This window comes from Balaenoptera ricei, chromosome 12, assembly GCF_028023285.1.
Source record: "Balaenoptera ricei isolate mBalRic1 chromosome 12, mBalRic1.hap2, whole genome shotgun sequence".
Classification (NCBI taxonomy): Eukaryota; Metazoa; Chordata; class Mammalia; order Artiodactyla; family Balaenopteridae; genus Balaenoptera; species Balaenoptera ricei.
The window spans coordinates 16,447,292-16,516,542 of record NC_082650.1 but is presented as its reverse complement, the minus strand read 5'-3'; the positions used below and the strand labels follow the sequence as shown (position 1 = coordinate 16,516,542).

Below are 69,251 nucleotides of genomic sequence, written 5' to 3'. Positions count from 1 at the left end.
TGTGCCCCTTTTGTGTCCATCCGAAGAATGGGGGGCTTCCCTGGTGGCGCAGTGGTTGAGAGTCCGCCTGCCATTATAGGGCATACGGGTTCGAGCCCTGGTCTGGGAGGATCCTGCATGCCGCGGAGCAACTAGGCCCGTGCGCCACAGCTGCTGGGCCTGCACTCTAGAGCCCGTGAGCCACAACTACTGAGCCCGCGTGCCTAGGGCCCGCGTGCCTAGAGCCCGTGCTCCGCACCGGGAAATGGCCGCCGCAGCGAGAAGCCCACACACCGCAATGAAGAGTGGCCCCTGCTCGCCACAACTAGAGAAAGCCCGCACGCAGCAACAAAGACCCAATGCAGCCAAAAATAAATAAAATAAATAAATTTATTTTTAAAAAAATGGCGCTCTTGCACTGTTGGTGGGAATGTAAACTGATACAGCCACTATGGAGAACAGTACGGTGGTGCCTTAAAAAACTAAAAATAGAGTTACCATACCACCCAGCAATCCCACTACTGGGCATATATCCTGAGAAAACCATAATTCAAAGACAGTCATGTACCACAATGTTCATTGCAGCTCTATTTACAATAGCCAGGACATGGAAGCAACCTAAATGTCCATCAACAGACGAATGGATAGAGAAGATGTGGCACACACATACAATGGAATATTAGCCATAAAAAGGAACGAAATGGAGTTATGTGTAGTGAGGTGGATGGACCTAGAGTCTGTCATACAGAGTGAAATAAGTCAGAAAGAGAAAAACAAATACCATATGCTAACACATATATAATGGAATCTTAAAAAAAAAAAAAAAAAACAGGTTCTGAAGAACCTCGGTGCAGGACAGGAATAAAGACGCGCAGACGTCGTGTAGAGAATGGATTTGAGGACACGGGGAGGGGGAAGGGTAAGCTGAGACGAAGTGAGAGAGTGGCATGGACATATATAGACACTACCAAATGTAAAATAGATAGGTAGTTGGAAGCAGCTGCATAGCACAGGGAGATCAGCTCGGTGCTTTGTGTCCCCCTAGAGGGGTGGGATAGGGAGGGTGGGAGGGAGACGCAAGAGGAAGGGGATATGGGGATATATGTATATGTGTAGCTGATTCACTTTGTTATACAGCAGCAACTAACACAACAATGTAAAGCAATTATACTCCAATAAAGATGTTAAAAAAAAAAAAAAAAGAATGGGGCGGACCTTTCTTTAATGCTCCCCTCCCCCGCAGGGGGGGCGGGGGGGGGCCACCATGTGCCACCTTCCCCTGCCCTGTTGGGACAACTACTCGGAGTTTCCTAGTTGGCCTCTTTTTATCTCCCAGAATCAGAAACTTTAGGCCTTAAAGGTAGAATTTGCTACCCAGAAAGATGGTTAACAGAGAGTTCTTTCCTGGCTAATTGTGTCTAGGGAAAAGACTATACCTGTTACAGCAGCAGATGGTGGGTGGGTCCTTAGTGCAACAAGCTAAAGATGGTAGGCTTCAGCCTGTATCTCTACTGGTTTTATCAGTACTCTTGATGAAATAAGAGAAAACAATTTTAAGGCAAGACAAAGAAGTTCAAGATCAATGATTGTAATAGTGTAACTCTAAATGTGAGGAGAAGCAACAAGAGGGAACATTTCCTGGACCATAAGGGACTAGTAAGACAGGCGATCTAGAGGCTTTGGGCTACTGTTAACAGGGTCTAGTACAGTAATAGCACATTGAGTGGCCTATCAACGAAATCCTCGCTTGACCTGGGAATGAGCATTCCTAGCACCCCGGGATAAATTTGTCATGAAATGCCTCGCAAACCTTGGTTGAAATTAAGACCTAAAGGGAAGAGATTGTAAAATAAAAAATGTTGCCCACCATCCAGTTATACAAGAATCAAGTCATTAGCTGCTGCAGTCACTGGCCTATAATACACCTTGAAAGGAATTCAGGGCGAAGATCAGGATGAGGCACTTTGTGCTCTGGGAAAACTGACAGAAGTGGCCCTCAGTTAGATATTTTCAGGAGAAGATTTCATGAACCCGGTTTCTTGCATCTTCTCACACTTAGAAAAGCACTAAAACCGTTAACTAAGATATTTGTTCCTCTCAAACAGCAGTAACCTACTAAGGTGATTGATTTCATGTACCCCTTCACCAAAATCACATATATACTGGCCTCCGCCTTTACCTCTTCAGAACAGTTCTCAGAGCTCTCTGAGAGACTATCTCCCAGGTTATAATCCTCAGGTTGGCTCAAATAAAATTTTCCATTTATTTCATAGGTTGACTATTAATTTTTTCATTGACACTCTAACTTAGAAGACTTATGAAACTACTTTTGTCTTCCTTTGAGGGTTTCCATGAAAAGTTTATTCCCCAAACTCTCCTGGTCAAGCTGACCGCTCTTTTTTATGTCATTTTATACACACTTATAACCTCCAGTAACTTCATTTCTTTTTTTTTTTTTTAATGTCTGTGTTGGGTCTTCGTTTCTGTGCGAGGGCTTTCTCTAGTTGTGGCAAGCGGGGGCCACTCTTCATCGCGGTGCGCGGGCCTCTCACTATCGCGGCCTCTCTTGTTGCGGAGCACAGGCTCCAGACGCGCAGGCTCAGTAATTGTGGCTCACGGGCCCAACTGCTCCGCGGCATGTGGGATCTTCCCAGACTAGGGCTCGAACCCGTGTCCCCTGCATTAGCAGGCAGACTCTCAACCACTGCGCCACCAGGGAAGCCCTCCAGTAACTTCATTTCTGACTAAAAACCAAAGTTTCTGTAGTCTACAAGGCCTTACATGATATTCTGCCACCCCTCTTCCTGTCTTTTCTCTTAGTCCCTTGAAGTCACACTAGCCTTTGCTATTCTTTGAACAATATGGGGCAGGGGGTGGGGTGAGGGGTTCTGCCTGAGGCCCTTTGCATTGCTGTCCCATCTGGTTCGAACCCTCTTTCTCCAGTTACTTGCATAGCTCTCTTTCACCTCCTTTAGGTCCCTTGCTCATATGTCACCTCTCAGTGAGCCCTTCCCTGACCACTATAATTAAAGCTAAACTGGGACTTCCCTGACGGTCCAGTGGTTAAGACTCTGCACTTCCACTGCAGGGGGCACGGGTTCGATCCCTGATCGGGGAAGCTAAGATCCCACATGCCTCCCGGTGCGGCCAAAAAAAAAAGTTAACCCCACATACATACACTTTTATTTTTCTACATAGTGCTTTTTACCATCTAACATGCTAGTTAGGAATTTGTTTATATTTGTATGTTGTTACTAGAATGTCAGCTCCAGAGGGAGAGCCAATTTTGTCTGTTTTGTTTACTGCTCTATCCTTAGTGCCTATGACAGCCTGCCACATAATAGGTGAATAATTATTTATTGAATGAATGAATATTGGCAATTAATTAAAGAAATGCAAATTAAAATAACAATGAAATTGTTGATGGAAATGTAAAATAGTACAGCCACTTTGGAAGAGAGTTTGGCATTTTCTTACAAAGCAAAACATTACCTTACCATGAATTCAAGCAATCACTCACCTAGGTATTTACCCAAATAAGTGAAGTCTTATATCCACACAAAAACCTGCACACAAATGTTTATAGCAGCTTAATTCATACCTGCCAAAATTCAGGAGCAACTGAGACATTTTTTTAATAGATGAATGAATAAACAAACTGGTTTAACAAGGTGGAATAAACATCCATACAATGGAATATTATTTAAAGATCAAAAGAAATGAGCTAGCAAGCCATGAAAAGACATGGCAGACCTTAAATACATGTTGGTAAGTGAAAGAAGCCAGTGTGAAAAAGCTACATACTGTGTAATTCCAACTATATGACAACTACTCCTTTTCTGATAAAGGAAAACTATGTAAACAGTAGAAAGATCAGTGGTTGCCAAGTTTCTGGCAGAATGAGGGAGAGATGAGTAGTTGAAACACAGGGATTTTTAGGGCAGTGAAACTATTTTGTATGATGCTATAATGGTGGATATTATGTATTTGCCAAACCCCGAATAACTGTATGACACAAAGAGTGAACCCTATTATAAACTATGGACTTTAGTTAATAATAGTGTATGAATATTGGTTTATCAGTTGTAACAAATGTACCAGACTAATTCAATATGTTAATAATAGGGGAAACTGGGAGATGGAGGAGAGGGTATATAGGAACTCCCCATAATTTCTCCTCAATTATTCTTTAAACCTTAAGTTGCTCTAAAAAAAAGTGTGTATACAGAAAAAGAGATTTACCATTTTTCAACTTTTACTTAAGTGATTCAAAAGATAAACAGTCCTAAATATTAAATTTTACATATATACCACTTAACATATTTTATGGTTTTATGGTTACATTTTCCATGATTATCTCTAAATACTGAGTCCCCTGAGATAGTCAGCTTCCACTCCTATCCAACGCCACTCATATAAAAACCTTAACCTTACTATAGCAGGGGCTTAGATCCAGGGGCTTTTGAGAACATTTTGGTTGGCTGGAAAGCAGGACATTCCGCCCTCTCTGGAAGCAATCTTCACCTGTTTCTTCATCTGCCTGTCCTTGTCAAAGACTTTAATTGCTTTCTTTTTTTTTTTTTTTTTTGCCATTTTATTTTTTTAATTTAATTTAATTTATTTTTTTATACTGCAGGTTCTTATTAGTCATCAATTTTATATACATCAGTGTATACGTGTCAATCCCAATCTCCCAGTTCATCCCATCACCCTCTCCCTCCCACTTTCCCCCCTTGGTGTCCATACGTTTGTTCTCTACATCTGTGTCTCTATTTCTGCCTCGCAAACCAGTTCATCTGTACCATTTTTCTGGGTTCCACGTATATGCGTTACTATACGATATTTGTTTTTCTCTTTCTGACTTATTTCAGTCTGTAGGACAGTCTCTAGATCCATCCACGTCTCAACAAATGACCCAATTTCGTTCCTTTTTATGGCTGAGTAATATTCCATTGTATATATGTACCACATCTTCTTTATCCATTCGTCTGTCGATGAGCATTTAGGTTGCTTCCATGACTAACTGCTCTTTCTTTATTGTGATTATTTTAGCATGACCTTTTCAGTAGCTATTGGTATAATGTTTTGAAATGTGGGTTTTATTATTACTCACACATGGTGAGGACAACCGATCCCAAGAGGAGAGGGGACACACCATGCCGTGAAGGACCACATGGGAAAGCACCAGGGTGGGTCAGGAGGCAGAAGGAGCAAGAAGAAAGCATAGACTGAAGTCTTTACTGTGGTTTCTATGGAGAAGGCAAGATAAAGCAGCATAAGCAGGATTAGCATTGGCTGGTTTGAATAATTTCAGTGGGCTCTGGGGTTTGGAGGCTATCTCTAGTGTTCTGGTACTTGGCCCTGGGATGATTAGGGCAGAGAAATATTGCCTCCTGGAGTTTAATAAAAGCCTGATACTGGAGGTGATTTGGAGTATACGCTCTGGATTGGTTGGTTTACATATGAAAGGCAGGCTCACAGGGGAGCAGTTTACTGACTCTAGAAATTAGCTTAGCCCTGGGAGTCTCTCTTGGGTCAGCCAGGCCCCAGACAACAGAGCATCCAGAATACAGAAAATAAGAAAATATAGTTAGGGCTTCCCTGGTGGCGCAGTGGTTAAGAATCTGCCTGCCAATGCAGGGGACAGGGGTTCGATCCCTGGTCCGAGAGGATCCCACGTGCCGCAGAGCAACTGAGCCCGTGCGCCACAGCTGCTGAGCCTGTGCTCTGGAGCCCGTGAGCCACAGCTACTGAGCCCGTGTGCCGCAACTACTGAAGCCCATGTGCCTAGACCCCGTGCTCCACAACGAGGGGGGCCGCCGCAATGAGAAGCCCACGCGCCGCAATGAAGAGTGGCCCCTGCTCGCCGCAACTAGAGAAAGCCCGCGTGCAGCAACGAAGACCCAACATAGCCAAAAATAAATAAATAAAATAAATTAAAAAAAAAAAAGAAAATATAGTTAATACTTATAGATTATGAAGTTGCCCATAATTTTGCCACCAAATGAGGTAGAAGATGATAAAGTGCGGCTCCTGTGTTCTAGGGAATCAAATAGAGTGAAGCTTGACTCAAAAGAAGAAAATGCACTCCCAAACACTGGAAGCCCAATGAAGGCAGAGAAAAGACATCCTGCAATCTGCTTCTGCTTCCACATGGAGGCCCCTTCCATTCCTAAAAAAGTCTTAAAAGTTCAAAGAAGACAAATAAAAATGCAGGCTTTTGCTTCCCGGGTGTCTGTACATAGCTTGTCTTTGTATCAGAGCACTCCCCTGTGTTCTGCTTTAACAGACAACAGCTGTATGAGGAAGACAGCGTAAATAGAAGACAAATTAAACTGGATCTCTATGGCCTAGGTTTTGTACATACAGAAACTGCATGGTATTTAAATTATTGTTTGTCTCTAATGATGTATGCAGTTTCTTGAAAAACAAACCCCAAAAAAAGTCTTAAAAAGTGCAGGCTTACCACAAAACATTACCTACTTAGCTGTGTTACTGAATATGAAATCATCCCTAAATAGGCTCTCAAAAGGATTTCTACCTCTACCATTGAATTCTTCCTGCAATATTTATCACAGATGTCCTATATTTTTGAAATCGCATAGTATTTTTAAATATTTTGGATGTTTATTTTAATCTTTTATTTCCAGAATTTTTATCAGAGTACAAATCAAACACTGATTTACAACTAATTTAACATCCTTGGACACAGATGTCTCTGCATGCTTTCAGGTTGTTGGAATCAGTTAGCTGGGGGAGCAGAAAGCAGGGACGGCCTCTTTGTCCTGGGGCCCCTCTGGCTACAGTTGTGGTGGAGAAAGAGGCAAAGATCTCCCACAATTTCCTGTTTCTTCATTTCTCTCAACCCAGATCATGTTCTTAGAAAGTCAATTGAACAGAACACTTTGTAATAATCTCTATAAACATATAAAAACAAAGAAAATTATGACTTTTACTTTTTAAAAAACTTCTATGAACCAATAGAATGTATTAATTCAGAATACCAGGGTTAAAAACCACAGCTCCATCACTTAGTATCCTGTAACTCAGGGCAAAAAGCTTAATCTCTATAAATACACAGAGAATAAGGGTACAGTAAAAGCAGTTTTAAAATATCTTAGGAGAAAAATAAGGTAAAACGTGTAAACGGCTCTGGAGATGTAAAAGGAATATCTTTCTTGATTTCCTTTTTATCATCTCCTGGGGGTCTTCAGGAAGTTCAAAAATGTGTAGTTGAGTAACTCTGGAAAATAATGGAGTAGACTGTGTTGCAATAGAAATGCAGTGACTCACTCTCTCCCAGAAATTGGAAACAGATACAGATTATGTCCCAGACTTCTCTTTGGTGCCAAGCCTGCTTTTGGATTACAGAAAAAGAGGAATTCAACTTTTGAGTGTGAGAATTATAAAAACAATGGGATCAGTAGTTTTTGCTTCTTTTTTTTTTTGCCACACCGCGCCAGCATGCAGGTTCCCTGACCAGGGATCAAACCTGTGCCCCCTACAATGGGAGGGTGAAGTCTTAACCACTGTACTGCCAGGGAAGTCCCTAGGATCAGTTGTTGAAAAAGGAAATACCTCAAAGTTTGGAGTCAAAGAGTACTATTTTGCATGAAAATAAAGATGTATTTTTTATACCTCATATAGTTATCTATGTATTAAATTTTTTAAACAATATCTTCTGCTATACGAAAGATTATCTTCAAGAAACTTAAAGCATGTAATGTACACAGAAATACATTGGGTTTCTATAGGCAAACTGAACTCTTTTGGAGACAAACAAGTGTAAGAATAATGGATGGTCAGACAAAGGGGAGGGCTCTGTGAGTGACATATAGACTACGTCACTCACCTTCCCCAACTATTCTTTCTTTAAAATGTATTTTGGAAACTTATACATGTATTACTAATTCAAATTACACAGATCCACATATGTCATATGTTCTGACCATTAGATTCGATTTGGTTATTTATTTATTTATGTAGGCTGCACCAGGTCTTAGTTGCGGCATGCGGACTCTTAGTTGTGGCATGCATGTGGGATCTAGTTCCCCGACCAGGGATCGAACCCTGGCCCCCTGCATTGGGAGCGCAGAGACTTACCCACTGGACTACCAGGGAAGTCCCAGATTCGATTTGTTTTTAATCCCAGAGGTCTGAAACAATGAAAAGGCCAGTGGTTGCAGTTGGAACCCACCAGTGGGTGAGGCTTCATTGCAGAAACCACTTGCCAGTTAATAATGTTGTTGGGTATCTCATCGTAGGCAAGGAATTAGTTGAATGATTGTAGTTTCCCATACAACAATTTTGGCCAAAGATTTTGTGGTTTACCCTAGCTAAAAACGCAGGCATGGGGGGAGGGTTTGATAAAAGAGGAAGAGGAGCTAAGAGAGAAACAGATTTCTTTTTCATGTCAAAAGTTTTATTTTTTTTTACTATTTTTTTTCAAAAGTTTTATTTTAAAGAAAGACTGTTTCTTACTCTTGCTGAATGGCAACATCTCCAAGTTCTTCTCAATCAATATGCAATCCTGTTAACCTGAAATGTCTGAATTCTTGGCATTTTCTGTGTTAGCCTTAAATATAAGCCAATTATTTTACCAGCAAAATGAGTTTATTCAGGAATAGCAGAGCAACTGCAGTAAGGGACATGAAAACTAGATGAACCATAGGTTAAGTTGGAGGACAAAGGAGAGGGACTTGCTTTTATAGAGAAAAGGGGGGAGGTTAAGATGGACTGTTTTGAGTAGAAATCCATTGGAAGAGGGCAGGAGTTCAAACTTCTCATTGGCTGAATGTGGCAGTTTCTCATTGGCAGGCTACTGCTGGGTAAAGATAAAATCTTCCTTCTGCTGGAGTATTTCAGTAAGCCTCTTCCTTTTGGACATTCATGGTACCTCTCTCTTTCTGCTTGGGGTCTGCAGACCAAGGAGCGATCATGCATGAGAGTTCCCCCTCCAGTCCTTCCAGATTTCATTTTATTTTATTTTTAACTTTTAAATTTAATTTTATCATTTTTCTTCCAATTTTATTGAGATATCATTGACATATAACACTGTATAAGTTTAAGGTGTACAGCATAATGATTTGACTTACATACATCATGAAGTGATTCTCACAGTAAGTTTAATGAATATCCATCGTCTCATATGTATACAAAATTAAAGAAATAGAAAAAAAATTTTTTTTCTTGTAATGAGAACTCCTAGGATTTACTCTCTTAACAACTTTCGTATATAACATACAGCAGTGTTGCCTATATTTATCATGTTTTACATTACATCCCCAGTACTTATTTATCTTATAACTTACTTATCTTATAACTGGATGTTGTACCTTTTAACTGCCTACATCCTATTCTCCCTCCCTCCATCTCCCAGACTTCCTTTTTTAAAAAAATTAACTTATTTTATTTAGGCTGCGATGTGTCTCCGTTGCTGCGCGCGGGCTTTCTGTAGTTGCAGCGAGCGGGGACTACTCTTCATTGCGGTGCGCAGGCTTCTCATTGTGGTGGTTTCTCTTGTTGCGGAGCACGGGTTCTGGGCACGCGGGCTTCAGTAGTTGTGGCTCGCGGGCTCTACAGCGCAGGCTCAGTAGTTGTGGCGCACGGGCTTAGTTGCTCCGCGGCATGTGGGATCCTCCCGGACCAGGGCTCGAACCCGTGTCCCCTGCATTGGCAGGCGGATTCTTAACCACTGCGCCACCAAGGAAGCTCCAGACTTTATTTTAAATGGGGTTTCTTTCATTTCATTTCACATTTGCTTTAGAGGGTTTCATCAAAAAAAAAGATTTTTTTTTAATCTTAAAGAGGGAAGAAAATCTATCATCTTCAATTTATAGATTAATAAGCTCACTAGAAAAGTCCTGAGAGCCCAGGTGGCCTGGCTTCCAGTGGAGTGTTGCTCCCTCGCGTCTCCAGCGATCCGCTGAGTGCTGAACTTAACGCGGGGTTGATCCTCAACCTTGTCACAGTAAATCACTGGGGAACTTTAAAAACTACCAGTGCCCAAGCGGCTGCCCAGACTAAGTAAATCAGAAACTCAGGTGTCCCGGAAGATACCAGAATCAGTAATTTTTAAAAGTGCTCAGGCAATTCCCAAGTGCAACAAAGGTGAGAAGTACCGATTTAATGAATCTGCCCCTCTAAACGTGATATACCTTATTTTCATGTACAACAGTGTTCTGATACATTACCATTATTTTCACTTTGTAGATATATGTAAACATATACACACAGAGACATACCTATGTACACATACAGTATATACTAATTCAAAAGTAATGGCAATGAAAATGTTTACACTCTTTTAGTTGAGGAAACTCTCTCCAAATTAGAGTGCCGGTCTAATGACGAAATCAGACCTTCTGTTGACTTGACCCCGCCCCCGAACGTTGTTTCGCGGCTCCGAGGCCTAGACCTCCGCAGCTCTCGGAGCCTTCCGGGTCCCGCCCCGCCCTCTCCCCGCCCCCGCCCCGCCCCTCCAATCCCCTCCCCTCCGAAAGGCCCCGCCCCTCGGGCCAGCTCGGCCCTCGCCTCCCAGCCGCCCCCCCACCCCACCCCCCAACGCCCGCCGCCCGCCGCCCGCCGCCCGCCGCTGGCCTGTCCAAGATGGAGGGCGCTCCGCGGGCGCCGCTCGCCCTCCGGCTGCTCATCGTCGCGGCCCTGCCAGTCACCGGGTGGCTGACGACGGGCACCTTTGAGCCGCCGCTGTTGCCCCGAGCCCCGAAGGTAGGGCACGGCGGACGCGGCTCTGCCGGGATCCTCGGGAGAAGCCGGGACCGGGGACGTGGGACTGCGGCGTCCCCATCGACGCCTCCCACCTCCGGCGGGCAGGCCGTGGGCTGGGGGCCGGGCCCCCAAAGCGGGAGTGGGGAGAAGCAGCCAAGGAAATGGAGGCGGCAGGGGATGGGGGAGGCGAGAGAGCAAAAGAGGCTCTTCCGTGTGAGGTTCAGCGCGGCGCAGCGAAACCGATTGTTGCGGCAGCCCAGGCAGTTGCAGTCCTGATGGGGGTGTGCCGTCCAAAGTAGCGGATCACTAGCGATCTCAGCCTTTTGTAATGGCGCCTTCAGAGCCGGGCTCTGGGGCGAGGCAGTGTTAAGTGCTGGGGAAACGTGGAAGTTGCTCCGTTGAGAGCGAGCGCGAGCGTTTCCAGGCCACCTGTCTGCTCCGGCCGGCGGCGGGAAGGAATGCCTTCTCCCGGCGCGCAGGGCTCCGGGTGCACGCCAGCCGGGTCGCTGGGCCGGAGAGGGAGGGAGGCCGAAGGCCAACGCTGACCCCGACGTCGTCCCTTTGGCGGGAGTTGTTAGAGGAGTGGATCTTCGAGCGCGGTGGAACCAGCCGCACCAGCATGCCCTGGGAACCTGGCAGAAACGGGCTAATCAGAAGCTCTAGGGTAGGGGCCCAGCACTCTGTTGCAGCAAGCCCTCCAGGTGATTCCGAGGTCGGCTAAAGTTTGGGAACCACTGCATGCTTGTCCTGAAGGGTGGCTGGTTCTTATTGCTTTGGCCGGGTGGAATTAACCAGTATTTGCCTTTCATTAATTCAGTGTGTGGTAGGGAAACGTCTGAAGACTTTAAAATGAGATTTTCCCAGAATGAAGAGAAACGACATAGGTGCGCCTTTTCTTACTATATCAAGACTTGAATGCTCAAAATTCAGGGGTGAATGACACCATAAATGTCACTTTTTTACTTTCAGTGTTTGAGAGTTACGACGTTACCCTTCCTGGGTAGAATAATAGCATATCTTAGTTTCAGTTCTCTTGGGACATTCCAAGAAGCCACAACATCCCAAGCTCTAAGAACCACTTATATCTGAAGTGCGTGGACCACAGTTGCAGCTGCTCAAAAATATGGATGTGAGATCAAGAGACCAAATAAAAATGAAATAATTCCTAGAGTTGTGGAAATAGAGACATTGTTTTTCCCTTTTCCAGATTTTAAAGATTCATCATAGTTATTTATGAACCCGAAAGACATTTGAGTCTGTTCCTACAATGTGAAAAAAAAAACATTTAGACTGCAAGCTGAAAATACACCACACCTTGGGGCTCTTAGTGAGTTCATCATTTCAGTTCTCCTTATGACTTCTTTCTACTTTTGGAAAGTCTAGATCTACACTCAGAATTTCGTAGGTTAAGTGAATGCTGTGCAACTAGAAGGAGAATCTCATTCCTTGGAAAGGTGTATATGGGAAACTGAGGCCTCTTGATCTAAAAATTTTTCAGTTTTATTGTGAAAAATTTCAAATGTACAGAACATTTGAAAGAATTTTACAGTGGTCATGCATATTTGATAGGAGCTGTCCAGTTGACCTTTGTGCAGTGATGGTGTATGTTTGCTCTCTCCATTACGGTAGCCACTAGACTACTGTGGTTACTGAGTATTTGAAATGTGGCCAGTGTGATTGAGGAACTGAGTTTTTAAAATGTTATTTAGTTTTAATTAACTTAAATGTAAATAGCCACATGTGGTTAGTGGATACCATATTGAATAATGCCAAATTAGACTACCATTTATGTTTTACTATACTTGCTTTATCACACATCTGTTCATTTGTTCATCTTTGTATCCAGCCTGACCTAACTGTAAGAAAACTGGTTGAAGTCAGGAAAATTCTCCCTGTATCTCTTCAGTGACTCAGATTTATTGTGTTATAAGCATTTTTCTGTTGTTTTTTAAAAAATAAATTTATTTATTTATTTTTGGCTGTGTTGGGTCTTCGTTGCTGAGTGCAGGCTTTCTCTTGTTGCGGTGAGCGGGGGCTACTCTTTGTTGCGGTGCACGGGCTTCTCATTGCGGTGGCTTCTCTTGTTGTGGAGCACGGGCTCTAGGTGCACGGGCTTCAGTAGTTGTGGCACGCGGGGTCAGTAGTTGTGGCACGCGGGGTCAGTAGTTGTGGCTCGCGGGCTCTAGAGCGCAGGCTCAGTTGTTGTGGTGCACGGGCTTAGCTGCTCCGCAGCATGTGGGATCTTCCCAGACCAGGGCTCGAACCCGTGTCTCCTGCATTGGCAGGCGGATTCTTAACCACTGTGCCACCAGGGAAGTCCCGCATTTTATGTTTTGTTTACATATGTAGTTGTCAGAAGTTGAGGTTACACAGATTGTGAAGTAAAAAAAAAATTGGGAAAAAAATTGTTACAAAGATTGTGAAATAAAAAAAATTTACAGTGCATTCTTCTAATACTAAAATGACTTGGTCACCAAAGAGAGGGAGCCATCCAGAGGACACTTATTTTCTTATATGTGTAAATATTTATTTCATGTATTTCCCTCAGACTTATTTTAAACCAGGTATCTATTACCTTTGTCCTTAGGAAGCCATTTTGTTCCAGATGGGCATTTGTGAGTGAAGGAATTAGAGGAGAATTGAAAATGAGTGGGGAGAAACTTCAGTTCTGCCACTCACTTTTTAAGCATATACTGCCCTGGCTGACAAGCCTGAACTTCCAGTTCAGTCAGAGGCTCTCAGGAAGAACAAGAAATATGACCTGGCTCTGAACTTTGGGTCAGGAGGCAGTAAGGGATGAGAGTTTCCCCTGATATGAAATCATTCAAGAGGATCAAAAGGAATTTAACTGAAGTTAGTTCTCTGGAAAATATAGTGTGCTATACAGTCTGTTAATTGTTTTTCACAAACTGCATATTTCTACTGGGCAAATGATGTACGTAAGTGCAATAAATTACTCACAATATAGTGTATGTTCTCTACTGAAAGGCAGAAGCTATAAAAAGGTTTCTCAGAACACCATGAGTGGAGGGTTATCTCTGGGCTGTTAGAAGAACACTAGTCTACAGTTTTCAAACAGATCCTCTAGTTTGAAAAGAGGAATGAATTCTTGGCTGGAATTTGGGCATAAAACAATACAGCCACCAACTTGATGATTTATTGAATGTTAGTTTGTTCTAGAGATGAGTTTATTTGTTCTAGCCCACACTTAATTCTAGATAAGGGTGGGCCAGGAGAAAGCCAGGCTGGATCTGAGGAATCACTAGTCCTAAAGCTTCCTGGGCTCCTATGGGAGTTGGGAAGTGTACCAAAGTCATCCTGAATAGATGGTATGAACTTACATGTTAGAATCCTGTTCCTCAGGTTGTCCCAGGAATCAAGCCAATCTCATAAAATCACTCAGTCTTAGTCTCTCATTTGTTAGAAATACATAAAGTATTGGAGTTGCTCACAGTGCCAAGAAATACACTTGTATATTGGTTTGAAGTTTAGAATAATTTTTGTCTTTTCAAAATTAAGAATACCCTCACAAAGAAAGTATTTAAGAGGAGTCTTGTTTTTATTCTAGGATAACAACGTCTGTCTGTGAATACACTTAGGAAAGAATTTGATTTACAGATAACAAATTATAGTTCCTGTGACCCTGATTACTTAGAATAGTGCTTTCTTGTCTGTAGTAAGCATGTCATGACTAAACTTAAATATTTGAGTAGAGTGCTTTTGAGCATACCTTGAGAGGCACTGAAACTGATTGGGCACTGAAAGTCCTTGCCCATGGGCACTAGGGGACACATGTAAGGAGGGTTAGAGCAACTTTGTACATGAGAACAATAGAGTTGGAAACATTTCAAATGTCCACTGATAGGGAACCGTTAAGTAAATCGGTAACAATTTGATGGCATATTACACAATGCTGTAAATAAATGTCTACAGCTGCATACGTAACAATTTTAAATGAAAGAAGTTCCAGAAGAGTACATTATAATATTATTCCACTCATGTAAAGTTCAGGAACAGATAAAACTAAACAATATGTTGTTTAGAGAGAGATAATACAGGTAGTTAAACTATAAAGAAAAGCAAGAAATGTTAACATAGAAGACAATATAGGGATTCCTTCTGAGGGGCATGAGGGGAATGTGACAGAAAAGGTCATGCAGGGGACTTCTAAAGTGTGGATGACATTCTAGTTTTTAACCTAGGTAGTAAGTATGTGAGTGTTAATCTTTTCTTTTAAACTCTATATTTGCATTTTATATGCTCAGATATGTGATATATTTCATAATTAAGTGGAAAAGTATATAGTTTATAAAAAATTGGAATTGTGAAGGGTATTTAAAAGGCTGTAAGGATGAAATTGATGAGTTTTTAAAAGTGTTCTTTTAATGTTGCCGTAAGTGATCATACAGTAAGTATAACTGAGGGGAGAAGAAAAAGAACTGAGTTATTCTCAGTTTGTGAAACGCATACCTGCCCAATTTGTATATTTGTTTTGCAGGACAGCATCAGAATTAATGTAACTACCCTGAAAGATGATGGGGAGGTATCTAAAGAACAGGTTTGTCTCTTTTGGTTATGTTTTTATTAGATCACTTAGCTAAGTATCATGCAGCCTATTTTATTTTTTTATCTATGTATCCAATTTAGTTAGATAATGTATTTTTGACATGAAGAGTTTGTCATCATTTGTAAACCATTGGAATTAATGTATATGCTGCTTTATTTTAAGGTTGTTCTTAACATAACCTATGAGAGTGGACAGGTATATGTAAATGACTTCCCTGTAAATAGTGGTGTAACCCGAATAAGCTGTCAGACTTTGATAGGTAAGTACTGCTAAATTACTTCTGTAATTGTTCTGTTTTTAATAATACTAAATTAGTGAAACACAATTCTTTGATGTTATATATTTCCATTTCAAATTAATACTACACACCATTACTAGAGTATATAATAACACTTGTGTGTACTCTTTTCCTACTTTATATTGGTTATTTCTGGCATATTCACATTTTCTCTGTCATGAGATTGGTATTGCTTGGAACTTCATGTCTGGTAGGTTGATAACAATGTAAGAATGTGCCTGGAGGTAGTAAATGGAGATTTACAAGCAAGAGGCAAAATCTTCAGAGGAGTGCTTATCACAGTTGTAGAAAATAAAGAGAAAAGTGAATTGTCTTTCTGATTCTTCCACCTTTATGTCCATATAATGTTTTCCTTTTTATTAAAAAAATTTTTTTTGTTTTCCTTTTTAACCTTTTAAAATCTTGAGTTGTTTAAAGACAAGCAAATATGTTACCTTGGAATGTGCCATTATTTGAATGAAATAAAGGATATGAAAAATTTGTATAGTATTCCTATTACCTGTTTTAATATATGCATTTGAGACAGTAAATGCTTCTCTGAGCAGTTGTATCCTATACTTAATTCATTATATATCTTTATTATCATTCCATTCATGGTGTTTTCTAATTATTTACAGTGATATTTCCTTATCCTGTGGGTCATTTTGAAGTATATTGCTTAATTTTCAAACATTTTGGGATTTTTTTTTTTTTTTTACTGATTCCATCTCTATCATCAGAGATATAATCTGTATATTTTAACCCTTTGAAGTTAGAGACTTGCTGTATGGCTTAGCAGATGGTCAGTTTTAGTAAATGTTGCTTTCTGTGTGTACTTGAAAGAAAGTTAATTATGTAATTAGTTGGATATGATGTTCTATGTATGTCAGGTCAAATTTGTTAATCGTGTTCAATCTTTTATGGAATTACTGATTTTTTTGTTTATTTCTTTGCTTGCCCTATCAATTACTGAGAATGGTATGTTAAATCTCCACTATGTATATTTGTCTGTTCTTTCAGTTTTGTCAATTTTTGCTTTATATATTGTGACACAATATTACTAAATCCATACATATTTAGAGCTGTTATGTCTTCCTGGTGAATCCACTCATTTATCATTATAATATGTCCTTATTTATCTCTAGTGATGTTCTTGCCTTAAAATCAGCTTTATCTGTATTATTTTACCAATAACTGCTTTTTGGCCAGGCATGGGGGAGGGATGTGGATTGCTTTGCAGTATCTTTCCATTTTCTTTGAGTCTTCCTGGGTCCTTATAATTGAGGTGAATGTCTTACAAGCAGCATATACTTGTGGTTTCTTTCTTTTTTTTTTTTTTTTAATTCAGGCTGTCAATCTGTCTTTAGTTGGAATTTTGATTTATTTACATTAATGTAATAACTGATATATTTGGATTTAGATCTTCTCTCTTAATTATTTGTTTCCTATTTGTGTCTCACCTGTTCTGTTTCTTTTTCTTCTCTTTTTGCCCTCTTCTGGGTTATTTACTTTTTGTTTCATCGTTCCCTTCTATCTTGTTGGTTTTCATATTATTTTACTATGGTTACCCTTGAGATCAGTAAACTAGTACTTTTATTATTTCCCAACCAATGTAGGACCATTAGAACATGTAAAGTCCATTGATTCCCTTTATGCTTTTTTAAATTTTATTTTTATTTTTTTGGCTGCGCCACGTGGCTTGCAGGATCTTAGTTCCCCGACCAGGGATTGAACCCAGGCCACAGCAGTAAAAGCACTGAATCCTAACCACTGGACCACCAGGGAATTCCCCCCTTTTTGCTTTTATGTTGCTATTGTCATGCATTTTAACTCTTTGGGTTCTTAAACACTAAGCAACACAACTGTACTTAATGGTTTTCTGTAGTCCAGTATTCATTTATGTTCACCCTCACAGTTACCCTTTCCATTGCTCTTCATTCCTTCCTGAATATCAGTGTTCCCCTCTGGGGTTATTTTCCCTCTGCCTAAAGAATTCCCCTTAGTATTTTTTTAGTGCAGATTGGAGTGTCTGTTTGTGTGTTTATATTTTTACATGTTTTCTAGTGGTTCTCAGTGAGAGAGTTGGTGTAATACAAGCTAATCCATCATAGCTAGGAAAAGAAGCGCCATTACTGGCTTGAATAATATTCCACTGATGCTGTATTTATTAGGAATTTGACATGGAGTGCAATCTGGCTGCTTTATTTGTTATAGTCATCTTTCTAGTCATCCCAGTTGCATAGAGTTTATTTCCTTGAAAGTGGAAGTAAAAGCCTATCTTATCAGTTGCAAGAATCTTTAAAACATTAAATGCAACTACAACAAAAAGTCTTCTATCCTTAATTATTTAAAAAAAATTTCTTCTTTGTAGATATATTAGTTATACTGCTGTGTAACAATTTAACCCCCAACTTAGTAGTCTTTGTCAGTATTACCTCCTAGTTCTTGCAGGTCAAGAATCTGAGCTTGGCTTAGCTGGGTTCTCCGGCTCTGGCACGACTGGCAAGGCCCGCTTCCTACCTCACTCACGTGGTTGTTGACAGGATGTAGTTGCTTGTGAACTGTTGGACTGAGGCCTCCATTCCTCACAAGATGTTAGCTGGAGGCCTCCCTCATTTCCATGCCACGTGGCCTCTCTGTAGAGCATCTCACAACGTGGCAGCTGGCTTTATCAGTGAGAGTATGAGAGAGAGTGTCAGGGAGAGAGTGCCGGCAAGACACAAGTCACAGTCTTTTATAATCTAATCACACAAGTGACGTTCCAGCACTTTTGCTGTATTCTGTTTGTTAGAAACAAGTTACTAGGTCCAGCCCACACTCAGCAGGAGGCAGTTACACAGGGGCGTGAACGTCAGAAGGCAAGGGTCATTGAGAGCCAGTTTGGAAAGCTGTCTGCCTCAGTAGGGCAAGTCAGCATATGGAGGGCTTTTGTTGTTGTTAGTTTTATTCTACGGCAGCAGTACCCGATTTGGAGTCTGAAGAGTCCCTGCTTTGAGGTATTTATATGACTGCATTTTCTCATGCGTTCAATCTGTGTCCTAGCGCGCTGGCCTCTGGGCATACAGCTAGGCTGTGACTCCTACTGTTCCATGAGGGAGACTGACGGGTAAATAGTGAAAACACTGGCGTGGACCACGAGAGAAGGGAAGTTTTCCAGTTAGGAGCCTCAGAGGATGTGAGCGAAGTTAGGCAGACTAGAGGGAGGGCACACTGTAACGAGCCTGAAGAAGGAGGACCAGGCAGAGACCCACCAAAGAGGTCACAGGGGTGCTGCTGAAGGCGTTTGCGCAAGGGGACTGTATAATCAAAACCATGTCATGGTAAGATTAATCTGGTGCTGTTGTGTGAATGGTTTGAAGGGGGGAGGGATTACTGAAGGGGAGAATAGGTAAGTATCGTAATAGTAAGTAGCTAATGAACTAGACATTGGGTGGGGAGGTAGGTGGAGACGGAAAGGACAAATATAAGAGATACTTTGGAATGGTCCAAAGGAAGCAACTGACTGGATACAGAGGAGGAGGGTGAAGAAGTCAAAGGTAACCTAGTAATTCCTGTCCTTGGTAGGTTGGAGAAGGGTGGGTTTATTAACAGAAACAGAGAAGTCAAGGAAGAACAGGTTTGTGAACTTAGATTGAGACCAAGCGTTAGGCCACTTGTTTCTCAATCAAAATACCTGTACCTGTTTAAAAAATTACAAATGTTAGTCTATACCGCCCAGAGATTTTGATTTATTAAGATTAGAGTGAGGCTCTGGCATCTATACTCTTCCCAGGTGATTCTGATGCATAGTTAGGATTTAGAACCACTAGACCAGGTGTCTGAACATTATTGACAATTTATGATAGGATATTTACTTTAAATTATGTATTTATAATTCTGGGTGGAATCACTGATTCACAAAGCCTATAGAACAATAAACTTGATGCATTCTCTCAAAGAACTCAGCCTAGTTGAGGAGACAGGTTTCTAAACTAAGAGCTACACTGCGAGAAAGTTAGTGCTTAAAAAAAAAAAGGCATGAACTCAGCATTGTAGGGATATGGTATCTAGAACTACCCAAGTAGGAGTTTATTAAAAATGTATGGGAGGAGAGTGAATAATGGAGAGCATTCTATAAATTTTTTTGTTTAATTAATTTATTTTATTTATTTATGTTTGGCTGTGTTGGGTCTTCGTTGCTGCACGCGGGCTTTTCTCTAGTTGCGGCGAGCGGGGGCTCCTCTTTGTTGCGGTGCACGGGCTTCGCGCTGCAGTGGCTTCTCTTGTTGCAGAGCACGGGCTCTAGGCGCCGGGCTTCAGGAGTTGTGGCTCGTGGGCTCTGGAGCGCAGGTTCAGTAGTTGTGGCGCATGGGCTGAGTTGCTCCGCAGCATGTGGGATCTTTCCGGACCAGGGCTCGAACCCGTGTCCCCTGTATTGGCAGGCGGATTCTTAACCACTGCGCCACCAAGGAAGCCTATGGAGAGCGTTCTAGATCAAGGGAACAGCTCTACAAAGGCACAGCATCACTTTAAACAGCTGGATATGCATGCAGAATATCCATCTGGGTTCCTTTTTGGCAAGTAATTCTCAGACAATAACATTTGAGGAACGGAAGCAAAATGCTTCTTTTGCGGCAGTTTTGTTGGTTTCTATTGATTTATCTTTTTCTATCTTTTTCACTTTCTTGGCTTTATAAGCCAGCTGCAACTGCCACACCCCGTCACCGCCAGGGTGGGGCGGGGTTTCTCAGCTGGAGAGGAGCAGGGCCAGTAGCTGATCCTACCCCATCGTCCATTAGTGGAGAGTCATTAAGGGCTCTCCCACCCTCTTCCCCATTCCTGACCTCTCCAACAGTAACGAGTCGCTTACTGGAGACAGGATTGAGAAAAAGCCTCAACTGTCCTTACTGCTTGGGCCCCTTCTATCACTGGATTTTGTGAACGAATGAATGGATGGATGAACATGCTCACTTTGCTAAAACATGGGATTGTCTGTGTCTTCCGGCCTGCTCTGTAAATAGTTAACGCCTTGTCGGTTCCTCATTGACAGTCTATATAAAAGAATAGGAAAGGTGTGGCTAGTGTGGAGTTCGGTACAAAATCTAAAGGCCATCAAGCATTTTCCCCTTTTCAAATGAGTATAAGGATTGTAAGGATTTGTCAAGTTGTCTTTGTTTTCATAGATCTGAAACATCAATATAAGGTCAGAGATGAAGAAAGGCAAGGATACTGGTATACAACTGTCTCGTTCCATGTAAATGTCATCAAAATAATCAAATTCAGTAACTGATTTGGTGGCAATTTTTGTTCAAAGCTGTCACTACTTTTTTTTTATAGTGAAGAATGAAAATCTGGAAAATTTGGAGGAAAAAGGATATTCTGGAATTGTCAGTGTAAGGATTTTAGTTCATGAGTGGCCTATGACATCTGGTTCCAGTTTGCAACTAATTGTCGTTCAAGAAGAGGTAGTAGAGATTGATGGAAAACAAGTAAGATAGTATGCTTACTAATTGAGAATTAAATTATAAAGATTTGTGCTCAGTGTTATGCATGTGTTCAGTTATTTTATTATTTATTTCTGACTTAATAAGGAAAAAAGTTACGTTAGTGTTGCTTGTATCCACTCAGAATTTTTTACTTGTTTAGCATTTGAAGTCTTAATTTTAAAAAAGATCACATTCATACATATTTATATCACTTTAAAATATTGTAAATATCATTAAACAGAGCAAGTAAGTGAAGAGATTGAATTTGGTTCGCAGCTCTGCTGCCATCTCCTCTGGCTAAGTCTCTCCAAGTCAATGAAATGGAACTGAGAGCGAGCCTCTAATAGTCAGCACACAGGAGTGTGATTAAAGTTGCAAATTAAATGCCTTAAAGTGGGGGGGAAAGAAAGAGGAATTGTGTGTGACTAGGACAAGGTTTTTAGTTTCAGAAATCAGGGAGGAAAATTCAATTTTAGTTTCTTACCAGGTTGTGCCATTATTTAAAATAAAGAGTAATTGCTTATATTTTCTCATAGGCTCAACAGAAGGACGTTACTGAAATAGATATTTTAGTTAAGAATCAGGGAATACTCAGACATTCAAACTACACCCTGCCTTTGGAAGAAAGCATGCTGTACTCGATTTCCCGAGACAGTGACATTTTATTTACCCTTCCCAACCTCTCCAAAAAAGGTACTTTAAAAGACCATTATTTAAAGTGTTAGGGAAATTATTTCTTTAGTTGGTAACTTTTTAATCATAATTAATATGTTTCGAAGTAAGCTTCTCTTAAAAATGCTTTATAACATGTATTGCTTTATATATCCATTTGAGGACTTTGCAGAATGTGATCAATGCTGATTACAGAGTGATGTTTTGCTGTAATCATCTATCTACTCTTACTCTGGGTAATCATCACAAAATACATAATAAGAATGTCGTTCATTTAAGTTCATTTAGAGGAGGAAGTATCCATTTTTCCCACTGAAACACAGAACTTTAAAAAATTTGACTTTCTATGTGACAGAATCATAACTGCTGTAGCTCCCTTTTAACTATCTAAATTTGGGGTTCCTTTCTGGCATTTAAAGCTAAACAATCAAATGTTTGTTTTTCTCCCATGGAAAAATGTATGTTCTTGCTATCTGAAATGTTATTGGTGTAGTAGTCTTAGGACTAGTGGGAGAGACACCAGCATATCCCTAGCACTTTGGTAACCTGGCTCTTCCTCCTCAGGAGAAAGTGTTAGTTCATTGCAGACCACCAGCCAGTATCTTATCAGGAATGTGGAAACCACTGTAAATGAAGACGCTTTACCTGGCAAATTACCTGAAACTCCTCTCAGAGCAGAGCCTCCATCTTCGTATAAGGTAAATCAGGCGTTTGGGGTTCTCCTTATATGTACTACAAGCATTTATGGTTATGGTAAAGAAAATAAATATCAGCATTTAAAATGAGGTGGAAACCATGAGGATTGGATCCATGGGATATTGTTAATAATGAACTCATCACTGTTTTAATGTGATATTTTTTAGGTATTCCTGTCTTCCTTTTCAAGTTTCACTTAGTAATGTAGTCAGATAATGATGATTAAGGCATTGGATTTCATTTTGTTTGGGATCTTCCCTTTCAGAGTCTTTCTCATGTCCCCATTTGTCTGTTTATTCTGTGACTTCTAACACAAACACACATGCATGGTCCCCTCAGGACCGTGTACAGTGACTAAGCACGCTTGGTTAAGAGTGTACTTTCTGGAATCAGACTGCCTAGGTTTGAATCCTGCTTCTGCCACTCGCTAGTTGTATCATCTTGGACAAGCTCCTAGCCTCTCTAACCTTTTCCTTTATCCGTACAGCAAAGGTCCGTAAAGTGATGCCTTTCTCGTCAGGTTGTTGTGAGGACTGAAATAAGATGGGTGCAAATGTAAATACGCATTGACACCTGTTAAGGACTTGTATATTCTTAGTGACATCATACTGCTGACTGGGAAGATATTCTGGGTTCAGAGAGAGTATCCTGGAATCTCTCTCTATGTTAGCTAGGCCCCTCGCTTGGAATAATTTACATTTAAATGAGCAGGATCTGTGGTTAGTCGAAATGGATTCCAGAGATGATTCTTTGAAGAGGTTCTCACTGAAGGTTAGGACTGCTTACGTGGGGTTGCTGGAGAAATCTAGGTCGCTTTGTGCTGCCTGAACCCTAGCACCCTCACTGTCTGCCCCATCTCCTTCAGAGCAAGGAAGCCCAAGGACAGAGTCTTCAGAGCCCATGCCATCAGAGCACACTTGAGTTTCTTGTCACTGTTTTAAGTACAGAAGTAGGTGTTGTGCACAGTGAATGCCCCGTCTGTTTCAAAAGCGACTGATATGTTTGTCTCTCTCTCCTTCTCTTGTCCTCCAAATATTGGAAACACATAGTTGACGGGTCCATTTTATGTAAGTGGACTAGCCTTCTTCTTGTCAATTAGCAATTATTTTCACTTGGTTTACAGTTAGACAGCAGTGTAAATAATTGTAAAGTATAGCAACATTTCTGTGCCTGTTTTGCATAATTTTTTAAATTGTGAATAACTTTGAGGTACATTTAAAAATAAAATGCACCCACTTAAAATGTACAGTTAGATAAGTTTTGACAAGTGTAGACGCCCATGTAACCACCACCACAGTCAAGGTATATAATGTTATCATCACCCAAAACTAGAACATAATTTTTAAAGTTTCTTAGAGCTCAAATGAAACTTGCATATCTAATCAAAACCCTTTTTTTTTAAAGGTGATGTGTCAGTGGATGGAAAAGTTCAGAAAAGATCTGTGCAGGTTCTGGTGTAGTGTTTTCCCAGTATTCTTTATGTTTTTGAATGTCATGGTGGTTGGAATTATAGGAGCAGTTATAGTAATAACCATCTTAAAGGTGCTTTTCCCAGTTTGTGAATACAAGTAAGTATTTCTTATTTTGGATCAATTTTAGTATTTTTAATGATTAAAAAGTAGTTGTATTTACTATATTTCAGAGTGGGAAATATAAAAATTAGGAAGGATAAGAGAAGTGGGAGGGAAAATAACATCTTTTTTTTCTAGCCCATCTTTCAACTTTAGCAAAATTAAAAGACATTTATTAGATACCTATTATGGTCAAGACACTTGTCTTGGGAATTCATATGTGGATGGGACAAACTCTGCTGTGTAAGAACTTAGTTTATTAGAGAGAGAAAGGAAACAAATCTCTATAATGGAAAATGGCAATGTGTATAATAAGAAAGAAATGAAACAAGAGGGCTTCACTATTTTCAACCCCAAAGTATCAATTTAAAATGAAGTAAATTTTTGAAGACTAAGGGGATATTCACAGCAGCACTGCTTGTAACAAAAAACAAAAGCAAAAGAGGAAACCTCTGAACTGTTTATAGGTGGAGGTTGATAGCTAATGGTTCACACATGCAGTGGGATTCTGTGCGGCTTATAAAAGGAAGAAGTCCAAGATGTATTAGATGGGGAAAAAAGTTGTCTAATGGTATCATCCAATTTGGGTAAAAGAAAAGTAGTACGTGTATATGTATATAAATGCACAGAAGATTTCCAGAATGACAAGGGAGATGTTATGTCTAATAAGTGAGAATGAGAGCAGGAGTGGAGAGACCTTCACTTTTTCCCCTTCTGTACAGCTTGATTTTTTTTTTAACTGTAAGACATTATTTTATAAATTTAAAAATGAATTTATTGTTGGCATTTTTACAAGTTAAATAACTAGTCATTTTAGTCATCTTACTAGAAGTAAATCTCAATAGAGATGACAACAACTTTTTTTTTTTAATTTTAATTTATTTTATTTTTGGCTGCGCTGGGTCTTCCTTGCTGCGCGCGAGCTTTTCTCTGGTTGCGGCGAGCGGGGGCCACTCCTCATTGCGGTGCGCAGGCTTCTCATTGCAGTGGCTTCTCTTGTTGCAGAGCACGGGCTCTAGGCGCGCGGTCTTCAGTAGTTGTGGCACACGGGCTCAGTAGTTGTGGCTTGCGGGCTCTAGAGCACAGGCTCAGTAGTTGTGGCGCACGGGCTCAGTTGCTCTGCGGCATGTGGGATCTTCCCGGACCAGGGATCGAGCCCATGTCCCCTGCATTGGCAGGCGGATTCTTAACCACTGTGCCACCAGGGAAGCCCGATGACCACAATTTTTGGCTTAGCTAAATTACATTGGACTATGTGGAGAAGACCACAGGATTTATATTTTTTAAAAAAGACACAATTTAAACATTTGCTTTTTTTCCACTTGCTTGTCAAGAGGTCTTCAAAATTTCCATTTCTTCATGTGTAACACTGAACTAATGCCTCCCTTAAAGGATTGTTAGAGGTCAAAGTCATAATACAAGCAGAGCAACTGAGAGTAAAGAAATATTAGTGCCCCTCCCACCTTTTAGTTTGTGTTTCCCCTGGAGGATTCCCATTTCCCATTTCTTTCTGATAATGAAAATTCTATAACTTAATAGTTTCTTCCTTTTTCCTTTGACTGCCAGGAAGCTCAGAACTTTTTTTTTGATCTTTATTATGCAAATCTACATAGAAAACAGTGTTGTAAATTTTTTAATTGTTCTTTTACCAAATTTTTATTTATCATTGGCTCCTCTGTGTGAAAAAATGCAATGTAAAATTAAAAACCGAATTTTCAATATACTTTATCATTGGCAATTGTACTGAGGATTCTTTCTGGTAGTAGAAATTTTATCAATACAGAAAGTTAAAAGTACCTTTTCACTTCCCTGTTCTTTAATTCTTGTATCTAGAGGTAGTAATCGTTAACTCTTTGGGTATGCATCTTTTATCCAAATTCTGTGTATTGATGTCATTGTATACTAGATACTTATAATTGTTTATCAATCTAGACTCTTAGCTGTCCCACAAATTGTATTACTCACTTATAACAGAGGTTCCCAGACTTTCTTGGTTCATAGCACTCAGTGTGTCAGGAATTTTTTCTTGGTGCCCTTACCTAGGCCAGAAAAAAAATTGAAAGAAAAAATATTTTTTATTTCTTAACTTACTAATGGGATTGTGTACCTACAGGGCACTACACGATACTCACATCTTAGAATCAGATTGGACACTGCCACCCTCATTTCCCATTCAACATTAGTTTTTTGTACTGTATTTGCTTTTTATCACAATAACTGCCCCAAATCCAGCTTTGCAAAGATGAGACTTTGTTGAAAAAAGAATGTGTAGTACGATCTAATGTTAAAATCGTGAACTACCCTCAAGCTAGTATTACACATGAAGTCTTGAATTTTATTTTTTAACTTTTTATTTTATATTGGAGTATAGCCGATTAACAATGTTGTGGTAGTTTCAGGTGCACAGCAAAGCGACTCAGCCATACATATACATCTACTATCCATTCTCCCCCAGACTCCCCTCCCATCCAGGCTGCCACATAGCATTGAGCACAGTTCCCTGTGCTATACAGTAGGTCCTTGTTGGTTATTCTTTTTAAATATAGCAGTGTGTACATGTCAATCCCAAACTCCCTAACTGTGCCTTCCCTCCACCCTTCCCCCCCTGGTAACCATAAGTTCTTTCTCTAAGTCTGTGAGTCCGTTTCTGTTTTGTAAATAACGTTCATTTGTATCATTTCTTTTTTGATTCCGCATATAAGCGATATCATACGATATTTCTCTTTCTCTGTGTGAGGAAGTCTTGAAATTTTTAAATATTCTGTAGCACCTCTGTGAGCCATGCCAGGGGTCTCAGTGCAGTTTGGTAACCATAGGCTTAAGATCTTTTCCTATCAATACATATATGGACTTACTCTTTTTATTATGGCTGCATAGTGTTTCACAGTATGGGTATGCCATAATATAACCATTCCTCCATTAGACATTTAGGTAATTTCCAATTTCATGTTACTTCCAATAATGCTCTAGTGTATATTCTTAAATGTTCATGTATCTCTTTGCACATGTATATTTATGTAGGATAGAGTCCTAAAAGGTGAAATTACTGCGTCAGAGTATATGTATTTAACATCTTCTCAACACCTGATAGCAATCTTTTTTGCTTTTTATACTGTGGACAAAAATCTCATTTTAATTTCCATTTTCTTCTTACTACCATCTTTACTAGTCTAGGTCTGGCTAAGTCTAGCATCTTTGTGATGCTTAGCTGTATATATTTCTCCTGTGACATGCCTATTTAGAACCTTTGCCCATTTTTCAGTTGTATTGCCTTTTGTAATCATTAACATGTAGGACTCCTTTGTCCTATACATACATAATATGTATTGCGGATATATGTATATTTTTAAATCCCAGACTATGATTTGTCCTTTGCTTTTATTTATGGTATTCCGTGTCATATAGAAATTTTAAATTTGGGGTCAGGGCAATTCATGTTTTCCCTTTATGGCTTCTAGGATTTAATTTTTTCTCAAATAGACCTTTCCCATCTTAAAATTACATTGTTTTCTTAAAACTTAGTTTTTACCATCACTTTTGTGTATTGTTTGAGCTAGTTGTTTTGCTTCCCAGAGAGCCCATTGTTCTATTGCCCGTTGACTTGGAATATTACCTTATTATGAACAAATTCCCATGTACATTAGTCATGTTTCTGGACTCTCTTCTTCCACTGATCTACTTGTCTATTCCTGGGCCAGTACAGTACATTTAAAAAAATGTTACAGCTATTCTTGCAGTTTCTCCCTTGTGAACTTCAGAATCAGCTTGTTCAGGTCTATAAACAACTAACTTCTGTTTACATTCTGATTAGGGTAATACTGAGCTTGCAATACAGGGTTTTGGATCCAATCCAAAGATCTCCCTGGTCAGGTACTTTAGTAACAGAAGGAGAAATGCTGTCTAAAGATCTAAGGTTGCATTCCACTGGAGTACTGGTTAGAAAGATGCTTGGGCCTAGTCTTTTTGCCCAACTTGTGCAAATCTAGGACTCTTGTCTGCCCTGGAGATCTGTAACTTACCCTGTCATCTCCTACAGTACCAGGTAAAGAACTTCCTCTTATTCCTTTCTGTTCCCTCAATCAGTTTGGTTAAAATGAACTTTGGACTTAGGATTTATATAACCATCATAAACTAAATAAAATGAAGCAAAATTACCTCAGGTATATATTTAATTATAACCTCGAAATAACCCTATCTTACTTTAATTTTAATTTTTATATTTCAGAGGAATTCTTCAGTTGGATAAAGTGAATGTTATGCCTGTGACAGCTGTCAACTTATATCCAGATGGTACTGAGAAAACAGCAGAAAACCCTGAAGATAAAACATGTGTTTAATACACCATCTCAAATCATGGACTCAGAATTAGTCTATTGGTTCAAATTTGCCACTCGAATATAATTTTCTTTAAATCGTTAGGAATCAGTTTGTACAGTAAAGAAATTGCTAAACTCCTAAAACTGCCTAAAACTTGACCTTTAAAGTGATAGTTAAAGTTCACCTTATTAATGGGTCTGGCTGTTCAGATGGTGAGTTATTCAAGAAAATTTAAACGAAATGGAAGAGAAGATGTGAAGAAACTTTGAAACTACCAAAAAGAAAAAAAAAAAAAAGGCAAGATAAAATGCCATGTGCCAATACTTTTCAAGGTGCCTTTGTTAATGAAATTATATACACTTAATTGCTATAATATATAAGACTTTATGAAAAGCACTTTATGAAATTCTAATTTAAAAGCTCAAGAACTTAACACTTATTTTTTTATTGAGTACAGTGTGCCTTAATATTAAGTATGTGACTCAGTATAAAATCACTGAAGTATATCATGACTTAATTGTATCCTGTACCAAGACTACTTACCTTGAATGAACCAGGATTTTAAAATAGTGACATGTTCTCACTCTAAAAATAAATTTTTTTGAAGAAAAAAGTACAATCTTTTTGGAATAAAAACTGTGCCCATGTGAGAGTTACTTATATATAATAGCTGCTTTCACATAACACTGGCTGAAACCAAGGCTCACATCAGTTAATGAGTCCATCAATGTCATGGAATTACAACGTGCCTTTGCTCTTGTGGTTCTAAATATAATCTTATTTACCCAACAATAGTGTTTAACCATCACCCAAATTGACGTATATTTTACAATGTGATCTAGGACATATAATACTTATTAAAATTCTTCTTTTGATTGTAACCCATCATTTAAAACACATTATTCAAAAAAGAAATGACTGGTTTTTAAGACCAACCACCTTAGATTTTGCCTAAATATAAGTATGTGTGGAGGAAAGATGAAGGTAGTAAAGGAGTGATGTTTCATTCTGCCTGGTTTGGTTTTTTTTTTTAATATTTATTTTTGGCTGTGTTGAGTCTTCGTTGCTGCGCGCAGGCTTTCTCTAGTTGCGGTCAGCGGGGGCTACTCTTCGTTGTGGGCTTCTTATTGTGGTGGCTTCTCTTGTTGCAGAGCACAGGCTCTAGGTATGTGGGCAGTAGTTCTGGCTCCTGGGCTTAGTTGCTCCATGGCATGTGGGATCTTCCCAGACCAGGGCTCGAACCCGTGTCCCCTGCATTGGCAGGCGGATTCTTTTTCTTTTTAAAATTATTTTATTGTTGGCTGCGTTGGGTCTTCGTTGCTGCGCGTGGGTTTTCTCTTGTTGCGGTGAGCGGGGGCTACTCTTCGTTGCGGTGCGTGGGCTTCTCATTGTGGTGGCTTCTCTTGTTGTGGAGCACGGGCTCTAGGCATGTGGGCTTCAGTAGTTGTGGCACGCGGACTCACGTGGGATCTTCGCGGACCAGGGCTCGAACCCGTGTCCCCTGCATTGGCAGGCGGATTCTTAACCACTGCGCCACCAGGGAAGTCCGGCAGGAGGATTCTTAACCACTGTGCCACCAGGGAAGTCCTGCCTAGCTGTTTTTAATAAGGAATAACAGCCCTGTAATGTGCTATCTCCATATTATAGACGAATAAATAATAGTATGTGGTTTACAATTTGATCCTCAAGTCACCCAGCTGGTAACACTTTATTTTTTTATGTCCTCCTCACTCTCTCAGTTGCTAGAAATCACCAGTTCTAACTTTAAATGATGACAGGGTCTTATTTCATCCATTAAGCATAAGCTTGAAGATTCTAGTGAGGTGCACAATGTAGGAGGCTTTTGTTGGAGAGTGTAGACTTTGCAGTCAGCAATTCCCATCCTGACTTCTCTCCTTACCTGTGAGGCTGTTTTCTATGGTTGGGATGCCACAGTAAAGTGTTTTTTTTACAAGTAATTATAAATAAAATCTTACCTAAATTTTATACCATTAACCTTTATTTCATTTATTAACTTTTACTTCCACCATTAACTATTACATATTTTATTTATGCTTTGTATCCATGAGTGACGGGTTAATGAGTTTCACTGGAGTACAGAGAGCAGCACAGGCTTAAAAGTACCTACTTGCCTACAGTGCAGCCTCTTACACAGGCAGAATAAAGTCAGGCAGGCAAGGTTTTATATAGATGTATATTGTTTTTTCCTTTTAAATGCACAGTAAAATGAAGGGCCTTTAAAGCTCTCTCAGGACAAGGAGGGAAGTTACCATAACACCACGCAGGAAGGAAAGCAGACTGGGTGTGGTTCATGCATCAAATGGCTACTTGTATAAAAATGTTCAGGAATTTTCAGCTATCCACTGGCACCTGTGGAGCTAGAGCCAGTCTTATTCTTTAGAAGGAACAGCGGCCGCAGGCAGTGGAAGAGAAGATGGTATACTTAGATGTACATATAAGACAATTTTCCAAGCTAAGTAATAGCATCTGTGCTGCAACATATGTTGTCAGTGAAAGAGAAATACAGTAATGCTAAAGTAAAACAAATTTGCTTGTAACTTTAAAAAATCTCCTTTATTCAGAATCATACTTTTTTTTCACTCTTACCATTATGAAAATTTAAAAAAATATAGCGCTTGGTGCAATGAAATACTACTTTTAATTATTATTCAAACACTTAATGCAGGTTTCTCACAGTTTACATGTGAGAATTTAGCATGATCCAAACTCAAATATCCACTTCTCATATCTTTCAATGTCTGCAGCAGATACTGACTTAGAAACCTTTTTTAAAGCCATTTCAAAATCCTCCATAGTTGTAGGCATGTGCATTTCTTCTCTTGAAAGATTTCTGATTTCTTCCGGGGTCAGACCTTCAATACGCCTTCTCATTGCCATCAAGGATGCATCCCTAGGTTTTAAATTTAAAAAGCAAAAACAAAAAACCACAAAATGATGTTTTGGTTGAATAAAAACGTGTAAACAAAAAAATTTTTCAGTGCGTATGTTATTCTGTAATTATCTTATTACATATACATATGTAGTACTGGACTATAAGGCCTGTTCTTGAGTTGTTTTTTTAGCAGTTGAATCTGAGCAAAAAGCCCAAGAAGAATTAAAAGCATATAATAAGATAGCAATTAAATTTTATTAAAAGTGTACCATAATATAAAGAATAAGCATCACAGAGACAGGAGAGAAGGTGTTAGCTAACACTAACTTAATACCAAAACTTGTGTCTCTGACTAGATTACAATGTGGGTCTTTATTCTTCATCTATCTTAATTCAGCATAAAAACTTCATAATAGAAGTTTATACCCACAAAAACCTATGCTTCAAAAAACAAAGAAAAAAAACACCTATGCTTTCAAAATAATTCATACCTGCACACGTTGGTAATGTCCGCACCTGAATAACCTTCCATGTTTTCTGCTATACTTGCAAGGTCAACATCATCAGCCAATTCCAGCTCACGTAGACTTATTCGTAATAGCTCCTCCCTGCCTTTTGCTATTGGTGGAAGCAAATTTAAAAATATAAGCCTTCAACATAAACAATGTTTTATTTTTCTCCAGTCTACTTTGAGAAGTTGTTTTCCAATTCTTAGAGCTCATTTGCTTAAAAAATTTAAGACCTATTCTTATTGTATTTACTCTTAAATTTTAATTAATTAATTAATTTTTATTTTTTAAAATTGAAGTATTTCATTGAATGTTAAATTTCCTAGTATCAAGGCTTTAGGCTCCAGATATAGCCAAACCAGTTAAAATAAGGAAAGACATCCTACATTTGTCTTTTAAAGGAAAGTTAATTAATACCAAATTTTAAAATTTCTAAGCAAAACGACCTAAGAGTTAACATGACCTTTCTGATTCAAATAAAGATACCTGATGGTAATGGAATATAGATTCTTTTTTCAAGACGTCGTCTTAAAGCCTCATCAATATCCCAGGGAAAATTAGTAGCTGCCAGAACCATAACCATTTTGGAAGGGTCATCATTTTCAGAAGCACCTCCAACACCTTGAGGAAGGATAAGAACACAGTAAAAAAATAAAAAACAAAGCTCAACTACTTAAAGATCATCAAATATTTAGCACAACATTAAAAGCAGGGTAATCATCAAGCCTCCCTAAGACTTATAAAGCTAACTGGTACGTATGTGAATTTGTGGTCCAAGAAAAATGAGTTTTTGCAGTGTGCAAAAAATAGGACTCAAAATAGATTTGATCAAAAGACTAGTTCAGCACAACTACATAGCAATTTAAAAAATTCTTCAAAACCATACATATCCCTCTCTAAGGCCAGTTAATCGGCATCTGTTTCAATTTCATGGCTAAAAATGAGATCAGTGTGTATGACAGAGGGTGTCCTGTGAATAAACAGCCATAACTGCTGGTGTGTCACCACTGTCAGTGCCCCCAGTTTACCGCCGGCAATCTCCAGGACCTACTGGCCAGCCCCGCGTCACTGGGGCTGTGTGGGTCAGCACTGTGAGTGGGGCTCGCTCAGCTCACGCAGAGACACTCGCATACCGTCCATCTGAATCAGCAGCTCGGCTTTCACCCTTCTGCTTGCCTCGTGCTCTTCGGAAGTCCCTCTGCGGCTACAAATGGAATCTATCTCATCAATAAATATGGTGGCTGGAGAGTAAAATCGAGCCTAAAGGGAGAAGCCATGCAACACGAGGTTTTTATTTCATGGAAAAGTCATGTATAGTTTAACAATCAGAAAAGAGCCGTGGAGCCTGCCACCCTGTGCATCGCGCCCCCTTTGCCTAAGACTGGGGAGAGAGGATAGAACGGGAACAGCTAAGATACAGCTTCCAGTATAGACCTATCATACACTTAAATCTTACGTGGCAATTTTTTATACTCTTCAATACTATAACTGATTATATTCAACATGTATTTGTTTATGAGTCATATAAATACAGGATTATCCTGTACACTACAATAATATGGACAACAGTGGTGGAAAGACATTTACAGATACTGACAAGTGTTCTAAAGTTCTAGAAGAATTTTTGTTAAAGAGAAATTTTTGTTTGTTACCTTAAATAAAATCACATAGATTCCCTCTAAGGGATTCTAATTAAATTGCCATTTTTCATTTGACTAATACAAGTACAGCTGAACCTTGAACAACTCGGGTTTGAACTGCATGGGTCCACTCATAATGTGGATATTTTTCCATAGTAAATACTACGGTACTACAGTTTGTGGTTGGTTGAACCGAAGGATGTAGAGGAACCGTGGATACAGAGGGCTTACTATAAGTTATATGCAGATTAACCTTCACGTTGTTCAAGGGTCAACTGATTTTTATCCTCTTAAGTTGTCAATTAGAGGTCAATTTAATGGCCTCAGTTTTTTTTGTTTGAGATAAAATTCATATACCATAAAATTCACCACTTAAACCATTTTAAAGTGACGATTCAGTATTTAGTATATTAACAATGTTGTGCAACCATCATCACTATCAAATTCCAGAACATTTTCACTGCCCTCCAAAAATAACCCATACTTCCCTCCCCCTAGCCCCTGGTAATCACAAATCTATTTTCTGTCTTTATGCATTTACCTATTCTGGACATTTCAAATAAATGGGATCATACAATATGTGGCCTTTTGTGTCTGCCTTCTTTCACTTAGAATGTTTTCAATGTTTATCTATATTGTAGCATGTACAGTACTTCACTCTTTTTTTTGTCTGCATTGGGTCTTCGTTGCTGCACGCAGGCTTTCTCTAGTTGCGGACAGCGGGGTCTATTCTTCGTTGCAGCACGTGGGCTTCTCATTGCAGTGGCTTCTCTTGTTGCAGAGCATGGGCTCTAGGCACGCAGGCTTCAGTAGTTGCGGCATGCAGGCTCAGTAGTTGTGGCACACGGGCTTAGTTGCTCCGCGGCATGTGGGATCTTCCCGGACCAGGGATTGAACCCGTGTCCCCTGCATTGGCAGGTGGATTCTTAACCACTGCGCCACCAGGAAGTCCCAGTACTTCATTTTTTTTTTATGGCTGAATAATATCCCCCAAGTTTATTTTTGTACCTTAAATGCATTTCTTCCCCAAACCAAAGGACAGGGAAGATTGATCCATTAACTAATAGATCTAGTCAAGTATCATCTAGTAAACAGCTGTGTAAGACTCAATAGTATCACCCGTTTCTTAAGGAGACTCCAGAGGCATTTAATTTTATTTACTTATTGTTCTTTTTGTTTTTAGTAGACTTTTTCTTAATTGGAGTATAGTTGATAAGCATTTTATTATAGTAACTAATGTTTATTGTTAATCATTTTCTAACCAAAATATCCAAACTTACAAAATCATTGCACAAGAAAGCTGGAACGTAAATGATGGCAAAGATTTCTCAAAACAGAGCTTAAGTGATCAAACAGCATTTTAAAGGTTCTTCTAAAAATGGAAGTCCACAATGGCAAGTGAACATTACAGATTTGAACACGCAATTGTACTGGGTCCATCAATTCTTTGGACCATGAGGTTATAATTCAGTATCCTCTAAGAGGTGATTAACTGTGTTGAAAGCACAGTGCTTCCAAAGTATAGATTCAGTTTTAGTCTGTTCACTTGGAAAATCCTATAGTTAAATCTCACTTTCTTTTCTAGTTAAAAACTTGAATTCTAAGTCATCTATTGCCTCCAAAGGGATAGTAAGATAATAATAATAATAATAATGGATGGACAATAATACACTTTTTAAAATTTATTTATTTTATTTATTTATTTTTGGCTGCATTGGGTCTTCGTTGCTGTGTGCAGGCTTTCTCTAGTTGTGGTGAGCAGGGCCTACTCTTCGTTGCAGTGCGCAGGCTTATTGTGGTGGCTTCTCTTGTTACAGAGCATGGGCTCTAGGCACGCAGGCTTCAGTAATTGTGGCATGCAGGCTCAGTAGTTGTGGCGCAAGGGCTTAGTTGCTCCGCGGCATGTGGGATCTTCCCGGACCAGGGATTGAACCCGTGTCCCCTGCATTGGCAGGCAGATTCTTAACCAAGAGCCCTAATAATACATTTTTAATAAGGTATCCCTACTTGGATCTTAGGTACTGTGTACAAAAAATTTTGTACTTTCTTTTCAAGAAACGGACAGAAGGAGAAAAAAAAAACTGGATGGAGGGAAAGAAAGAAAAAAGCAAACATGCAAGAAAATTTATAACTGAAATTCTAGCCAGCAACCATCTACCAACAGAACCAATAAGAAAAATTAAATTTCAAGCAAAAATTACTAGACTGAGTCTTCCCAAATACTGAGGGTGTGTAGAAAGGTCTGACTTAAAGCAGAGGCTATGTGACACATTTAAAATTGGCTTTGGATGACCTGAGAAAGTAATGTAGAGAGACTTGGAGAGGAAACCAATTGTTTCTGCCTGCACAGCAGGGCTCCTTCTGATAACAGAAGCTCCCTTTTTCATTTGTAAATCATCTCTTTCTCATTCTTATTCCATTACTTCAAGAGAGGCCAACTCTGCTGGAGTCCCAGGAGGGTCCAGGCATAAGCATGTGACTCAAAAGAGACCAAACATTAATCTCTGGAATTTTGCTGGAACAACTGAGATTGTTGTTCATTTGATTAGATTTCTGACACTTGAAAATGAAAGTTCCTGACAATACAACAAAAACTATACAATTAAGTTTTTATATGTGTTTGTTACCATGTCATGTGAAAAACCCTGGACAGACTTTTATAATATTTAAGTGGCCTTATTCAAAATACAGGCCCTGAGGAATGCTCACTTTGAGATTTGGGGGGAGGGGCACTCAAGAGAGAGGCAGTCATCTGTAGTCAAAACCAAGATTTGAGAGGCAGTACAATTTTACTCGAGAAAGTCCATATGATGAACAGAAGAAAATCAAGGTGGTTTCAAACGAGCCATAACCAAAATTCAGACAGGCAGAAGCTCCAATCTGCAGGCACTGGTTTGTGGCTGAGCCGCTGCTCAAGTGGGCAACTCAGAGTAGCGCGCTCTAGATAAGCCAGGATTTATTTAAAGATGGTTAAGATTTTCCTAGGCAATACCAGGGAAGCCAGTAAAAAAGTTGTTTGATATATTTTTATAAACCGCAGTATACAAAAATGTTGCAAATTACCACTTTGTAAGAGGCTTTCCCTCATAGAAGAAAATAGTCCTTTCTCCTTAATATAAAACCCTACATTAAAAAAAAATATCAAGTAACTCTTAAGCAGTAACAGTTAATATTTATGAGTCCTTATGAGTCAGGCTCTGTATTAAGCAGTTTACATGTATTGGCTGATTTCACCCTCCAAACATTACAGAGGTAGGTCCTAAATTATTGTCCTCCTCTTATAGATAAAGCAACTGAGGGACAGGAGAGGAATTTTCCCACAGTTAGCCATCTAGGAAAGTGACAGAAGTGGGATCTAAACCCAGGCCACCTGACTCTAAAGACGCCACACTTAGCCATTCACCCTATTTACTTTTTTTTTTTTTTTTTTTCTTTTTTGGCATGCGGGATATCTTAGTTCCCCAACCAGGGTTTGAACCTGTGCCCCCTGCAGTGGGAGCGCAGAGTCTTAACCACTGGACCATCAGAGAAGTCCCCATTCACCCTATTTAGCTTACATTTTTTTAAATAAAATTTTAAAAATATTTATTTATTTATTATTTTTTTTGGCTGCTCCGGGTCTTAGTTGCGGCATGCAGACTTCTTAGTTGCGGCATGCATGCGGGATCTAGTTCCCCGACCAGGGATCGAACCCAGGCCCCTGGCACTGGGAGCGTGGAGTCTTACCCACTGGACCACCAGGGAAGTCCCCTAGCTTACATTTTAAAAAAGCCTAGTTATTCTGGAATACTGACAATATAATTTTACCCCTGAAGCAAATAGCAAGCTAATTTTTCAAAATGATCTAAGAGGTTCTCCATTAGATTCCTATTGTGGGATGGACTATTAATAATCCATAAGAACCTGTCAGAATTTACATCCTGCCTTATGAATTATCGAAGTTGAAGGAGAAAGAAAATGGGAACTGAAACAGGAAGAAGCCTTTACAGAAAACAGATAACATGAAATTGTGAGGGGTTTTGTTTGTTTTATTCTCAGCCTAGGAAGGAAGATCTGGTATAATATTAGCATGGTCACCTAAGGTTTTGTCCACCATGACCAGGAATGTAAATCTTTTTCACTATCTATATAATAAACATAACTCTGTCCTTATGCATATAACTACACAATTTCTTAAATGAAGTAAGACGGAAATAGTAAGTGAAACTTAAAGTCTGAAGTCTAAAAAGCTGTTGAATTCAACCTAAACACTCAACCAGAACTTGTTGAATTACATTTCTTCTACTGATACTCAGATGAGTGGCAGTGGAAGAAGGAAAAAGAAACTCAAAGAAGCGAAGAACTTAATCCAAAGACTGGTTAATTAAACTCAGGGTATTTGATACAGTTAATAGATTGGAGGTATCTCAGTTCCATATCTACTTATGATTTTCACCTTTTCTCATTATTGTTCTAATACTGCATTTACTATAACTAAGCCTGATTTAAAAACCCTAATAATTTCACATTCCTATAGCAGATCAGTAATGCAGATCCCGTAACATGAGCATGTCCGTAAGCTAACAGAGACAGCCCTTCCTCCAGAGAAAAGGAGTCAAAGAGAAAAGCAAGTTATTCATGTTAGTAATGAATAAAAATTTTCTACCTTCAAGAGCAGAGGAATGACACTCTGGGCACAAAAGCATCCTGCCTAGCGATTCTACACGCTGTAGTTACAACTCACTTTCTCCCCTTCTAGAGGTAAAGAATCATTAGGGTTGGCTCAAGCATTCACCATTTCGAACAGAAGACGAACAAGCTTCTCAGACTCTCCTCTGTATTTGGAAGTCAGAGTTGATGAAGAGACATTGAAGAACGTTGTCTTGCACTCAGTAGCTACTGCTTTAGCAAGGAGGGTCTTTCCTGTGCCAGGTGGGCCAACCATCAACACTCCCTGTTGGGAATATAATAGCATCAGCGAAGGATTTATGTGCCATTGTTCTAATTCACAAGAATTCCATTACTAAGGATCAATTTTCAACCAACTTACACATAATATTAAGACAAGTAAAAGACAAAGATAAACAGAAGGATACTTTATCACAAATTTACTTTTTCCATTATAAAAGTAGGGTAACTACACATTATTAAAAAATTGGAACTAAGAGATGAGAAAAAATATAATCAATATTATAGTACTGATATAGTATCATACCCTAACACAGGTACTATTAGTATCTGGATATATTTCCTGCTAGTCTTTTTGCTCAAATTAGTTTTTTTTTTTTTTTTTTTTTTTTTTTTTTACATAGCTGTATGTCTATAATTTTGTATCTTGCTTATCACTTAATCAAGAATTTTTAAAAATAAGTACAGAGTTAGCCATTAGCACATTTCCCAAACCCAAGACTTTTATGGACAGTCTCTTTTCATATCAGCCCATGACTTTTAAAAAGTACTCATTAGATACAGATATACCTTATTAATTTCTTAAGAACAATTCCAAGAAATACAGATGTAAGTTCTGCAACACAACACGTAAAATGGAGTATTTTTGCATTAGGTGACCTGTTCATATTTGCAAATATAAGCTCATTATAAATCTGCTATGTGTCCAACTTTCCAAATACCACATTGTACCTATTCCTTTTCTTTTAGTAAATTTATTTATTCATTCATTCATTTATTTATGCTGCGTTGGGTCTTCGTTGCTGTGTGCGGGCTTCTCATTGCAGTGGCTTCTCTTGTTGCAGAGCACAGGCTCTAGGTGCGCAGGCTTCCGTAGTAGTGGCACGTGGGCTCAGTAGTTATGGCACATGGGCTTAGTTGCTCCGCAGCATGTGGGATCTTCCCGGACCAGGGCTCGAACCCATGTCCCCTGCATTGGCAGGTGGAGTCTTAACCGCTGTACCACCAGGGAAGTCCTGTACCTATTTCTTATTCTGGAAACCTTGCAGTAGCTCTTGGTCTAAACAAAGTTCTGAATAACACAACATAGTTTAAAATTTTCTTTACCTGCTCTACTTTCTCCTCCCACTTCCCCCAACACAGATAAATATTGGCTTTCTACAGCAATGCACTTGCCATTTGCTTTGATAATGCCGTTATAGTAATACACTTACTTTCCATGGTCTCCTAATGCCTTTGAAGAATTCTGGCATCCACATTGGTAACACCACAGCTTCCTTAAGCAACTTTTTAGCTTCTACTAAATCAGCAATATCATCCCTGAAAGAGAAGATATTTTATCAACAACCTTAGATCACATATTTAACTCTATGTAGTCATTCTTGAGAATCGCTGAAAGCACATGACTTGACGTTGCTGACCGAATGCTAAGCTTCTTCCTAGGCACTAGTGAACTAACACACTGTGACAAGGCCTGCCACACCAACCAGTATGTAGAAAGAGCACAATCTGAATCTTCGATTCTTTTTTAATTTTTAAAAATATTTATTTATTTATTTGGCCGCATCAGGTCTTAGTTGCGGCACGTGGGATCTTCGTTGCCATGTGTGGGATCTTCAGTTGCAGCAGGCGGGATCCAGTTCCCGACCAGGGATCGTACTCGAGCCCCCTGCATTGGGAGCACAGAGTCTTAGCCACTGGACCACCAGGGAAGTCCCTGAATCTTCAATTCTTGGGAGTAATGATTTTCAGCTTGGTGAATGAGAACACAGGTCTACAGGCCTACAATTTAAGTATTATTATGCCATCTCATTTTAAACTTCTGCTCTTAAAATGCTCATTCCATAAATTCCATGATTTAGAAACAATGAGCCCATTAAAAAAACCCATAAAGAATAAAAAGGGCATAAAGCAGACACAGGTTGCGAAACTGCTGCTTTGCCCCCAACCCTATCAAGAGGTAGACACCAAGATTAAAGAGTATCATAGAGATTGCCGTGACGTCATCTCCAACCACTGGGACACTACTACTACTACAACAACCGGTACATGTGGCATGATAATATATTATGATATATGACAGGATAATATGTTTTAAAATATCCCTCAAAACTATACCTAAAAATAATTAAAGTTTTAACAAAAAACATATAACAGAATGTACCTAACTTTGTGGGAAAGGGAGATTTATAACTCATTGTGATAAATTACAGTTCTTTGATTAGATATAATATTTATTTTTATTTTTTTAATTGAAGTATAGTCGATTTACAATGTTGTATTAGTTTCAGGTGTACAGCAGGGTGATTCAGTTAGACATACAACTATATCTATTATTTTTTTTCAGATTCTTTTCCCTTAGGTTATTCCAAAGGGATTCTTTTCCCTTTAGGTTATTACAAAATATTAAGTATAGTTCCCTATGCTATACAGTAGGTCCTTGTTGGTTATCTATTTTATATGTAGCAGTGTGTATATGTTAATCCCAAACTCCTAATTTACCCCTTAGATATAACAGTAATAAAGTTAAGAACCACTGCTCTAATAGGATATAAAAGCAACATATATTGTATAAACCTAAAGATAACAAGCAATACACATGCATAAGAATGACTGCCATTTTACCATTGGAGAATGTCCCAAAAAGAAGATGTAATTTCTGTGATCTTGTTCCCATTCTGTATGTAGAATTTTTAATTCAATAAAAATTTTATTATTATTTATTTATTTTATTAAATTAAAAAATCTCAGACAAAAACTGGTACAGCCTGAACCAAAGTCAAGTTTTTCATTATGTGTCATGCTCACATTGTATGTCCTCAGGTTCTATCCTCAAGGACTGATCTTCAGTACATGCCCACATTTGTTCCATTTTCTGTTCCAAAAAGCAACATCCAATTATTTTGTTGTGATATAACTTACCATCGAACATTGGGATTCTGAGAAATTATATCTCTTTCCAAAGCTTCTACTAAGTCCTTATCGTATCCAGTACTATCAAATTTATTTGTCTCTGGTTCTGTAACTGCAGCAGGTGATTTGTTCTACACAAATAGAGAGAAAAAACAAGAGCTTTTGATTGACTCAAAAATTATATTTTGTTTCTATGAGTCAGAAACAAAGATTGGACTCAAGTGACATTTTTAAAAAGCTAATGTAATAGTACAAGTAATAAGGATAGAATCAAAGACTATAAGTCATCCTTCAACATCAACATCAGAGTTTCATACTGAATTTTTATTTTTACATAAAAAGTATGACAATGGTATTAAAGAAAAATAAAAATATTATGCATATGAACTGACAATAGTAAAAATTAATATTGAGATAAACTGTAGTCCCTAGTGAACATTAGATATGTATGGCATTTAACTCAAAGCTTTAGAAGAGATAAGGTTATAGACAGATGGTTTATTTAGCTAAGATTATGGGTCAATCTTTAACACGTACTCGGTCCCCATTGATGCTCCCAAAACATCCCTTTTCACTATTCCCACATCCCTCCAAAATACACCTCAGTCCTTCAGAGAGATTCTCCCTCCCACCCTCTGTGATGACAGTCATTAGGGCCGCAAGCTGCACACTAAAGCACTCCAAGGCACAACAGCGAACTCACAGGGCACTGCGGGATTTTTCAGGTTTTTGAGGGAAGTACAAAAACACCTGTTTGAACATGGGGTGAACTACCAGCTCGAGGTAGTTCACAGTTTCTACGTTAAGACTGCTGCATTCCTTTCAATAACCCCATATTTTTTGTGAAGCTGGATTTTTGGCAGCTGCTGTGATAAAACATATACTGGGAAAAATCAATGTGGAAGAGGAATGACAGTGGAATGTCCACTATGACTCCAAGGTCTGAGAAACTGTACAGTGTCCAAAAGGTGTTGTTGGGACATAAACAGTTGTTTTAACCAAATTTCAAATGGATGGGTATTCTTTTTGTCCTAGAGGTGCTGTGAAAAAACTGCTGAGACAGTCGTGAATTTTATAAGCCAAGAAAATTTATGAAACTTTATATTGGTGTAAATAATCATTTACTTGGTCTTGTACTAGGATTGTTACCCCATCTCCAAAATTCATAACATTTTTTTGCCCATAACATGATGATTTCTTTGTCACTGGTGCTGTCTAAAGTCAGTACTAATGTCTAGACTTAACAATATTTATGATATTCAAAGTCTTACACTAGATGACCAAATAAGTGCCTGTCTCACAATGTACATATTTAGTATCCAATAGGAATATTAAAGATTCAAGGAAGGTGTTGTATAACATTTAGAAGAGGAGGTTATCTTTTCTTCTAAGTATTTATGAAGTTGTTATTCATTCACAGATACTTACCAAGAATCTATTCTGTACGAGCAGCTGTGGGGGATAGAAAGAAGACACTGTTCCTGACTATTAGAAACTTAAACTGCAAGCCCAGGGAAACACAGATATAAGGCACTTTATATCAACAGTTCTCACCTTATTTTCTCTCATAGAACACAGTGCTGAGGGAATGTTTGCAGACAAAGCAAAACAAATTTCAGATAGGCAGAAAGGAGAAACAATTCTATAATAGGTCGGCCAAGGGGAGCTATGGAATTTCAAATTTTGACATTTCTAAGGGAAAATACTAACAACTACCAGGAGGTAAAAGAAAGCAGTAGAGAGGTTAAAAAAGAATGTAGACTCCTTTTTGGTGCTCAAAATAAATTTGACATAAATTTGACAACTTCGACAAAATGGATCACTATTTGAAAAACACAAACCACCACAACTCAACTATTATGAAAAAGATCATTTAAACAGCCCTTCAACTTCTAGGGAAATTGAATTCATAATTTTAAAACTTCCAAAAAAGATATCCAAGCCCAGATGGTTTCACTGGAAAATTTTATCTGACATTTAAACAAGAACTACCAATTCTACACAATCTCTTCCAGAAGACAGAATGAACATTTTTCAATTCATTTTATGAAGCTACTATTACTGTGATACCAAAATCAAAGAGAGCTAAAAAAACAAAACAAAAAAATTATAGACCAATATCCCTCATAAATATAGATGCAAAAATCCTTAACAAAATATTACCAAATAGAATTCAGTAAGATATAAAGAGAATTATATACCATGACCAAGTGAGGTTTATTCCAAGGATGCAAGGCTAGTTCAAAATTCAAACAATAAATAAATCAATATAATCCACATAATAACAGGCAAAGAAGGAAAACTACACGATCATGCAACAGATGCCAAAAAGCACATGACAGAACTCAACATCCATTCAGGATAAAGGGGAATTTCTTCAACTTGGTAAGAAGCACACAAAAAAATTCTACAGCTAACATTATATTTAATGATGAAACACTGAATGCTTTTCCTACTACGATCAGGATGTCCACTTTCATCACACTTATTCAACATAGTGCTAGAAGTTGTAGCCAGTGTAACAGAGCAAGAAAAGGACATATACACATACAAATCCAAAAGGAAGAAATAAAACTGTTCTTTTTCAGATGGCATGATGTTTACCCAGAGAATTCCAAGGAATCTACAAAAATTCTCCTAGAATTAATAAATGACTTCAGCAAGGTGGCAGGATACTAAATATTCATAACAAGTCAATTTTATCATTAGGGAAATGCAAATCAAAACCTCAGTGAGATACTAGTTCACACCATTTGGATGGCTATTACAAAACTAAAACAAACTAACTAACTAAAAAAACCACACACAGAAAATAACAAGTGTTGTCAGGGACTTCCCTGGTGGGTTAAGAGTCTGCCTGCCAATGCAGGATACACGGATTCGATCCCTGGTCTGGGAAGATCCCACATGCCATGGGGCAACTGAGCCTGCGCTCTAGAGCCCACAAGCCACAACTACTGAGCCTGCGTGCCACAACTACTGAAGCCCACGCGCCTAGAGCCCATGCTCCGCAACAAGAGAAGCCACTGCAATGAGAAGCCCGCACACCACAACAAAGAGTAACCCCTGCTCACTGCAACTAGAGAAAGCCCGCGCACAGCAGCGAAGACCCAACGCAGCCATAAATAAATAAATTTATTTTTTAAAAAAAGAAAATAACAAGTGTTGGCAAAGATTTGGAGAAATTGGAACCTTGTGCACTGTTAGTAGAAATGTAAAATGATGCAGCCACTGTGGAAAAGTTTGGTGATTCCTCAAAAAATTAAAAATAGAATTATACACAAATACTTCTGTATATGAATATATATATATATATACATATATATCTCCAAAAGACTTGAAAGCAGGGTCTTGAAGAGACATTTACATACCCATGACATAGAAGCATTATTTACAATAGCCAAAAGGTGGAAGCAACCAAAGTGTCCTTCGATGGATGACTGGATAAACAAAATATGGTATATACATGCACTGGAATATTAGCCTTAAAAAGGAATGAAATTCTGACACATGCTATCAAATGGATGAACCCTGAAGACATTATGCTAAGTAGAAAAAGCCAGTCACAAAAGAACAAATACTGTATGATTCCACTCATATGAGGTACTTAGAGGAATCAAACTCATAGAGACAGAAAGTAGAATAGTGGTTGCCAGGGGCTGTGGGCAGGGGGAAGGAACAGGGAATGCGATATTATGATTTATAATGAGAAATACATACTTAGTTTTAGTCCTATTCCTGGCATATAACCCCCAAAACCCTTATGATTTCCTAACTGATAAGAGCAATGGAAGCATCTTTTGTTATAATATTCAGTTTTTGTTCCTAGCTCCTGAAATAGATCCAGAGCAGTAAAGGTAAAGAGGTGTTTTTTGTTATTCATAACAAGCCCCTTCAACTCAACCTGAGTTTACGTTAATGAGGTGATTTTTGGAAAGCCCCTAGTTAATCATAGGATGGGGACTGTTGCCAGGGGAACCAAACTTGTGATTAGAGGGCTGGAACTTACAGTGCTACCACACAACCTCTGGGGAGAAAGAGAGGTTGGAGGTTCAATGAATCACCAATGGCCAATGATTTAATCAATCATACCCACGTAATGAAGCCTCCACAAAAGCCCAAAAGGATAGGGTTTGGTGAACATGCGGAGGTGCTAGGAGGGTGGCGTGTCTGGAGAAGGCATGGAAGCTCTGCGTCCCTTCCCACATACCTTGCCCTGGGCTTCTCTTCCATCTAGCTGTTGCTGAATTGCATTCTTTGTAATAAACTGGTAATCTAGTAAGAAAACTGTTTTCCTGAGTTCTGTGAGCTGCTCTAGCAAATTATCAAACCCAAGGGGGGAGTTTTGGTAACCTCTGATTTATACCAGTTGGTCAGAAGCACAGGTGACAAGCTGGACTTGCAACTGGCATGTGATGTGGGGGCACCCTGTGCAACTGAACTCTTAACCTGTGGATCTGATGCCAGTTGAGTTACACTGTAGGACACACAACTGGTGTCAAAGAACTGCTTGATGTGGAAAAAAATTCCTACACATTTGGAGTACAGAAGTGTTTTGTAAGTAGCAAGCAGAAAGAAAAATAGAGTTTTCCTTATCAGGGAGTTATTGTTTAACGGGCACAGAGTTTCAGTTTTGCAAAATTAAAAACGTTCTGTGGATGTATGGTGGTGATAGTTCCACAACAATGTGAATGTACTCAATTGCACTTTAAGAACTGCATACTTAAAGATGGCTAAAATGGTAAATTTTACGTTATACATATTTAAACCACAATTTAAAAAAATTTTTTAAGTCACTTGTATTTCTATATACTAGCAATAAATATGTGGATACTGAAATAAAAAATACAATACCACTTATACAATCACTTAGAAAAGTGAAATACTTAGGTTTAAAATCTAACAAAATATATGCAAGAGCTGTATGCTGAAAACTACACAATGCTGATGAAAGAAATCAAAGATCTAAAGGAGATAACATGTTCATGGAATGGAACACTCAATGTAACAAAGATCTCAATTTCCCCCAAACTGATACATAGGTTTAACATAATTCCTATCAAAATATCAGCAAGATTCTTTGTAGATGTAGAAAAGCTGCTTCCAAAATTTACATGAAAAAAAAGGAACTAGAATAGCTAAAATAACTTTGAAAAGGAAGAATAAAATGGGATGAATTAGTCTACCCAATTTCAAGCTTACTATATATATAACACAGTATATAACTATAGTAACCAAGACTGTGTGGAGTATTGGTTGAGAGACAGATACATATATCAATGAAACTTAATAGAGAGCCCATAAACAGACCCACACAAATATGCCCAAATAATTTTTGAGCAAGGTGTAAAAAATTTATTTTATTGAAGTATATTTACAATGTTGTATTAATTTCTGCTGTACAGTACAGTGACTCAGTTATATATATATATACACATTCTTTTTCGTATTTTTTCCCTATAGTTTATCACAGGATATTGAATGTAGTTCCCTGTGCTATAACAAATCCTTTTCAACAAATGGTGCTGGAGCAATTGAACATGCATAGGCAAAAAATGAACCTTGACCTAAGTCTCACATGTTACACGAACATCAACTCAAAACAGATCATGGACTTAGATGTAAAACATAAAATTATAAAACTTTTAAGAAAAAAATAAAAAAATTTTGGGATCTAGGGCTAGGCAAAGAATTACAAACTTGACACCAAAAGCGTAACTTTTAAAAGGAAATGTTGGACTTTATCAAAATTAAAATCTTTTGCCTTGTGAAAGATCCTGCTAAAACAATGAAAAGACAAGCTACACACTTAAAGAAAATATCTGCAAAATACATAACTGACAAAGGACTAGTCTCTAGACTATATAAAGAACTCTCAAAACTCAAGACTAAAAAAAAATTCATTTGCATAATGGGCAATAGACTTAAGAGAGACATTTCACTGAAGACACTTGTTTCTGTGCTCTTATTTCCTTTTCTTTAGTCATTTGTACAGCTACTATTTAGAGGAATAGACCAACTCAACATTGAAAGATTGTTAGGATACATTCATAATCGAAAAGAACAGGCTACTTTATGATTCCGGTTACAGTAAAAAAAAAAAAAAAAAAAAATCACGCAATAGAGAAGGATTAAAAACATATACCATGAGATTAACAGAACTCTGGGTGGGTAAGAATGTGAGTCTGAGTTTTTTTTTTTCACTTGCTCTATTTTCTGATTTTCTAAGTGAATGGGTAACAAAAGGTTTTAAATAGGAAAAAAAAAATCTATTCATTCTTTATGACTTAATGGCTTTATCTCTTCCATGAAGCTTTCTAACTACTACCTTCTCCTTCTAAGAATTCTGCTATTTTTAGTCACTAGCTACTACCAGTTTAGCATCTAATTGTTCTATAATTGTTTGAAATATATTATTCTGATCTCCCCAAATGTAAGTTTCTCAACACTGGGCATATATTACCAACAAAGACACACTGGCTGATTTGGGAAGAAAATCTATTCTATACACTTGTTCTTTGGCTATCAAGTCCTGAGGATTTTAGCACGTTAAGTCATGTCTACACTCAGCAAAGACACAGATAAGATCTCCTCTTAACGTAGCTGATTTTATGTTTATTTATTATACTTTGTCCTTTTGCCCTATTCTTGAAACAGTAGAGAATCAAAGGGTGATGGAAACACTATATGTTTTAAACTGAAGGCTAACATACTTCCATTGGTAAATAAGAACTTTTTTTTAAAGTGAGCCTCCTTCTGGGGAATTTATTTTTATCCTACTTTTAACCTAATAATTCTACTTTTGCATTTAGATAAATTAAAGAGCATTTTCAATGTAGTCATCAACCTCTAAGATATTTCATTAAAATTTAAAAAAATGCAATGGTGAAACTGTTTAAGTCAATAGCATATATAACAAAAATCTCAGTTACCTGGAATGTTTGGGAAATAATAGCTAACATTTATTGAGCACACACTAGGTAGAAAAAAAAGTTATCTTGGGGCTTCCCTGGTGGCGCAGTGGTTAAGAATCCGCCTGCCAATGCAGCGGACACTGGTTTGAGCCCTGGTCCGGGAAGATCCCACATGCCGCAGAGCAACTAAGCGCATGAGCCACAACTACTGAGGCTGTGCTCTAGAGCCTGTGAGACACAACTACTGAAGCCCACGTGCCTAGAGCCCGTACTCCACAACAAGAGAAGCCACCACAATGAGGAAGCCTGCGCACCACAACGAAGAGCAGCCCCCGCTCGACGCAACTAGAGACAGCCCACGTGCAGCAACGAAGACCCAACACAGCCCAAAATAAATAAATAAAATAAATTTTTAAAAAAAGTTATTTTATTTATCCTACAAAAACTCTATAAGACAGGTGTTAAAGTAATTTTACATATGAGGGGATAAAATTTAGAAAGACCAAGTAGCTTATGGTAATACATCCAGAAACAGCAGGGATGGCGCTTAAATACAAGTCTACCTGATTCCAAAGCCCATACTCTTAATCACTATGCTATATTTTTGAAAAGCTTTATATCTTCCTGTTTTAACAAGCAAATCATATTAATTCAATTTAATTTATCTTGGACAACTGATTTGCTGATTATAGTATCTCAGGTTCTACACATCAATTCTCAGGGTATAAAAGTACAGATACAAAATGAAAAAGGTATAGGACATTGAGCTCTACAAACCACAGATGGTTAAAAGGCTTACAACCCAAACCCTAGATGATAGGCGAGGGCAACCTTGGTATTGATAATACTGCATAAGGCCAGAGGCATTAGCCACCTTCCCCATACCCTTCCTTGTTTCAGGAACTACGATAGAACTGCTGTTGCTGAAAGAACAGAAATACGGGACTACAGAACGATGGTGAGAGGGACTCAAGGGAACTGACTATCCAGATGTGCAATGGCAAATGACCTCCAGAAACGGGGAGGATGGGGAATAAAGGTGATGACACAAAATCAAGAGCTAAATGCACATGTGTATCTATATCAACAAGGAAGGTTATATTTAAAGGTGTGGCTTGGCTGGTTACTGGATGAGGTTCTCAAGCAGAATTACAAAGTTAGATTGCAAATTTAGGAAAAAGATCTTGAAGTACGGGCTGATATGATGTTTTGAAAAGGACTGAATGGGCAGCACTGGGGGCTTTACATTTGCTATAACCCAGTTTTCACTCTGCCCAGGTGGTGTGGAGGGGTCCTTTTGGTACAACAAGCCAACAAGTGAGCCTGTACTTTACCATTTCAGAGACTAGGTATGTGCCTGGGGCAAGGGACTGGGGAGGTGGAAGTAGAGAGGACAGAAACTAGGTTCTCAAGAGTCCCATACGCTTCTTACTGCAAGAGAGCACAGGCCCTCAAATGTTAATTGGTACTGAGATCTTGGTTTATAAGTCTCATTCCTCACTAATAGGAACCAGGGTTTCCTGGAGAAATGGGGTAAATACACGAAGAGCCTGGAACATCCTATTTTGCCAGAAAATGAGGAAATGCTCAGAGAATGGTGAGTACGTGTCAAAAAGACTTAAGATCCAGCTTCAAGGGTCTCCCGCTCCTAAAATCTTGGACAATTTAAGCATCAAAAAGATAGTAATAGATTTTAATTCACTGAATAAGAGTCTACCAGTCCATACTGATAAAATTAAATAAAGGGGAAGAGATAGAGCTTTTTCTTACAGTTCAATGTCACGTAATTAATGTAGAAGAGATAATAGCATTAGAAAATGATTTTTCAATTATCAGAGGAATAACTGCTTCAGGCAAGAATCACTGGATGCTAAAGCAAGTAACTGAAACTTTAATGAGAAATACGATATTTATATAACCTCAAAGTATCTCCCCACAAACTACTATAAAGGGAAAAAGAGTAACTGTATAGTGGAGAGACTTGGCAGACACCACCCTAACCAAGTGATCCAATGTATCACAAGTAATAGAACAAATAAACATCCTGTGCCTCCTTATATCACACACTGAGAAGAACAAAACTTCACTTCAGTGGTATTCCTGCCAAAAATGCACAACCTTAAATCTAATCATGAGGAAACATCAGGCAAATCCAAACTGAGGAACATTCTACAAAATAACTCTTAAAAAAGTCAGGCCAAAAAAGATAAAGGCAGAGGAAATGTTCACATTAAAAGAGACTAAAGAGGGCTTCCCTGGTGGCACAGTGGTTAAGAATCCGCCTGCCAATGCAGGGGACACGGGTTCGAGCCCTGGTCCGAGAAGATCCCACGTGCTGCCGAGCAACTAAGCCCGTGCGTCACAACTACTGAGCCTGCGCTCTAGAGCCCGTGAGCCACAACTATTGAGCCCACATGCCACAACTATTGAGCCTGTGCCTAGAGGCCGTGCTCCGCAACAAGAGAAGCCACCGCAATGAGAAGCCCGCGCACCGCAACGAAGAGTAGCCCCTGCTCACTGTAACTAGAGAAAACCCGCATGCAACAACAAAGACCTAATGCAGCCAAAAATAAATAAAATAAATAAATTTTAAAAAATAAAAAAATAAAAAATAAAAGAGACTAAAGAAACATGACAACCAAATGCAATGTATGCTTCTATATTGGGTCCTGGCACGGGGCGGGGGTGGGGGGGGGAAGCTATAAATGACATTATTGGAATAACTGGCAAAAATTTATAAAGGTCTGTGTATTAGATAACAGTACTGTTATCAATGTAAAATCTATGATTTTTGATCACTACATTGTTTTTATGTGAAGCAATGTCCTACTATTTAGGAAATTCACTCTAAAATATCTAAGGGTAAAAGGGCATGACTTCTACAACTTACTCTCAGTGCTTCAGGAAAAATAAAATATATACAGAGAGTAAATGATAAAGCAAAAGGGACATAATATTAATAACTGGTAAAACTGGGTAAAGAATATATGGAAGTTCTTTTTTATTTCTTTCATTTATTTTTTTATACAGCAGGTTCTTATTAGTCATCCATTTTATACACATCAGTGTATACATGTCAATCCCAATCTCCCAATTCATCACACTGGAAGTTCTTTATACCATTCTTGTAACTTGTTTGCAAGTATGAAATTATATCAAGATAGAAAGTTACAAAAAACAACCAAAAATATCTGTTGAATAGTGAGTAGGAAAAATCCTAGCCTAGGTGGGGTGTGACTACGGTTTTATTAGAGTAGCAGATTTAATTACTAAAAATTATTAAAATTTGTAGTCTTCATTTTTAAGGTTAATAAATAACTTTTTCACTTATGAAAATCAGTAACATTTACCTTTTCCTCTCTTCCTTTATTCTGTTCTTTCTTTTCCCGACAACGAACAGCTTTCCCTCTGTCATTGTGAAGACTGTGTGCAGACGGACGGTGAACTCTGACAGTTGTACCTGGACGGTTACTCTGTGGTTTAGGGTCACTGTACTGAGACGACTGGCGTTTTCTAGGTCCTGGTGAGGGTCTAATCAAACACAAGATCATGAAAATCATAATCAACTCTTGGAGTTGGTCCATATATAGTTGAACACACATAGTGTGTAAGTTAGTTTATGAACTAAAGAAGCAAAGGCAACAACTGAACACAAGATAGAACTGAATAAACTTGAGGTCACTGAAATCTAAGGTCTAGCATTTAAACTGGACATAGCTGTCTGTGGTGCAGTACGGTTATATGGTAGAAATAATAGAAGTCAAGTGATCATCACCTCTCTTTTAAAAGGAAATAGCTATTGTATATCAAGGATAGATGAAAAATTAGTCTGATTCTTGGAAACTGAAGAGAGAACAATAATCAGAGAAGGGAGTTTTATCGAAAGAGCAAGAACAAAGCACAGGTGTAGAATTCACATTTATGTACTGATATATGCGCGATTTGGTACCATTTTATTTAGAATGTATCACAGTTCTGTTTTAATTAATAAAATTTAATCATTTTCCCATTTAAAAAAAACTGACATAAGCACTGGCTATGGACAGTTACAAGAACTCATGTATGGTGCTTTACCTTTATGTAGATCACTTCATCTTTATTTCTGTGGCAGGATTTAGACCTCTCAAATATTTATTAGGCTCCTACTACACTTCTAGACTTGGTTGGGGCCAGTAAAATAAGCAATAAAAAAGGCAGGGGAGTCCTATCCTCAAATATCTCAAATATAGTTAAGAAAGAAGATACATAAGACTAGGCAAGTATACTAGCAAGTGTGAAAGAGATCTAGTACTGTGGCAGTGGAAATGGCCTCCTGAAGACAAAGTAAATTGGACCTGGAAACACAGAAGTTGACCTAAACAAGATGGTACAATTGCAGACAAGAAAATCAGTGAAGAAAAGCAAAGAAAGCAAGATGAGCTTAATCTATGTAAAGGTTATAAAGATACTAACTGTAAAGACAATGGTAAACATTAAAACATGATACTGAACAGATAAGGTGGTTCAGTAAGTAGATCTAAATACTGCCAGTTCAAGAGGCTTGGTTTTCAGCTGACTGCCACCGAAAAGGTTTTAGAAAGATCAGTCTAATAATAAATAAGATACACTGATGAAGGAAACACAAAAAGCAGGGAGATGTTATCAAGGCATGAGATGAGGGCCTAGCTCAAGGAGTAATGATAAAAATCTAAGAGACACTATGAAAAAAGATACTCCTAGATGTGAAAGGTTGAGAATGAGAATTTGGGAGGATGATAAAGCCAAACCAATATATCTGTGAAAGGAATGATGAGGGTTCAATTGTGGATTTAGAAACTTGGATAGCCAAGTAGGGATACTGCTTTAAAATATATATTTATTTTTCCTCTTAAGAAAAATAATATAAAATAGACACTGAATTATAATAAAGTATAAAGAATTTGAAAAAGTCACCTTAACCCCACTATCCAGAGTTAACCACTTAACATATTAGTTTATTTTCTTATGGTTGCCTTTCATTTAAACAAAATTGGAACCATTATATACACATATGCTCATATTTTTCTCTACTCATTATATCATGAGGCATTGCCGGTATTCTTTCCTCTATCATCACCTCATAAATGACTTTTAATGGCTAGCTGGCAGTCAGTCACAAAATGTGTCACACTTTATCCACTTCTTTTTTTTTTTTTTTTTTTGGCCGCACCTTGTGGCTTGCACAATCTTAGTTCCCTGACCAGGGATGGAACCCATGCTCCCTGCAGTGGAAGCATGGAGTCCTAACCACTGGACCACCAGGGAATTCCCTTTATCCATTTCTTACTGCTATTCATTCATCCGAAAAATAATTTACTGAACTACTGACAGGCACTACTCTGCATTTAAGGTAAAAATTTTTTTTAAATAACTTTAATAAAAGCCTTTACTCTCACAGGCTCACATTCAAGTGTGGGTGTGGGCAGAAGGGGTTTCAATGAAGAAATAAACAGTACATCAGATGATGCTAAATGCTATCTAAGAAAATAAAGAATGGTAGGGTCTACGGAATAATATAGGTAGGGTGATCAGAGATGGCCTTTCTGAGGTGACATTTAAGTAAAGACCTGAAAGAAATGAGAGAACAAGCCATCAAACATCTGAGTTGAAGGAAAGACAAGTGCAGAGAACTGAAGCATTTGTGTTTGACTTGTTCAAGAAGGCTGAGGGACAGAACTGTAAGAACTTAGGTCACAGAGGTAGCAGGGAACTACATCTCACAGGGTGGCACTGAGGGACATACTGAAAACTTTGGGTTTTATTCAGTGAGATGAGAAGATGTTTGAGGGACATCAGCTGACTTTTAAAAGACATTTTAAAAGAATCATACCAAAAAGTTTTATTCTATTTCTAATCTTTCCTCTAAAAGGCTTCAACGAACCTCCTGTACAAACATATTTGTGCACAGCACTAGAAGAATGCTGGATCAGTTAAATCTGTTCTTCAAACGGGATTAAAATTTAGGCCATGTCAAGGTTAGAATCACCACCAGAGTTGAAAGAATAAGCTCTCTTAAGCATGAGTACAAATTAAGACCAACAGAAAAATAAAGAGTTTTGAGGGATATTCAGTTGAGGAAGTAAGTAAAATAAATCACAGGAAGAAATAGAAAGATGCAGCAAATAAAGTCAAAGAGGAGAACTTTGTAGTTAATAGTAATCCAGGGCATTTAAAATCAGAGACAGAAAAAAATATTGAAGAAAAGCCAGAAGCAATAAGGAGGGACACCAGGGTTCATCATTATAGACTTTTCAAGATGAAAGACTCATTTAACTCAACTTTCCATTACCCCTAAGAGAGAACCCTCCTGCCTCCACATATTAGATTGTGGAAAACAAACAGTTCATTAAATTTGAAATCAACTGAATAATCACTGGGCACATCTATTCATTGGAAAGTTCTTACCAGTAATTGATAAAGGAGTTACAGGACTGTTATAGACTGAATGTTTGTACCCCTCCAAAATTCATTATGTTGAATTCCTAAACCCCAATGTGATCGTTTGAAGTAAGGAAGTAATTAGAGTTAAATAAGATTAAAAGGGTGGGGTCGATCTCAGAATTAGTATCCTTATTAAGAGACACCAGAAAGCTTGCTGTTCCCTCTGCCATGTGAGGACACAGAGAAGAGGAAGTCATCTGCTCAGGAAGAGTCCTCACCAGGAACCAAATTGGCTGGCACCTTAGTCTTGGACTTTCTGGCCTTCAGAACTGTGAGAAATAAGTTCCTGTTGCTTAAGCCACCCAGTCTGTGGTATTTTGTTATGGCAGCCAGAGTAGACTAATACAAGGGCCAAATGATGATTCTCCAGAAGGAGGAAAAAAAAAGAAAGTAGGAGTAAGACATATTCATAGGTAAAATAAAATAAAAACACAACTTGACTAATCTATTATTAGTTCTACTTTTGAAATTAAGAAAAAGTAATCATAAATGTGGAAAAATATTCATTTTATTTATAACAACAAAAAAGGGGAGGACTTCCCTGGTGGCGCAGTGGTTAAGAATCTGCCTGCCAACGCAGGGGACACAGGTTTGATCCCTGGTCTGGGAAGATCCCACATGCCACGGAACAACTAGGCCTGTGAGCCACAACTACTGAGCCTGCGCTCTAGAGCCTGAGAGCCACAACTACTGAGCCCGCATGTCCTAGGGCCCGTGCTCCACAACAAGAGAAGCCACTGCAATGAGAAGCCCACACATCGCAACGAGGAGTAGCTCCCGCTCGCCGCAACTAGAGAAAGCCTGTGTGCAGCAATGAAGACCCAACGTGGCCAAAAATAAATAAAATTAAAAAAAAAAAAAAGAGGAAACAATGAATAAGAGCATGGTTAACTATGTAGGTTATATCCCTCAAAAGAGTAGCAAACAACCCTTTAAAAGCAGCAGAGAATAAGGTCTATGATAGCTTATAAATTATCAACGTTTACAATATGAAGAGCAAATTACTTAACCTATCTAAGCTTAAGTGTCCTTATCAGAAACTGGGGCTAAAAGTTTAGTACCTACCTTCTAAGACTGTTTTGAGAATTAAATATATATGTAATATATGTAAAGCAATTAACACGGTATTTGGTAAGTGTATGATAATTGTTGTCTACTTTTAGGATTTTTAAGAAAAACAGGGTGCAAGGTTCTATATTATGGATATAGCACAACTACAACTATGAAAATAAACAATGCATAAAAGGCTAGAAGTTGCACTAGGATGACTCTAGGATTTCCCCCCTACTTTTATGCATTTTCCTACTTGTCTTTAATGAGCCTATTGCTGTACTTTTTTTTTTTATTTTTAGTGAATTCTAAAATAAAACAGAAAATATACATAAAAGTACTTTGAGTAAGGGTAAAATTTAGTAAATATTTAGAAGGTATCAGAGTCAATAATAGAACATTAGTACTTTTATCTGGAGCTGAAGAAAATCAAAGTGGCTAAGAAACAATCAATACCCATCAGTTAATTTTAAACTGGAGGGGGAACACTTTGGTATGGTACTTCTCGAAGTGTGATCCATTGACCACCTGTATCAGAATCACCTGAAGACTTCTGGGCTCCACCTGCTATTACACCAGATTCTCTGGGAGTGAAGTCCCGGAATCCACATTCTGAACGAGTATCCCAGGAGATCTTTATGTATGCTAGAGTTTGGGAATGACTGGTATGGCAGAGTGCCAGCTTTGTAATCAAACATATCTGGGTTCGAATCCTAGCTCCACCAGTTATTACCTTTGTGATAATGGGAAAAAGTTACTTAACTTCCCTCTACCTCAGCTATCTTACCTGAAACACAGAGAAAATATGACTTATTTGGAAGGCTTATTGTAAGAAATAAATAAAGTAACATGTGTATCCTATATTAGCGCTCAGAACTCCGTGAGCACTCAATATCTAGCACCTATCATAAAATACAATTGAGAATTAACAGTTATAATGACAGAATCTTAAACACCTGAAAAACACCTGAGCAATGTTTTAATGCAAGGTTCTCAAACTGGTTAAGGAACAAAGAACCTGAAAGTCAGTGTTCTTTGTACAATTCTATTTTACACTAATGTATTTAAACCCACAATATAAACTAGGAAATCTGTTATGTGAGTAAAACAGATAAATGACACCCACTTGCACACTCATCAGTTAAAAAATATGCAGTGGAACTAAGCATAATTGGCTCTTTTGCATTTCAGTAAATATCAACTTTCACTAATTGTTCATTTGCTGGCACCAGGTAATAGGAAGCTGGGGATAAAAATACCAGAGAAAAACCTATAATTGAGAACATTTTATCTTTTCTTTTTTTCTGTGAACTAAAAAGCCCATTTTTAAATTTTAGCAGCAATATAGCTTGATAAATAGCAGTATACTGTGATAGCTTTTTGAGAACCACTGTTTTAGTCTAATTCCCTCACTTTACATAACAAAAAGCTGAGCTCTAGAAAGGTTATGTGATTTTCCCAGAGCTACAAATAATAATACAGACCTAGAGCCTAGATATTTCAATCTCCATCCCCATGTTCCTTCCATAAGATAACAGTGCCTCCACTACTTTAAGCTCATTCACAAAAGCATATTTTTGGTCTATGTCTACCTAAATTTAATTTACTGAAATGAGGCAGAGTTACATGATATACAATTTAAGAGTTACAAAAGGTATTCAGTAAAAAACCCTCTCCCATTCCTGTCTCTCAGTCCCCAGTTCCCTTCCTAGGTAGAACCAATGCTATCAGTTTTCTGTGCCAGTGTGTTTCTTAAAGGGTCTCCACTTACCTTCGTTCAACAGGTACAGGCAGGGACCAGACTTCTCCCTCGGATGCTGGAAGCTCATGCTGTGCAGCTTTTAATGGAGTGCTGTCTAGTTTAAAGCCTTCTAGTGTTTTCATGATATCCTTAACATGTTTAGCTTCCACATTTATTTCCTGCCAAACCTGATTTCAAAGGAGAATATGGCTCTTTAAATCTCTATAACTAATAAATCACTGCCAAGATTAAGTTGGGCCATTTATTAAAGATGTCAGAAGCCTCCATTTTGACATCAGATATCCAGGAAACCATACCAAAATATTCTGTTGAAATTTTAATAATGGTTCATGAATTCTTTATTTCTAATTGCAAAATTAATTCTGATAAAATGAATTAAGTATCCTGGCTAATTAAGCCATCATGACTGACTTATGGTTCTTATTCAAAATGCGTAACAAATTTAAAAGTTAGCTGTAACTTCAAAGTTTGGTAAAAACAATACTTTTGCAAGTTGCGCTTTGATGGTTCTTATGCTACTTAATTGACTTTAAAAATGCTGAACAGAATCCACTAATTTCATAACTCACTAATGGACTGCATCCCACAGTTTGAAAAATAAAGCTTCAGAGGATAAATGGCTCAATCCACACACAACCAATATATATTTTTTAAAAGCAGTCTTGACTCAATTTTAAAACTATATATATATATATATATACACACACACACACACATATATATATGAAATACTGAAATGAAGTTAGCAATATTTGGTTTTAAAACTAAATGATTTAAATATCCTTATAAAAAAGCTTAGACTTTTAAAGTAAAAGCTGCTGGCCTAAGAACAAAAGGTCTTAAAAGTCTTTCAGTGACAAATTTAAGACTCTTTATGAAATAAAGTGTTTTCCCCTTCTAATGTAAAATATGCAGAGGCAGACTTAAGGAAAGAGGTTAAGTTCAAAGAGGTAGAATATTTCTCTCTTTTAAAGAAATTTAGGACAAATATGGAATACTATGAAAAAAGCAGTTTAGTAGAATCTGAGGGATAATACTCTACCTAGAAGACCAGCACAAAAAGACTATTAATTTCTATAATATTTCTCTCCTGTGACATTGTTGAACCCTATTATAAATGCCATATTCAACTGGACCTGTTTATAGTTTCTACCTATAAACTTTTACTGGTCCTCAGTGACTAAAGTTCCTCACGTGGGATGCAAGTATGGTCTGCTTTATGATGTTCTATAGAGAATATGGTACTTGTGAGATTCAGGTGTCATCTGCAGTTTCAACAATGGCTTAATAAAGTCAATTCTAACTTTACCAGGTAAAAATGTGATCTAGAAAAAAATTTCAAAACCATTACTATTAGATACCAAAAATTAGAATAACTGAGTAGAACTCATCATACTGATGATGGCGAATATGGATTAATATAATAATCAAGTTTTAAGAAACATTATATACAAATCCATGTAATAAATTATACACTCTTAATGTATAGCTGCAAAAGCACTACCTATTTACATCTGAGTATTTTAAACCATTAAAACAAACATCAGTCATGATTCTTACCTGTTGCCATTTCTGCTGGAGGTATGTATCTTTGACTGAGTATAGATACTTGTTCATTTGATCAAGAACTCCCTGATAATAGACCATTGCAGAGTCATAATTTCCCAGCAATGCATATTCACGGGCCAATTTTACATTCTCACTAATCATAAGAAGACTCATGCTCAATTATAAGCTAAAAAAGAAAGAAACATTTAATATTATCTCTTAAAAATAAGTACTACAAAGAGTTTTTTAAAAGTATACTTTCCAAGGATCCCTGAAGACGCTCACAATGTACTTTCCATCTCTATACATTTGTTCATGCTAATTTCCACTCCTTCAAAGAAATTTCTCAGTTCCCACAGTCAAACCCTACCTATGTGTCAAAACCCCACTCAGATGGCAATTCTCCCAGTATGTCAACCTTCTGAACTTCCCAGTTCAAAATAAGCCCTCCCCCTTCTAAAGTCCCCTGGCACTTTACTGGGGCCTTCCTCTCAAGGCACTTGTCTACCTTGAATCTCTAAGTTCTTTTAGGGCAGGATTTACAGAGGAAAGGTCTGAGATGGTAACTTCAGTGCGTGACGTACAAGGCTTATTGAACATCTGCAGAACAAATGTAGAATGTTAGATTATTTTTTGGAGGGCACTGTGACACAGCAGAAAACACACGTGTTTTGAGGTTAGAAGAATCTTGGTTAGAACTGTAATTCTGCCACCTTTGTCAAGTCCCTTAACTTTAATGAGCCTTAGTTTTTAAATCTGTAATTGGGATAGTAACTATTTCCAAGAGTTGCACTAGAAGGAATAAATGGCCATTTAGAGTACCTACCATAGTGCTTGGCAAAGAGTAGGTCTTCAATAAATGCTAAACGCATCTTCCCTGAAACTTTCCATATACAAGAACTAAGCATAGTCTTTGTACTTAGTAGGATGCGGATATATGGATATGGGGTTTTTATAGGTGGGTTTTTACCTACCCTCTAGACAGAAGCTAATTCCAATCACATAAAAATTGGCCCAGAAAACAAGGGGAAAACTGATCAACTTTTTATGAGGTGAGAATCACCTCAGTTTCAAAACTAATTAAGAGCAATAAAAAGTCCATTTCACTTATGAACATGATGTGGTAATCTTAAATAAAAGATTAGCTAACTAAAAAAAAGAAAAAAAAAAACGATTAGCTAACTAACAATGTATCAGCGCGCACACACACACACACACACACACACACACACACACTCCATGACCAAGAAGGTTTATCCCAGGAATGCAATTATAATCTAAGTTGAGAAAATCCATCCTTGTAATTCCTCACACTAACGGACAAAAGAACTTCATACAAAAATGGGTAGCGCATAAAGGCATAAAGTGTAATTCATGGAAGGGAAAACCCAAACGGTTAACAAGTACAGATACTAGTAATAGAAGAATGCAATGAGAGACCCCTTTTACATTTACCAGATTAAAAAAATTAATAAATCCAATAATACTAAGTATTGGCAATTATTTGGGAAAAAGGACATTCTCACATACAATGTGTGGGCATAAACTGGTATAATCATTTTGGAGAACAATCTGGCAGTACTTAGAGAAATTATGTATGCATATATCCTATGACCCTGCAACCCTACTTTTCTGTAAATATTCCAGAGGAAATTTCACACAGATCCACAAAAGGACTTGTTTTTGGATGTTAATGACAGAACTGTTTGAGAAATCAATAGTTGGAGGTAATCTATCTATTCCTTGCTAAGAAAACAGATAAGGAAATATGGTGGATGCACCCTATGGAATACTACGTAGCAGATGGAAGCAATGAACAAAATTTGCAAATAGCAACATGGATAGATCCTCAAAATACAGGGTTGGGTATAAAAAAAACTTAGACATAGAACAAGGTCTAAATGCCAAGATCATTTTATAAACTTAAAATTATGCTATATTTATTGGGTTGGCCAAAAAGTTTGTTCGGGTTTTTCCATAAGATGTCATGGAACCTGTACGAACTTTTTGGCCAACCCAATATATATGGCGAATAAAACACTCTTTTTTAAAGGACACATACACACCTAAGAATATATATTAAATATATTACAGTGTCTGTGGAGGGTGAGATAGGGAATTACGAATGAAAAAAGAGGATGAAGGGTAGGGGAGTAACCAAAAATAAATACAACAAAAGAAGGGCCTTATATCCATCAATAATCACATAGAGCCTGTAAGGTGGCTCTCATTGACCTCTGCTTCCCGGTGTCCATACCCTTGTGTAATCACCTCCCCTTGAATGTGAGCTTGTAACAAATGGAATATACAAAAATAATGGAACATCATTTCTGAGATTAGACTGGGACTTCCACCTCGCTTACTGTCTTTTGCTCTCTCATTGGACTACTCTAAGGGAAAACCAGCTACCATGTTGTGAGCTGCCCAGTGCAGAGGCCCATATGGCAAAGAACTGATGGAGGCCCCAGGGCAACAGCCAGTGAGGAACTGAGGCCCTCAGTCCAACAGTCCAGAGGAACTGAATCCTGCCAACGACCATGGGAGGGAGGCAGGAAGTTGGATCCTCCCTCAGCTGACCCTTGAGATAAATGCAGCCCTGACTGATACCCTGACTACAGCCTGTGCAAGACCCTGAATCAGAAGCACCTAGCCAAGCTATGCCCAGAGCCTGACCAAAGAAACCGTGAGACAATAAATGTTTGTTGTTTTAAGCCATTAAGTTTTCGGGTAATTTGTCATGAAGCAATACAGCTACGAACTGAGGTCTATAAGTAATTCAAGACTGAGCATCTGAGGTCCAAAAGAAAAGGAAAAAAAATCCCATGACTGAAAAGCATGACCACTGAAAATATTCCATCTTAATAAGAGCTCTGTGGTCAGGGACCAAGGCTCTCTGTTATTTTATGGATATATCCCCAGCACCTAGAACCATGCTCCTTTCACACAGCAGATACTCAGTAAATCTTTGAATGAATGAATACTGTTAGGTTTTGTCTAACTACTAAGATTTCTTACCTTTGTCCAGTTTCTGACCCTCAGCACTCTCACACTGCTTGATCCTCAACTCATCCCTACCAGAGCTGAGTGCCTGCTTTTGCTCTGAAGCTGTATATGCCCTACAGTGACACCTCATCTGAGCAATAATGTTAGAAGGGTACAGCTGCAGCTGGCTGCTGGCAGTGTATCACTGATCTGGATAAGCAGAGACAGCAAGACTCTAACGTCTTTTCCTTCTCTCTCTCTTTTCCTTAACAGACTCCCTCCAGATCTTTCTTCCCTTCCCCCAACTAAAAAAAAAAAATCTAAATTAAGTTGTTACTTATATATAGGTTGTCCTTTTGTATTTCTGAGGGCCAGGGCTCAATGTTCCAAAATTCACAGAAGTCACTCCAGGCCTTCTTTGAAGGTTCCGTGTTATGGATACTTCTTTCTAGTCAGATAAAATTCCTGAGGAGCCAATGAATCGACATTTTCTAACAAACAAATGTAAAGTCAATCCAAGGCCACGTTAAAAATGACCTGAAATATTCTTGGTTATCAAAGAAACGATGTGTTTACTGAAAATGTATCAAAATACCATGCAATGACTAAATGTTAGACAAAAAACAAATTTTCCTATTCTTTTAGTATCATTCTTCTTCTCAAATGAATGTCAACACTATAAATTTATGAGATTCTTCAATTTTCAAGAATATATCCTTATCATTGCCAAAATTACACTTTAGGAAGACAGAATTTGGGTCTACCTGACACAATATCTGGCAGTACTTGAAGAAATGAATATATGTGAAGAAAAGCCTGTAGACCAAATTTTAACCACAGTGAACTGTAAACACTACCTGTTGGTTCAATTAATAGAACAAAAATGAGGTTATAAAATTATAAAAAATGAGACTGTCCAAAAACACAGTTGGTTTTTAAAGAGAGATTGTTAAAGAGAAAAATAAACATAAGCATAGGTGGTGCATGCTTTCTCACAGCAAGCTTTTCCTTTACATGATCCTTCCTATCAGAACCACCCTTTTGCTTAAGTGTACTGAGTATTTATTTATCTTAATGACTAAATTCATTCATTTAAACTAAGTAAGATGCAACATGAAATTTTAATTCAAATAACAGAGTCAAAATTTTTTTAAACACTAAAAACTCAATATTACAGCAAAATTTCTAGCAAACTTAATGTGATGCTGTGTGGTCCACAAAGAGTATCTTTTTAACCAGTCAAACAGCTAAAAAACAAACAATCCAGAACCACTGTTGTAAACAGAAATTCAACATTGTTTTTAATACAGTAAATTCTACAAGATTCTCTAATCCTTAGTATTTGTCAGAATTGTGATACCAGTTTCAAAATAAGATGCAGAATCCGTTGTAGACTATATAATATGCCTAATACTGAATCTATAAAATGTAAAAAGGTCTTGAATAACCAACGCCATAAAGGAGCTTTATATAGCTTTTCATAGTCTAAGAATGTTGGAAAGTCGATTGGCACTGCCTTTTTTTTTTTTTTTTAAGATATGAAACAAGTCACAAGGTATTAATACTAATACAAGACAAAGAGTTTTGCCACTATTTCTCTGTGTGAGAACTCACTGATTACAAAAACCATCTCCTTTGGAAAAGAAAATAAGGCTGCACACTGAGATATTTAGGCCTGTATGAACATCACAAGAATCTTTCTTGATACCTTGGTGTTCTAGCATTGTGACTATGGGGCAAAGATTTATCTCACACATTCTAAAACGTTAGGAATGTCCTCAGCAGTATCTAAAGGTCTGATTTCAAAGAGGAAGACAAATGAGTGCTTTCAAGAGAGCAGCAATGTTAGTAACTGATATAAAAGTTAGTAACTAATATAAAATTGGCACTTCGCAGTTAAAAGAGAAAATTATTTTTGAGTAAATAAGGGCCTGAGACTATCCACTGCAAGGCATTAAGGATCCACGTTCATCGCTAACTTCATCACCATATAATATACAGTATGAAACAAAGTTTCGAGGGATACGTTTTGTAAAAGGTACCAACTCTAAACAAAAAGGGTCATAGCCTCCCAGAGGACGCCCGGCTCCAGAATAAACTAAATAAGAAATAACATCCTCAACAATAGCACACCTACCTAACAAAACATAAGAAAGGAAGCTGCATCCCCAAAGTCAAGGCTTCTGGTTTTTTTTTTTAGGGTAGAGCGTTTCGGGCGGGGGCGGGGGCGTGGACGAATTCGGGAGAGGACCAGTCAAAAAAGCGAGGAAATAAAAACAGGTTCTCTCGTCCGGAGACTTCTCTAAGGAGACAGGCCTAGAGTGGGATCGGCAGGAGCCCCCAGAAGTCTCCGGCCGGACAGGACTCCTCCGGTAGGGGGACCTTCACCCGAGCCACAGGTGTCAGCGACAACAGCAAGGACCTAGGACCTCGGCGCAGGCACCGGCAAGTTCACAGCAGAATGCGCAGTGGGATCGCCTCACAGGCTCCCGAATCCCTCGCCGAGCCGGCCACGTGGGTCGGGGATCCCCAGGAGACCGAGAGAGCCAACACTCACCTGTGTCTCCGAGGCTCCTCGGGAAGCCGCCCAGCGGCAGGCGGAGCGGGAGGGCCGAGCGGGGCTCCGGGCAGCGAGGAAGGAGGGCCCTGCCCTGTCCTGCCCCAACCACCGTGTTTTGTGCTCACGGACCCAGCACTGCCTGGTCCAACCGTCACCAGTCTCAGGGCACTGCTTCCACTCGCCGAGAATTTGAAGGCAAACCCGCCAGGGTCACTTCCGGTGCTGGGGGGGAACCTCGGAGACTCCGGCGCAAGCGGAGCTACGCCCCGGGAGCGAGGACGCCGGGCGGCGTGCGCGCGCCGGGCGCCGGCTGGGCGGGGTCGACGGAGGTGGGGCGGGGCCGACAGTCTGGGGCGGGGCCGGGGGGGGGCGGCCGGGCGCGCCTGCGCAGTTCCGCGCCACAGCCTCCCGCGCGGAGTGGGCGGAGACGGATAGTGATGACTCAAATTAGAGTTACCCTCTCGTGTTCCTCAATACGTTTCGCAGTGCTTCCTCACTTTTCCTCCCACTTGATTTTCATCACTCTCTTCAGAGGTTAGGAGGTCAGAGTGTCTATTTTACAGGTGAGTGTCAAGGGTCAAACAATTCGCTTGTGACATATCCTGTTTTAGAACCAAATACTCAGAATTTGGCTGAGGCGCTTGTCACGACATAACATGAATAAAATAGAGAATGGGTAAACAAAGGTATTCGGACACAATGATGGTGGAATTTTATATTCTTGATTTTTTTGCTCAACGTTTTAATGCAACCAGACAACAAAAGTATACTCCACGATGTACAGAAACATATGTACTCGACAGTACTAGTGGCCATGCTTCCTCCAGGATCTCCATCCTCTACTTCCACCTAAGGTGGCATAGAGGCACTTAAGACACGTTATCCTCTAGGAGTGCATGGTAATTAAAATTCTGATTTTAAAGCATCCCATTAATTTAACACAGACGTATATAAAGGCAATTCAAGGGAAATACATCCATTCAGTCCACAGATGTTTATTGAGCAACTAATACATGCCAGACAGCGTTGTAGGCATTGGGTAAACAGTGGTCAACAAAATAGAATGTTTCATGAAGCTTAAAGTCTTGTAAAATTCTCAACTAAGTAGAAAATAATAGTTTTGCTATGATGGATTTGAACTCTATTGTAATGTAAAGTATAATTAGTATAGGAAAGTATAATTAGTATAGCTTTTTGAAATGAAAAAAACAATTCAGGGAGGTACAGGTTAATTACCCTAGTTAGACTGAATCAACCTTCATTTTTTATATGAGTGAAAAGGTATGTTGAATTATAAAGTCAATTTATAGTCTAAAAGCTTCTCAAAGGGCACAAAATAAATACATATTACATGCCTCCATTTATATGAAATTCTAGAACAGGCAAAAGTAGTCTACAGTAACAGAAAGGTGGTCAGTGTTTGCTTGAGGCTGGATTGGGGGTTGGGAGAAGTGAGGGGAAGGACTAGACTGCAAGAAGGCATGCGGAAATGTTTTGAAGTGATGGAAATGTTCTATATCTCAATTATAGTGGTTAAGCAGGTGTATATGTTTATTAAAACATTGAACAGTGCACATAAAATGGATGCATTTTATTGTACATAATTTATACCTCAATGAAGTTAATTTTTAAAATTAAAAAACCTCCGAACACTGGCTTACATTTACTACTTCTGTTTCTTCACTAGTTGTACTAGTCTAGGAAGACTAGGGTACCCTATAGTAACCTCTCTAAATTGAAGAGGTTTCAAACGCCAGGAATTTTTTTCTTCTCATTTACTCTATATGTTCATGGTAGAGTGGATGCAGGCACTGGGACCCTGGACAGTGGAAAAAAGAAAATGCGATAACTTGCATAACTTCTGCCTTGATATGAGACGTGCCACTTCTGTCCACATTTCATTGGCCAGAGCAAGTCACGTGGCCAAGCCTGATTTCAAAGAGATGGGACATTGAGCTCTACAGTGTGCCCTGAAGGAAAAACAGAATATTTGTGTACCGCCCTCATGACTACTACACTAGTCATTTCTTCTTTTACAGTGTGGCTTCTACAACCACCATCCCTCTAAAATGATTGCGTCCAAACTGGGACTCAGAAAAATTGGAGATTATTTTTTCTGGTGAATGGTGACAGTAATTTGGCAGGATCATAGGACACATACCGGGAAGTTAATGAAAAGTAGGTAAAAAGGTAGGTGCCAGTAAAGAGTTTAAATTTTGTTCAACAGGCACAAAGGAGCCGTTGAAGGTATTCAAATGAAGGCATAATTTAGACAGGAAATAGGAAGATTGATTTGGCAACTGTGAGTAGAAGCGTTTGGAGGGGAGAGAGAATAGATTGGGCGACTCTTGCAAGAAGTGTTGTGACTCCTGGAATTACACAGGAGGGAATGACATGCAGACCATTTCTCGACATTATGTATTTGCTGTCTTTCTTGCCCCAGTAGGTAAACTTTAATGAAGTTAGATACTTCCTCCATTTGACTAGGGCAATGTCTAGCATATTGCAGACATTAATTAAATACATTAAATCAGTAAAAAAAAAAAAAAAAGAATTTGGAGACACTTTTTACATTTCATCACAGAAATCTAAAAGGACTTTCAGGACTAGTTTCACTCACCTGGTTTATTGCAACTGGCAGTCCTCCTCTACCTCCTTCAAAAATTTGAGCCATCTCTTGGGATACAGAGTATGTATAAGACTAGAAAATTCTAACCATGATTAAGAATCTGCTTAAAAAAAAAAAAAAAAGAAGAGGGAGTTCTTTGGTGGCCTAGTGCTTAGGATTCCAGGCTTTCACTGATGTGGCCCGGGTTAAGTCCCTGGTCGGGGAACTGAGATCCTGCAAGCCACGGATCAGAATCTGCTGAATTTTTAGATTATGTCACAGTATTTGCAGCAACAAACTTGAGACAGATCCCCAGTGCTGTTCACTAACCTTATGCACATTCTTCCTAAATAATAGCTTCCGTCACAGACCTGCTACTCCCAGATTGCTGAATGCCATAGGAAAAAAAAAAATCACACCACCTTGAAGATTGATGCACCACAACTGCATGATGTCTAACCCACCTGAAACATGTTTTTCTGCATGTCCCACCTCAGTTATCTCTCTTACTCTTCACATTAGTTATTTTAGACTTTCACCACTGTCCTCATGCCTACCACATACCCCTTTCTGCCCTTTCAGCAAATCACTATGTCTCCACCTTCAGAGAAAATAGAAGCTATCAGGTTGAAATTCCCTCAACTTGCTCACTGAGGCAGAGACTGCCATCTGCCCACCAAATACACATTTTCCTTGGTAACAGAACCTAGCTTGATTAAATTGGGCTGCCTGGAATAAGGACTACATTTTCCAGACTCTCATGCAGCTAGGTGTGGCCGTGGATCTAACTTCTGGCCAGTGGATGTGTTATATAGAACTTTTAGGAAGGTACCTTACAGGGAGAGGCCCTGAAAATCCCCCTTCCAGTCACATCATCCCCTCTTCTCACCAGGTTAGAACAGGGAAATAAATGGATAGAGTATAAGCAGCCAACTACTGACCATAAATGACCTTTAGAATTTAAGCCATGTGATGAAGAGAGCAGAACTGAAAAGACGAAGTGTGGACTGACCTTGTGGAGCTGTTATACCAGGTGTGGACTGCCAACTCCAGATACTGTCTGTCTAAGCAGTCGTTGTTTTGGGTTTCATATGCAGCATAACCTAATCCCAATACTTTGACCCTCCAACTTAACAAATGTCTCTACTTCACTCTTGCCCTTCGGTTTTGCCTCCTATCTCAAAGAAAGTGTATCTTCCTTTGTCTAAGCCCCATTCCTCCACTTGAACTTAAAGATTTTATTTTTTATTTCCATTTTATGAATTTATATTTGGATAGGCAATGCATTTACATGGTTCAAATGCAAATGATACAAAAGCTTATATAGTGGGAAGTCTTCCTACTATTCTTGCTACCTTAGAAATCCAGTTCCCATCCCCAGAGACAGTAACATCAAACTCATTAACTACCTTCCAGAGATACTTTTATTATACATGCAATTAAATAATGCAATTTATTGGACCTCTCATGAGCTTTCTACAATTTGCCAGTTTATGTCTTCAATCAAGGAAAATTTCCTTTTGGTAATTTCTTATAGCTTCTATTTTCTTGTTGGGATTGCCTATTTGTACATTTATGAGAATGTTTTTCTTTACATCGTCATGCATAGTTATAAGAGCCATTGTAATATCTTTGCCAATTCCAGATGTTGGAAATAAGATCTTGGGGTCAACCTCCACTGATTGTGTTTTCTCTTGAGACTAGGTCATATTTTTGTATTTCTTTGTATGCCAGGTAAGTTTGGATTGTATCATGGATGTTGGATATATTACGTTACACTCTGGATTCTGGGACATGCCTCTGGAGGTGTTTCGTTTGCTTGGTTAAGAAAGCAATTAACTTGGTTTGATTCTCTTTCTGTTGGGCAGCATCTCAAATGTCAGTTTAGTTCTTTGATTCTTAGGATGCTTGGATTCCTCCCCACACATATGTGATTCGTGATTCAGCTAGAGATTTGGGCCATTCTCAGGCAAGATATCATAAAAATGAGACACTCATCTAATGCCATTCCTCTCTCCCAAGTGTTGACTTCCACCCAGAACCTGCCTGCTCTTGGTTCCACTTCTGCATCTTTAGTTTTTTTTCCCCCTGAATTTATAGTTGCTACATATGATAAAGTCAATCCATCAGGAGCTTACTTGGTTATACTAGAAGCAGAATCTAGAATTATCTTTCAAGTATGTCATTTGGTTGACAGTTGGATAATAAACCTGAAGGACCAGAATGAAGTCAAAGACTCCAGTTAGGAAGTTAT

General features: G+C 38.6%; 2 protein-coding genes and 1 non-coding gene across 3 annotated transcripts; 1 reads left to right on the top strand and 2 right to left on the bottom strand.

The window, feature by feature from the left end:
• The first annotated feature begins 10,531 nt into the window (after positions 1-10,531).
• On the top strand, positions 10,532-29,283 carry GINM1 (glycosylated integral membrane protein 1). Its single transcript, XM_059941019.1, has 8 exons — positions 10,532-10,707; positions 15,206-15,265; positions 15,437-15,533; positions 20,868-21,019; positions 21,553-21,709; positions 22,253-22,386; positions 23,789-23,952; positions 28,181-29,283. The coding sequence occupies exons 1-8, from the start codon at positions 10,588-10,590 to the stop codon at positions 28,290-28,292; spliced, it is 996 nt and encodes a 331-aa protein (XP_059797002.1). The 5' UTR covers positions 10,532-10,587; the 3' UTR covers positions 28,293-29,283.
• Positions 17,265-17,336, bottom strand: TRNAK-UUU (transfer RNA lysine (anticodon UUU)). The gene has a single exon. It is a non-coding gene; the product is annotated as a tRNA-Lys (tRNA).
• A 1,566-nt stretch (positions 29,284-30,849) lies between the features above and the next one.
• Positions 30,850-64,477, bottom strand: KATNA1 (katanin catalytic subunit A1). The gene is made up of 11 exons (XM_059941018.1): positions 64,387-64,477; positions 58,860-59,034; positions 57,309-57,466; positions 51,379-51,559; positions 41,124-41,245; positions 39,416-39,521; positions 38,089-38,247; positions 32,808-32,934; positions 32,161-32,295; positions 31,657-31,783; positions 30,850-31,183 (listed from the first exon to the last, which is right to left on the bottom strand). The coding sequence occupies exons 2-11, from the start codon at positions 59,019-59,021 to the stop codon at positions 30,985-30,987; spliced, it is 1,476 nt and encodes a 491-aa protein (XP_059797001.1). The 5' UTR covers positions 59,022-59,034; positions 64,387-64,477; the 3' UTR covers positions 30,850-30,984.
• Between the last annotated feature and the right edge of the window lie 4,774 nt (positions 64,478-69,251).

What these genes read in the sequence shown, in the direction of transcription:
- KATNA1 (XM_059941018.1), bottom strand. Translation starts at nt 59,021, where the DNA reads ATGAGTCTTCTTATGATTAGTGAGAATGTAAAATTGGCCCGTGAATAT. An exon ending in ATAAAGGAAGAGAGGAAAAG is followed by an intron (nt 41,246 to 51,378) that starts GTAAATGTTACT and finishes CTATTTGTGTAG; the next exon opens with AACAAATCACCTGCTGCAGT. An exon ending in GACATTACCAACGTGTGCAG is followed by an intron (nt 31,184 to 31,656) that starts GTATGAATTATT and finishes TTTAAAACCTAG; the next exon opens with GGATGCATCCTTGATGGCAA.
- GINM1 (XM_059941019.1), top strand. Translation starts at nt 10,588, where the DNA reads ATGGAGGGCGCTCCGCGGGCGCCGCTCGCCCTCCGGCTGCTCATCGTC. An exon ending in AAGCTGTCAGACTTTGATAG is followed by an intron (nt 15,534 to 20,867) that starts GTAAGTACTGCT and finishes TTTTTTTTATAG; the next exon opens with TGAAGAATGAAAATCTGGAA. An exon ending in TAGAGATTGATGGAAAACAA is followed by an intron (nt 21,020 to 21,552) that starts GTAAGATAGTAT and finishes ATTTTCTCATAG; the next exon opens with GCTCAACAGAAGGACGTTAC.